This window comes from Bombina bombina, unplaced genomic scaffold (assembly GCF_027579735.1).
Source record: "Bombina bombina isolate aBomBom1 unplaced genomic scaffold, aBomBom1.pri scaffold_607, whole genome shotgun sequence".
Classification (NCBI taxonomy): domain Eukaryota; kingdom Metazoa; phylum Chordata; class Amphibia; order Anura; family Bombinatoridae; genus Bombina; species Bombina bombina.
The window spans coordinates 25,869-97,957 of NW_026511549.1; the positions used below are offsets into that span (position 1 = coordinate 25,869).

The 72,089-nt window shown below is 36.8% G+C and overlaps 1 long non-coding RNA gene across 1 annotated transcript; it reads left to right on the forward strand.

The window, feature by feature from the left end:
- Positions 1-5,665: 5,665 nt before the first annotated feature.
- Positions 5,666-24,945, forward strand: LOC128643797 (uncharacterized). Its single transcript, XR_008399884.1, has 3 exons — positions 5,666-5,743; positions 22,446-22,552; positions 24,916-24,945. It is a non-coding gene; the product is annotated as an uncharacterized LOC128643797 (long non-coding RNA).
- The last annotated feature ends 47,144 nt before the right edge of the window (positions 24,946-72,089 follow it).

Genomic DNA, 72,089 nt, shown 5'->3' on the forward strand with positions numbered 1-72,089 from the left:
CATATTGATAACACTGGGAGCAGTCAATGATTGGCTAAACTGCAAGTCTGTCAAAAGAACTGAAATAAAGGGGCAGTTTGCAGAGGCTTAGATACAAGATAATCACAGAGGTTAAAAGTATATTAATATAAATGTGATGGCTATGCAAAACTAGGGAATGGGTAATAAAGGGATTATCTATCTTTTAAAACAATAACAATTCTATGGTAGACTGTCCCTTTAAGCTAAATAATTATACAAATTCAAGATGAGTAATAGGCATATGAGGGTGTCAGTTTGGTACAAACCACACCACAATTTAACGTATATATTGACAGTGAAAAAGATACAGTAATTTACATCTAACTGTAATGTCAGGCTGCCAAAAAAACAAAAAAAAACAAACAAACAAAAAAAAAAACAAATAGTAGAACTGCCTTCCAACATTTGCAGGACCACATGAAAGTAAGCCAGCAGAAAAAAATTAAAAAAGAAAAAAAGTCCGGAGCAGTTCTTCATTTATAATGCAATATGTACATCATGTGGGTCACAAATTATAACTCCTCACGTACTGTCTCAAATACTGTCAAAGTCTAAAGTAAATCTTAGCCGACACCAACTTTCAATGTTTGTAGAGGCAGTTGCAGGGTTAAAAAAACAATCTACAGTATCCATTTGTCAGCCGGGGAATGTGTCCTTGGTAATACTGCTGCCTCTCTATATCATTGCCAAACTTAAAGGGACATGAAATCCAAATTTTTTCTTTCATGATCTAGAAAAAGCATGGGATTTTATACAACTTTCCAATTTACTTTAATTGTCTAATTTGCTTCATTCTCTTCATATCCTCTGTTGAAATGCATATCTAGATAGGCTCAGTAGCTTCTGATTGGTGGCTGCACATAAAGACCTCATGTGATTGGCTCACCCATGTGCATTGCTATTTCTTCAACAAGGGATATCTAAAGAATGAAGCAAATTAGATAATAGAAGTAAATTGAAAACTTGTTTAAAATTGTTTTCTCTTTTTGAATCATGAAAGAAAAATTTTGGTTTTTATGTCCCTTTAATGTGAGCCTGTTTGTCTATGGCTCTGCTTGTAGAACGTACGTTGGCTCTGTCCTCTGGGTTAGCTATTAGCTTGTGAGGGAATAAATCAAAATGATGCAGCAGGTTACTTACAGGACTTGAATCCTCTTCCGGTTGATCCGATGCAGTAGTGGACATATTTGTAGCATTGTAGTCGTTCCCGGACAACGCTTCCAGCTGCATGCAAAACTGTACATAGTGCAATTTTATGTCACATATTTTATACAAATAAATCCCCAAACTACTTGGTGTCAACTTGATTTGGTGTAAGCTTTCGTTACATCAAGTTTTTTAAACTATTTAAAAAGTTATCAAAATAAAAAAGTGGTAACTTAAATGTAATTTTATTAATCATCCTGTAATCAACATAATTTGTACCTTTCCATTACACATTTCCTTAAAAAGAGCACGTTTTTAAGAAAAAACAACTATAAAATTCAAATGTTGATTTTCATAAAAATAAAAATACATAGTTACTTTTGTTAAAAAAGTTATACTAAATATAGTTAAAGAAATGATACAAAAATATTAAGAAAAACACAAAAATGCTCAAACATATGATATATCATTCCACACCTCCTGATATAGAAATGCTAAAGAGAATTGTAAAACTAAAGGAAACAGAATATTGAACATGGGAATGTCTCACTCTAGATTATTTCCATGTAAGTATCATTGCCTTACCATACCAATACTTTTTGCTGAATATGTAAAATGTAAAAAGGTTGTAGTGTCAGGCAACAGCAGAGTCCATGTTATAAATGTCTATGCCTTTAAGATATTCCGTTGCTTGTGTTCTGAACTATCTGGTGGTTTGACCTACAAACTGCAGAAGACATAAACCACACTCCAGATGACAGGTTACATATTGAGTCTTACAATTAATACTGAAATTCTCAATTTCTCACGGTTTCTAAATCTGTTTATGATAAAACATTCATCATAATGGCACTGATGTTGGACAAGAATATCTGTCTCCCAATCAGAATTCAAGTTCATCCAAAAGTTGTTCATTGGGTTGAGGTCAGTGTTCTGTACAGGCCACTCAGGTTCTTCCACACCAAGATCATCAAACCATATCTTCATGGTCCACGCTTTGTGTACAGGGCCGCAGTCATGTTGGAACAGTATGGGCATTGCCACAAACTTTGAAGCACCAATTTGTCTCAAATGTCTTTGTGTCCTTTAGCATTATGATGACCCTTTACTGGAACTAAGTGGCCTTGCCTAAATCCTGAAAAACAGCCCCAGACCATTATCCCTCCTCCAAATTTTACAGTAGGCACTATGTATTCCGGTAGGTATCATTCTCCTGGCATCCAACACATCCAGATTCTTCCATAAGGCTTCCAGATAGTGAAGCATGATACATCACTCCAGAGAACATGGTTCCACTGCTCCAGAGTCCAGTGGTGTCATGCTTTACACAATTCTAGTCCACACTTGGGATTCTGCATGTTAATGTGAGGCTTGTGCACAGCTGCTTGGCCACGTAAACCATTTCATGAAGCTTCCAACACCCATCACTTGTGATATTGCTTTAAGAGGTTTTTAATGGAATTGAGTGAGGTCTGCCCATTTCAGGGTCAGTATAATGATTTCACTCTATGCTGACAGATTTGAGAGAATCTGACCCTAAGTCAAAGGAAAATTATTCAAAACATGGATCAGTCTGTGAGTAGTTAATAGACCCTGTTATGTAATAATTTTTGTTTAAATGGACATGAAACCCACTTTTTTGTTTTTTTTGTATTTTTTGTTAAAAAAATAGGGAGTTAAAGGGACATGAAACCCACACTTTTTTTTTTTCATTGCTCAGACATAGAATACAATTTTAAACAATTTCCAATGTATTTCTATTACCATATTTGCTTCATTTTCTTGGTATCCTTTGTTAAAGAGACATCAATGCACTACTCGGAACTAGCTGAATGCATTGGGTGAGCCAATAATATGAGGCATATATGTGCAGCCACCAATCAGCAACTTCTAAGTCTACCTAGGTATCCTTTTCAACAATGGATACCTAGAGAACAAAAAATTGATAACAGAGGTAAATTGGAAAGTTGTTTAAAAGCATATGCTATATCTGAATCATGAAAGAAAAAAAAATTGGTTTCAAGTTCCTTTAAGCTTATAAGTGTGTTCTATACGGAAGTAGTGCCTGTGCACTATATGGCAGTAGTTTTGCAAGAATGTTCTCCACTTGTAAGAGCACTAGATGGCAGCACTAATTCCTGCCATGTAGTGCTCCATACATCTATTTATGTATCTCTTCAATGAAGAATACCATAAGAATGAAGCAAATTTAATAGTAGAATAAGTTGGAAACTTTTTTTTTAAATTGTATGCTCTGTCTGACTCACAAAAGAACATTTTTGGGATTAATATCCCTTTAATGTTATATAAAATATAAGTCACTGTGACCCATTAGACCCATGTCTTTAGTGCTGTGGAACCTGTTGGCCCTCTACAAATAACTGAAAATAATAATAATAATATATGTCTGTAAATACATATACACATAGAAATACATATGTACACATATATAAATATATAAATACATATATACACACATATAAATACATATGTACACATATATAAATACATAAATACATATATACACACATATAAATACATAAATACATATACACACATATAAATACATAAATACATATATACACATATATAAATACATTAATACATATACACATATAAATACATAAATACATATGTACACACATATAAATACATAAATACATATGTACACACATATAAATACATAAATACATATGTACACATATATAAATACATAAATACATATATACACACATATAAATACATAAATACATATACACATATAAATACATAAATACATATACACACATATAAATACATAAATACATATGTACACACATATAAATACATAAATACATATGTACACACACATAAATACATATGTACACACATATAAATATATAAATACATATATACACACATATAAATACATAAATACATATATACACACATATAAATACATAAATACATATACACACATATAAATAAATACATAAATATATATGTACACACATATAAATATATAAATACATATATACACACATATAAATACATATGTACACACATATAAATACATAAATACATATGTACACATATTTAAACATATATATAGATATTTAGAGTAGTGGAAATACTAAGGGGCCGAATGGCCCCTGATGCCCCTGATTCCACGTGAGCCTTCAGTCTTAAGACCGCTGCTCCTTAACTCGTCCACCCTGCTCTGAGGCTGCGGACATCAATCCGACCAATCGCATACGATTGGGTTAATTGACACTACTGCTAGCAGCCGATTGGCCATGAATCTGCAGGGGGCGGCATTGCACAAGCGGTTCACTAGAACTGCTTGTGCAGCGTATGCTGTCGGCATTCAGCAATGTCTGTCGGACATGATACGCTGAGCGGATCATGTCGAACAGACAGTTGATAAATCAGCCCCTAAGTATGCAATCTAGGTCTGTATACAGCATAACTCTTGCTTACTGCAAGATGTAGCCGCTCCCTAGGTACCTATTTGCTCCAGATTGTCACTGTAAATAAAGACATGGCACCAGCAATATCCTCAGGCTATAGGTGTCAAAGGGGAAGTCAGCGGTGCTTGACTTGCTTACTGGGGGAATCTGTACAAACTCAATTTGAAGGTCACATACGCCAAGCAGGTATGAGGCAGTAGTGTTAAAACATTTTGTTCCAAACAGTTTGTGTTTGGCCCCTCCCCCTAGAGGGCTGGACATAGGGCTTCGTCAGATGTGTGAAGGAGAGACTCCTACATTACAATATAATATAAAAAAGCCCCCAAAAGTCTTTGCATGATTTCTCTCCATGCTGACGAGTTTTTGATCATCCGACCCCGAATTTAAAATTGTGCTATAATGGTTTAAAACAAAAAGTAATAAATAAATTGCCAGAACATGGTCACACTAGCTTGTGTTTGTTTCATATATCATTTTGTATTTTTACTCAGATCCCCTTCTCTGAGATTGGTGTAGCAAATACAATCTTAAAATTCCATCATAAATTATTCACAAAATATAGACTGCAGACAGCAGAATATATACTAAAAGCAGATGGATTAATTCCAATGTAACAGCAGGCATAAAATGAAGCTTAAAAAGGTAAATTTCAGCAGCAATAAAATAACATGACACTTCAGGGAAGTAACACACAAAATATTACAAAACACACCATGGTAATATATAATGCATGAGTCGAGTAACTCCTACTTGGGGTATGAGGCCAAAGGCTAGCACCCCAAAAACAGGCTATGACCCTCCATAATTATCTAAAAGCCACATCAGTGGTTCAACTATAGAAGGTGAAAATACTGTAGAAAGAAAGAGTGGGCAAATGTATGTAGATACCTGAAAACCAATGTACAATCTCTCTGCTGTGGTGTTTTTTTGTTTTGGTTTTTAAGATTCTGCATGTGAATATTATCTGGTATGTCCAGTTTTCAAAAGGATGTGGTTTTGAGTCATACATTTGCAGGAACTGAAATAGCTATCTTAAAGACCCCAGAAGATATTGTTTGATACACATAAAAATGAATGCTAGTTTGAAGTCAGAATGAGACAATAGTGATAACTCATTGGAATATCAAGTGAGTAAAATCTGTTTTCCTCTATCAATAGTGAATTAAATGCTTTTAATGTAAATAGAACTTTTTTTAAATGCTGTTCAATGTACTAATATGTTTAGCAAGTTTGACTTTCTTTGCACACATTTAGGGTTTAAATATAATCTTGTCTGATGCATCTTTACCTGCAACTAACCTTATATGCTAAATAACATTAGAAATTAAGATTATGTAATGAAATCCTTAACGTTTATATGGTTACCATGAATTATGATATAGAACTGTATTATTAATAAACTATATTTAAGATATGCATAACACAAAATTAAAAGATTCTAATAATTATAACAGGGCAGGGGTATCCATGGCACCTTTAAAAATAAATAAATAATTCAATCCATATGTATAAACCATTAAAGCCTAATTGCCGATGTATAGCAAGGATTTAAAGAAACAAAAATGGTACTAGCCCCAAAGAGTAGAGCCAGCAAATGTATTATGAGTGCACCATGGGCACCTGGGACTCTGTACGAGGTTACTATGTGTAATTATTATGATTATTATTAGATAATTAATTGGCTATTAAAACTTGGATGAATATCTTCTAGAAAACATGTGAATTAACATCATTCTTAAACCTATTTGCATGTAATTTATTAGCTAAAATGTTGCGATTCCCAGAATTGACTGAATTCAATAATGGTTGATAACAAAGAATACAAAATCAGCATATAAAGCTCGAATAAATATGTGTTGTTTTTAAAAAATAAATAATTTAGGTTCAGATTACAAGTGTAGCACAAAAATATTAGCTCTATTGTGCAATAATATCAATTAAGCTCAAATAATAGCGCTTTCACTTTTGCCCTCATTACAAATTGAATGTAATATAGTTTAAGTAAAAGTCTAGGGCTTGCTAACATCTGCATGACAGATAGGACAGGGGGCACTAAATCACTCACATAATAGACTTACAAGAGAGACTCATGTTGACTATCAGTCGAGTACTAATTCCATGGTCCGTTAAGCTGAAGGTCAAATAGTGGAGTTATCTACTTACTTTTACTTTTGTATTGAAATATACATTTAAAACAATATATATACAGTGGAGGCTCCTCTATAGGAGCACGATCGCACGTGAACACCCAAAGAGAGAGGGGGAAGAGGGGGGAAAAAATAACATTTTTGGCTGAATAAATATAAATTTTGCAATAGCTCCCTATTGGAAAAATTATATTTATTCAGCTAACTTATTCAGCTAAAAAGGGTTCCAGGCTAATTTAGAAAAAAAAAATGCTGTTGTTACTGTTCTATCTATCGCATCGCACGTGCGATAGGTAGAAGTATAGGCTACAAGATCTTAGCACTTATTTTTAAGTGACTGCAGCGCCGCCTCCCTACCCAGCCCTATAGCTTCTTAATCGCACAGTTCTGACTGTGCTCCTAGTGCATTGAGACAGTGTGATGACGGTGTGCGGAAGGAGGAGCCTGGCCAGCGTGAGCAGTGCACACAAGCCTTTTGAAAAGGCACAGAGCGGCAGATGAAAATAATGGTGGCAGTCTGGGAGAGAGCTTTCACAGTAAGTACTGTATAACACTGTTATACGTATTACTATATTGATTTTAACGGTCACACACAGGAGATCATGGCTCAAAATGGTGAAGGGGGAGAGAGGAGGATCAGAGCTGAACCTGTTTTCAGCAAAATTTTTACATCAAAGCCCTCATCTCGCCATGTGCTTGAGTCTCTGCAAGATTAATCTTGCTGCCCGGTTCAGCTGTACTCTGCACTCCCCCTTCATAGCTTACTTCGTCTTGAGCAAGTTGTGAAGGGGGAGGTTATAGTAGAGCTGAACCGGAGAGCAAGCAAGATTAATGGTGCAGAGTGTGAAGAGAACGGGTAAGAGGCAGACTGAGGGACGCAATACAGGTCAGATAGCAAGGAAGCAGGGTGAAAGGTGACCACAATAAATGACTTTTATTTATTGTTAAATGAGTCCTGTTCCAACTAGGTCCTGTAGCAGGTTGTATATATATTTGGCAGTATGGGTGGGGGCAATACCCAATAGCATCAATATGATAATGATGGGCAAATAACAACATTATTTTTAATATACACTAATGGCTGCTTAGTTGTTTTTTTACTGTGTGAGTTATCTCAGGCTGCATATCCTCTTGACAGGCAGCTCTCTGCAGGCAAAACATTCAAGGGGTGGGGGGTGGGGGGTTAGAGCCCTTTCTGGCTGCCTTGTTTAACTATTTATGATCAGGAACAAAATTGTTTCAATTTAAGTACATTTAATTTGAGCAGAACTGCAGAAGCAAAACCATTTCCCTACGGAAGCACTATCTGACTCATGTTTGGCAATGAGTTTCATGTTTGGCAATATGTTTCATAATGGGGTTATAAAAAGTGTTTCAGGATATACCTTTTTTATAATTTTTGCAGCTTTTATTTAAATTGGCTCTATGCACTCTGCTTCACAAAGGGAAGCAGGCATAATGCATTGTGACACAAGGCATGTGTGAATGAATTGAGAGCATAAATCTGTAGATTTATAAGGTACATGTAATTGTATGAAATGGGTAGTAAATAATACATATTTCTCCCTCCCTTATTACAATATATATATATATATATATATATATATATATATATATATATATATATATATATATATATAAAGCGATTCATGGGCGGAGCCATCTGAGGGAGGGGTGGGGCTTTATTTCATGGTGTGTGGTCTAGTGTGCCCCCCCAACTTCAAACTTCACCAGCCGCCACTGTATATATATACATATACAAACATGCTCATATATACATATGTACACACCCATAAACATATATGCTTATATACATATATTTTTTATATATTTACTATTCGATAAGCCTGCCCAGAGAACAGTCTATGTTGAAAAAAATACAAATCCCCAAGCTAAATTTACAAAAAAGAAAAATGACAGAAAAAAATAAACAAAGCTATCCAAAATAAAAAATGTAATTCTAAACTAATACCCCTATAAAAATAACTCCCCCCAAATAAAAACACCCCCTAATCTAATACTAAACTACCAATAGCCCTTAAAAGTGCCTTTTGTAGGGCATTGCCCTAAGTTAAACAGCTCTTTTACCTCTAAATAATACTGAGTCCCCCCTAACAGTAAAAACACCCCAAAATAAAAAAACCTAACACTAAAAAAAACTAAACTACCCATTGCCCCTAAAGGGGCATTTGTATGGGCTCTTTTTCTAGCCCAAAGAAACCCTAATCTAATAATAAAAAATAAAATTAAAATAAAAAAGATTAAGCCTAAGCCCCAAATAGGTACTCACTGTTCCTGAAGTCCGGCGGAAAAGGTATTCTTCCAGACGGATCCATCATCTTCGATCTTCATCCGGGGTAAAGGCGGCGTGGAGTGGAGGTGCAGAGCTGTGTTCCTGATGTCTGGATCCTCAGCAGCGTTCCTCAACCGCGGCAGTCCTCGACGGCGGTGGTCCTCAGCAGTGGCGGCGGTGGTGCTCGGCGGCATGGAGGCTCCTCTTCCTCTGATGTTCGCCGTAAACTGAAGATTGAATGCAAGGTGCCGCAATCAATTTGGGGTACCTTGCATTCCTAATGAATTAAATTTTGAAATCAGCCAATAGGATTAAAACTACTGAAATCATATTGGCTGTTCAAATCAGCCAATAAGATTTAAGTAGCTCTTATCCCATTGGCTGATTTAAAACATTTCAGCCAATAGGAATGCAAGGTATCCCAATAAATATGGGGTACCTTGCATTCAATCAAGTGTGCAGCGGACAATCACATGAAGAGGAGCCTCCACACCACCCACCGAGGACCGCCACTGCCGAGGACCGCTGCCAAGGATCGCCACATCTGGGAACACCGCTCCGCACCTCTGCTTCGCGCCGCCTTCGCTGTGGATGAAGATAAAAGATGATGGACTCACCTGGAAGAAGACCTTCTCCGCCGGACTTCAGGAAACATGAGTACCTATTTGGGGCTTTAGTATTAGGCATTTTTTTTGGGGGGGTTAAATTAGGGTTTTTTGGGCAATTGAAAAAGAGCTGAATGCCCTTTTAAGGGCAGTGAAAAAGAGCTGAATGCCCTTTTAAGGGCAGTGAAAAAGAGCTTAATGCCCTTTTAAGGGCAATGCCCATACAAATGCCTCTTTAGGGGCAATGGGTAATTTAGGTTTTTTGGGTTCTTTTTTTTTATTTTGGGGTTTAGGTGGGTCGGTGGGGGGTTTTACTGTTAGAGGGGGGACTAGTATTTTTGCTTAAGGAAAAGAGCTGTTTAACTTTACAAAAGGCCCTTTTAAGGGTTATTGGTAGTTTTTTCTTAGATTAGGGGGTGTTTTTATTTTGGGGGGCTTTTTATTTTCATAGGGATTAGGTTTATTTATTTTTATTTTGGATAATGTGGTTTATTATTTTCTGTAATGTTAGACTTTTTTATTTTGTGTAATTTTAGATTAATTTAATGTAATCTTAGTTTTTTTTTTTTTAAAGTACTGATAGGATTTTTTATTTTAATTGTAATGTAGTATTTTATTATTTTATGTAATTAAGGGGTTAATTTAGGGGGTGTTAGGTTAGGTGGCTTAGTCATTAAATTAGTTATTTGCGTTGTGGGGGTTGGCGGTTTAGGAGTTAATAGGTAAATTAGGTTTAATGTGTTTGTGGTGGATGGCGGTTTAAGGGTTAATAAAACATAATTTATGTAAGAACTTACCTGATAAATTCATTTCTTTCATATTGGCAAGAGTCCATGAGCTAGTGACGTATGGGATATACAATCCTACCAGGAGGGGCAAAGTTTCCCAAACCTCAAAATGGCTATAAATACACCCCTCACTACACCCACAATTCAGTTTAACGAATAGCCAAGTAGTGGGGTGATAAAGAAAGGAGTAAAAAGCATCAACAAAGGAATTTGGAAATAATTGTGCCTTATACAAAAAAATCATAACCACAATAAAAAAAATGGTGGGAGTCATGGACTCTTGCCAATATGAAAGAAATGAATTTATCAGGTAAGTTCTTACATAAATTATGTTTTCTTTCATGTAATTGGCAAGAGTCCATGAGCTAATGACGTATGGTATAGCAATACCCAAGAAGTGGAACTCCACGCAAGAGTCACTAGAGAGGGAGGGATAAAAATAAAAACAGCCATTTCGTTGAAAAAAAATAATCCACAACCCAAATAAAAGTTTATTCTCAGAAATAAAAGGAAAAACTTAAATCATAAGCAGAAGAATCAAACTGAAACAGCTGCCTGAAGAACTTTTCTACCAAAAACTGCTACAGAAGAAGCAAATACATCAAAATGGTAGAATTTAGTAAATGTATGCAAAGAAGACCAAGTTGCTGCTTTGCAAATCTGATCAACTGAAGCTTCATTCTTAAAGGCCCAAGAAGTGGAAGTCTTCCTGAAATCTTTAGTAGCTTCAACAGAATATTTCAGAGCTCTCACCACATCCAACGAATGTAAAGAGCTCTCCAAAGAATTCTTAGGATTAGGACACAAAGAAGGGACAACAATTTATCTATTAATGTTGTTAGAATTCCCAACCTTAGGTAAGAATTTAAATGAAGTCCGCAACACTGCCTTATCCTGATGAAAAATCAGAAAAGGAGATTCACAAGAGAAAGCAGATAATTCAGAAACTCTTCTAGCAGAAGAGATGGCCAAAAAGAACAACACTTTCCAAGAAAGTAGTTTAATGTCCAAAGAATGCATAGGCTCAAATGGAGGAGCCTGTAAAGCCTTCAAAACCAAATTAAGACTCCAAGGAGGAGAGACTGATTTAATGACAGGCTTGATACGAACCAAAGCCTGTACAAAACAGTGAATATCAGGAAGTTTAGCAATTTTTCTGTAGAATAAAACAGAAAGAGCAGAGATTTGTCCTTTCAAGGAACTTACAGACAAACCTTTATCCAAACCATCCTGAAGAAACTGTAAAATTCTAGGAATTCTAAAAGAATGCCAAGAAAATTTATGAGAGGAACACCATGAAATGTAAGTCTTCCAAACTCGATAATAAATCTTTCTAGAAAAAGATTTATGAGCCTGTAACATAGTATTAATCACTGAATCAGAGACACCTCTATGACTAAGCACTAGGCGTTCAATTTCCATACCTTCAAATTTAATGATTTGAGATCCTGATGGAAAAACGGACCTTGAGACAGAAGGTCCAGTCTTAATGGAAGTGGCCAAGGTTGGCAACTGGACATCCGAACAAGATCCACATTCCAAAACCTGTGAGGCCATGCTGGAGCCACCAGCAAAACAAACGATTGTTTCATGATGATTTTGGAGATCACTCTTGGAAGAAGAACTAGAGGCGGGAAAATATAAGCAGGTTGATAACACCAAGGAAGTGCCAACGCATCCACTGCTTCCGCCTGAGGATCCCTGGATCCGAGATACTTCTTTCATAGCTTGAGGACTGTGAGTCCCACCCTGATGATTGACATATGCCACAGTTGTGATATTGTCTGTCTGAAAACAAATGAATGTTTCTCTCTTCAATAGAGGCCAAAACTGAAGAGCCCTGAGAATCGCACAGAGTTCCAAAATGTTTATTGCTAATCTCACCTCTTGAGATTTCCAAACCCCTTGTGCTGTCAGAGGTCCCCAACCTGAAAGACTCGCATCTGTTGTGATCACAGTCCAGGTTGGACGAACAAAAGGGGCCCCTAGAACAATACGATGGTGATCTAACCACCAAGTGAGAGATAGTCGAACATTGGGATTTAAGGATACTAATTGTGATATCCTTGTATAATCCCTGCACCATTGGTTCAGATTACAAAGCTGGAGAGCAAAGGGGATCGCGTCCGATGCTACAGTCATGAGACCTAAAACTTCCATGCACATAGCTACTGAAGGGAATGACTGAGACTGAAGGTTCTGACAGGCTGCAACCAATTTCAAACGTCTCTTGTCCGTTAGAGACAAAGTCATGGACACTGAATCTATCTGGAAACCTAAAAAGGTTACCCTTGACTGAGGAATCAAAGAACTTTTTGGTAAATTGATCCTCCAACCATGTTTTTGAAGAAACAACACTAGTTGATTTGTGTGAGATTCTGCAGAACTAAAAGACTGAGCAAGTACCAAGATATCATCAAAATAAGGAAACACAGCAATACCCCACTCTCTGATTACAGAGAGTAGGGCACCGAAAACCTTTGAAAAGATTCTTGGAGCTGCCGCTAGGCCAAAAGGAAGAGCAACAAATTGGTAATGCTTGTCTACAAAAGAGAATCTCAGGAACTGATAGTGATCTGGGTGATCTGGGTGAATCAGAATATGAAGATATGCATCCTGTAAGTCTATTGTGGACATATAATGCCCTTGCTGAACAAAAGGCAGAATAGTCCTTATAGTTGGTACTCTTACATATCGATTCAAAATTTTTAGACCCAGAACTCGTCTGAATGAATTTTCTTTCTTTGGGACAATGAATAGATTTGAATAAAACCCCAGACCCTGTTCCTGAAACAGAACTGGCATGATTACCCCTGATAACTCCAGGTCTAAAACACACTTCAGGAAAGCCTGAGCCTTTACTGGGTTGTACTCTGAATTCTATTCTGTACCCCTGAGAGACAATTCTCTGAATCCATTGATTTTGGACCAAATTGATCCAAAAATCTTAATCTGCCCCCTACCAGCTGAGCTGGAATGAGGGCCGCACCTTCATGCGGACTTGGGGGCTGGCTTTGATCTCTTAAATGACTAGGATTTATTCCAACTCGAGGAAAGCTTCTAAATGGAAACTTTAGATATACATTTAGGTCTTTTATCCTGAGGCAGAAAAACTCCCTTTCCCCCAGTAACAGTTGAAATTATTGAATCTAACTGAGAACCAAATACCTTATTACCTTGGTAAGAAAGAGATATCTTGACCAGTGTTCCCTCTAAGGCCAGTTTTGTGTGCGGCCCAGTAGTGAAACAGTTAATAAGAGAACCATATCTTACAGTCTGCATTGTGCAGTGTTTGGTAATTGCAGGGTGTGGTTACCTAATTAACTTTTTCTCTGCTGGGCTGCATACAAAACTGGCTTTAGAGGGAACACTGATCTGGACTTAGAAGTCATGTCAGCATTCCAAGATTTAAGCCACAAAGCTCTTCTAACTAAAATAGCTAAAGATATAGATTTAACATCAAATAAAAATGGCATCACAAATAAAATTATTAGCATGTTGAATCAAGTTAACAATGCTAGACAAATCCTGATCCGATACTTGTTGCGCTAAAGTTTCCAACCAAAAAGTTGAAGCAGCTGCACCATCAGCCAAAGAAATTGCAGGCCTGAGAAGATGACCTGAATATAAATAGGCTTTCCTTAGATAAGATTCAAGTTTCCTATCTAAAGGATCTTTAAAATAAGTACTATCTTTCGTAGGAATAGTAGTACGTTTAGCAAGCGTAGAGATAGCCCCATAAACCTTGGGGATCTGTTCCCAAATCTCTAAAGAAACTGCTGGCAAACGATACAATTTTTAAAGGAGAAAAATATGGCAGGCTCTCACTCCAAAACTGTGGGTAAAACCTCAAAATTTATTGAGACATAATTAAAAGTTCATTACAGACATGGCAGGTAAAACAAGCAGGGAAATCTTACATGTTTTGCGCCCCCTACAGGCGCTTACTCATAGATCAATACAATTTTTTAAACCTTGAAGAAGGAATAAAAGAAGTACCAGTCCTATTCTATTCCATAGAAATCATATCAGAAATAGCGTCAGGAACTGGAAAAACCTCTGGAATAACCACAGGATGTTTATAAACAGAATTTAAACGTTTACTAGTTTTAATATCAAGAGGACTAGTTTCCTCCATATCCAATGTAATCAACACTTCTTTTAACAAAGAACGAATATACTCCATTTTAAATAAATAAGAAGATTTGTCAGTGTCAATATCTGAGGCAGAATCTTCTGAACCAGATAGATCCCCATCAGAGAAGGATAATTCAGCATGTTGCCGGTCATTTGAAATTTCATCAACTTTATGAGAAGTTTTAAAAGACCTTTTACGTTTATTAGAAGGCGGGATGGCAGACAAAGCCTTCTGAATGGAATCAGAAATAAATTATTTTACATTTACAGGTATATCTTGTGCATTAGATGTTGAGGGAACAGCAACAGGTAATGATCTACTACTGATGGATACATTCTCTGCATGTAAAAGTTTATCATGACAACTATTACAAACCACAGCAGGAGATAAAACCTCCACAAGTTTACAACAAATGCACTTAGCTTTGATAGAACTGTTATCAGGCAGCAGGGTTCCAACAGTGATTTCTGAGACAGGATCAGATTAAGACATCTGGCAAATGTAAGAGAGAAAAACAACATATAAAGCAAAATTATCAATTTCCTTATATAGCAGTTTCAGGAATGGGAAAAAATGCAAACAGCTTAGCCCTCTGATAGAGAAAAAAGGCAAGAGGCATATAGGAACGGGGTCTTAAATAATGAAAATATTTGGCGCCAAGTATGACGCACAACAAACAGAAAAATATTTTTTGGCGCCAAAAACATCCGGAAATGACATACTCGCGTCACAGATGATGCAACCTTGTGAAGGACTCGGCGTCGACTAAGACGCCGGAAATGACGATTTTGCGTCAACGAACGTAACTTCGTGCCAAAAAATCTTGCACCAAGAATGACGCAATAAACTCCCTCGTGAGCCTAATTCTGCCCGCGAATTTAAAAGACAGTCAATTTGAAAGAGACTAAATCCCAGGTAAGAAATAATTTTTCCTAAAAAAAAAAAAGCATTTCCCAGATATGAAACTGACAGTCTGCAAAAGGAAATATACTGAAAACCTGAATCATGGCAAATATAAGTACAATACATATATTTAGAACTTTATATAAATACATAAAGTGCCAAACCATAGCTGAGAGTGTCTTAAGTAATGAATACATACTTCCCAAAAGACACCCATCCACATATAGCAGATAGCCAAACCAGTACTGAAACGGTTATCAGTAGAGGTAATGAAATATGTGAGTATATCGTCGATCTGAAAAGGGAGGTAGGAGATGAATCTCTACGACCGATAACAGAGAACCTATGAAATAGATCCCCAGTGAGGAAAACCATTGCATTCAATAGGTGATACTCCCTCCACATCCCTCTGACATTCACTGTACTCTGAGAGGAATCGGGCTTCAAAATGCTGAGAAGTGCATATCAACGTAGAAATCTTAGCACAAACTTACTTCACCACCTCCATAGGAGGCAAAGTTTGTAAAACTGAATTGTGGGTGTGGTGAGGGGTGTATTTATAGGCATTTTGAGGTTTGGGAAACTTTGCCCCTCCTGGTAGGATTGTATCTCCCATACGTCACTAGTTCATGGACTCTTGCCAATTACATGAAAGAAATTAATTATTTAATTTGCAATGTGGGGGAATAACGGATTAGGGCTTACTAGATGTATTAGGTAGTTTGCGATGTTGGGGTTTGCGGATTTAGGGGTTAATAATTTTATTATGTAGTTATGTAGTTATTTTTCTTACTACCTCGTACGGGCGATTAGTTTTTTTTTAATACTTATTGCGGGCGGTTAGTTTTTTTTTTTAACACTTGTTGTGGGCGGTTAGTTTTTTTTTGTAATGCTCCGTTTGCCTTCACTGCATCCAGGTGAATTATTTTGGCTGCTTGCGCAGCCAACATTCTTTTGGCTACCTCACGCAGCCAACATTCCTTTGAGGATGCGTGCGCAACTGGCGACACAGACAAACGTGTTATAAACGTGATTATAGTCTAGATATGTAATGTTAATAAAGGGGCGCTTGCTTTATTTCTGAACTCTGCATATTTAAAGGGCCATTATAGTCTAAATATTGCATGCTCTATTCTGCTAGAGCATGTAATTTTACGACTATTGACTCTGTAGTACCATGTGTTTAAACCCATGCAAACATTACAAGTGCTGCTCGAGACCCAATCATCAGCATTATTCGCAAGACTCAGATGTGCAACTAGTTCTGCTGATTGGGTCAGTGCTCAGTGGGCCCCGAGCAGCACTTCTACTGTGTGTTTAACCCCTTTGCATGGGTTAAACACTACTGCAGGGTTGACAGTCTTAAAATTGCGTGCTCTAATGGATAGGAGCATGTCATTTTCCGACTATAAACTCCCTTTAAATGTTTTTATTGTGGCTAATTTATTGACAAGAATGTTGGCTTCACATGAAATGTGTATTCCATCTCTGTCAAAACACAGCACATACTACAACATAAGTACTTATAGGGGAACATGTCTTAAAATTGTTTTGGTTTTGAAAATTGACTATTTATTTATCTATTGATATAATACTGTATTTCAATGAGGCAGTTCCAAGAAAGGAAATCTAGTTGTTGCAGTTTTTTCAGTAGCTTTGCACGGTGCAATCCCCAAAACTTCATGGAGAGAGATTGACAGTGTATTCCAATCCAGTTGAAATAAATTTTTGATTAACTGTTAACAGGATTGTTGGATTGTAGAAATCCCATGTTGACATTGTGGAACCTCATATGTTGACTGTTTTTAATGTTTAGGTTTCTAAACATGATCAGTACATATTGTTTCCTAGTAGCATAAAATATTAAAATATCATTCAAATTACACATTTAAACCTGTACATAATTAAAATTTGATTGCCAGGATATACCTTTAAGATTAAAGTAATTTTTCATATAGTCATCAGAAATTAAAGGGGCAGTAAACTTAAAAAAATAATGTTATATAATTCTGAACATAGTGCAGAATTATATAATATTATATTAGCGCAAACATTATACATTAAAGTATTGCAGCCATATTTTATGATAACTTATAGTTTTTTCAGACCGCTGCTCCTTGCTCTTTTGAGCTGGTCTGTTTATTTTCCTAAGCCCATCTGGGCAGCTTTCTACTCACACCCGGCCCGATCGTGCCTTTAAACTTAATGTGGCTCGCTCCCACTAGCAGACCAGAGCGGGAGCGAGCTACATTGAGTTTAAAGGCGTGATCGGGCCGGCTGTGAGTAGAAAGCTGCCCAGATGCTCTTAAGAAAAAAAAACAGACCCGCTCGGCAGAGCAAGGAGCGATGGTCTGAAAAACTAGACTTTATCATAAAATATGGCTGCAATACTTTAATGTATAATGTTTGCACTAATATAATGTTATATAATTCTGCACTATGTGCAGAATTATATAACATTGTTTTTTAGGTTTACTGCCCCTTTAAGCACCACATTGCAAAAAAGATCTGCATGCAAGAAAAAAAGGGTTTGTCAAAATGTGCATTGTAATCCAGGGATGCACCCCTTGAAAATCCTCTAGAGGGTTGTTTATCTAATGTTATGGGCTATTTAGGGGCAGGTGTAAATGAGCTCCTCTATCAAACAATCACTGGGCTGCATATAAGAGGGTCAGGTGCATTCCTGTTTCTAATTTACTATTGTTATCCAATTTACTTTAATCTTTTGGTATTCTTTTTTTGAAAAGCATAACTTGTTAGACTCAAGCGTATCAATACTGGGAGCTAGTTGCTGCTCATCTGAAGAATATATGCTTAATCCCTTTGTGGGGGTTATACTCTTAATTAGATTCCAGTAACAATGAACAATAATATCCTCTAATACATTTGAGCGCTTCCTTTTTGCACTATAAAATTACACAAAATGATAGAAAACGTCTGTATATACAATCAGCCAAAATGATTTCTTTCACATTGACTGAAAAACAAAAACTTTCAAGTTTGTTAAGAAAAACAGTTTTTGTTTTATCTCACATGTCTAACTAATTCAATCAGAAGCTTTTCTTAGGAACTGGAATGCCATAAATGAGGACAGCATTTTTTTTGCATGACAATCACATTTATTAGATTAATTTTGTTAAGAGATGTTACTTTAAATAATAATGTGGGTGATACTTCTCTTTTTACAGAGGAAGAGGTTTTAATGACTTTATCAAAAATAAAAGTCAAGAAGTCTGTGGGTCCAGATATAATTTATCAGTTGTGTGTTGGGTTGCCGGGTGTCCAGTACTGAACAGGACAGTCCAATATTTTTGCAGGCTGCCCAGTAAAATCAGTACAGAGATCCTGGAGACTTCAATGTCAAGCCGTTTGTGGGTGCGCGATAATTAACCAGCCATTACAATTAGCGTGCAGAAAATTAACCAGAGATCTGATCCCTGGTTAATTTTTTAAAAGTGCTCTAAATGCCCTCAAAATAGAGGGCATTTTGTTTTTTTTTAAAAAAATAAAAACAACTGCACTGGGCAGTTTTGGGGGTCTAAAGTTGGCAGGTGTGGGGTGTTACAAAATAAAATGGCACTGAAAAATGTCTTTACATTGTGGTCTATGGGAACTGTGTGTTCCCAGTAAATATATATGTATATGATAATATATATATATACAGTGTATATATATATATATATATATATATATATATATATTGTATATTTATGTGTTAATATGTGTATATACACATATTAACACATAAATATATATGTATATATCAGCATATACATATATATATTTATAAATGCTGCAATTGTTGCGCTACTTACCTCCTTCGCTGCGCTTTAGTTCTGATGCCGTGGCTATGAAAGCGCGATCTCGTGAGCGCAATGCTACCCAGCTATGCGAACGTGAGCATGGGTTCCCATTGCTGTTAACTTGTAATACCAGCACACATTAGCGTGCGCTGGTATTACACAGTGGAGCGCAAATATTGCTTTCTTGAAAGCGATATTTAGTGTTGCACTTGTACATTGGCCCTTAATGTCCCCTAGTGTCAGCTAAATGTAAGCTTCTATGCATTTTTGCATATGTAGTGTAGTTTTGTTAACAAACAATTTTTCCAGCCACCGAATCTCTTTTTACAACATTTTTCAACGTTTCAAACCTGCTGTCTGTTTCCTTGCCCCACTCTGGAGAGTGTGCTGTCTTCCCCCGTGGATAAAATTGACAGTGTAGTTTTATTATTAAATATTGTTTTGCCTGCATAAATTCAATATGATTTTTCATTTTCCATAATATACGAATTTTGCTGAACAATTTTGTTAAATTTTTTAATGCAACTAAACATATTTTTTGCTGCACATTTATATTTCTGTATTTCATCTATTTGCTTTATCCGATTTTTAAATTGCATTTTTTTTGGAGTGTGCATTGCCTTCACATACTTAAAAGCAGGGAACACCGCTTTGCAAGACACATTGTTCTTAAAGGAATAGTCCAGTCAAAATTAAACGTTCATGATTCAGATAGAGCGTGAACTTTTAAGCAACTTTCTAATTTGCTCATATTATTATTTTTCTTCATTCTCTTGTTATCTTTATTTGAAAAAGCAAGAATGTAAGCATAGGAGCCGGCCCATTTTTGGTTCAGCACCTGGGTAGAACATTTTGATTGGTGTCTAAATGTAGCCATGGTCCAGCAAGAGCTACCCAGGTTCTGAACCACAAACGGCCATCTCCTAAGCCTAAATTCAAATAAAGATACCAAGAGAACGATGAAAAATTAATAAAAGGAGTAAATTAGAAAGTTGCTAAAATTGCATGCTCTATTGGAATCATGAACTTTAATTTGTACTAGACTATTCCTTTAAAGACACATGAAACCCAAAAAACGTATTTTATGATTCAGATAGAACATGCATTTTTAAACAACTTTCTAATTTACTTCTATTTTCTTGGTATCCTTTATTGAAGGAGCAACAATGCACTACTGGGAGCTTGCTGAACACCCCGGTAAACCAATTACATTTTGACATATATGTGCAGCCACCAATCAGGAGCTAGCTCGCAGCTCCTGAGCCTACCTTTCAGCAAAGGATACCAAGAGAACTAAGCAGATTAGATAAAAGAAGCAAACTGGAAAGTTGTTTAAAATTGTATGCTCTATCTGAATCATGAAAGAAAAATGTTAGGTTTCATGTCCTTTTAACGTAGAAATTGCCTTTAGAGAATTAAGACAGGGTTCAAGCTTTCTTTAAAAATCTCACAAGCCCAGAAAGCTTTAGATAATTAGGTCCAATGTGTTATGTGCAGGTAGGATTGCCAGGTGTATTCAACCAGACAGTCCAGTATTTTAGCAGGCTGCCCAGTAAAATCAGAACAAAAAAAACTGGACCCTTCAATGTCAAGTATATTTAATGTCCCCAGCTAAATGTAAAGGGCTTCCTATGCTTCTATGCATTACAAATATATTCCAAAAGAAGTAACACTGTGCAATTTTTATTATATGTGTTACAGCAGCCATGGTGGTGTTAAATCATTGCTCTGTGTGTGCTCCTGGCAGTAAAGAAGTTCAAATCACTACTGTGTACATACTGTAGTTACTGGCAACCAATGGGATAAAATGACTGCTACGTTGTGAAAAATATACATGTGGAATTAAGGGTGGGGCCTAAGGCTGAGCTTTCGGGGGACATTGTGTATTCTCAGCTACCACCTGTGCCCAGTATTTTTATTGAGCACAGCTGGCAACCCTAATTGTTTGCGTTATTAGCAGCAGAAATAATAAGGTTCTTGTGCCACTTTACAGATCACTAGTTAGCCCTCATCTTGAATATTGTGTACAGTTCTGGAGGCCATATCCCTAGGATATAAATAAATTTGAAACTGTCCACCGTATGGCTACTAAATGGTACATGGTCTAAAATATATAAATGTACAAACAAAACTGAGTTTTGAGTAAAGAAGGGAAATAGGTGACATAAAAGAAACCATCAAATATATGAAGGGACTTAATAAAATGGAAGCTAAAAGAATTTTCCACAAAAAAAGAAACAGATTCAGGAGTAAGCAGTTTTTTTATTTTTTACTGAAATGGTGGTGGTTTTGTGTAATAAACTTCCAATAACTGTAAAAGACTTACAAACATGTCTGGGACATGCATAAGGCTATGTGGATAAAAACATTAACATGTAATATGGGCCTTTTGGTTCTTATCTTCATTGTTATTTTTACAATAATGCCTTCAAATAAAAACTAGACGTTTATTTTAGTTAAAAATTATGGAGTTGCTCGAAAAACATATCAAAAAATGTATCTGCTCAATTCCCCATAGACCTGCGATCGATCCCTTTATGGGAAAATTAGTTAACTGTACATAATGCTCAAATGTACAAAAATTGGTACAAATATGCTTGCTTAAAGGGACGTGAAATTCCAAATGAAACATTCATGATTCAGATAGAGTATTCAGTTTAACTTTATAATTTACTTCTTTAATTAAATTTTCCTTCGCTCTCTTGGTATCATTTGTTGAAAACCATACCTAGGTAGGCTCAGGAGTAGCAATGCTCTATGGGGAGACAGCTTATTATTGGTGGCTACACACATATGCCTCTTGTCCAAGGCTTATTAGATGTCTTCAGGTGGTCCCGGTAGTGCACTGCTGCTCTCAACGAGATATTTAACTCTTCTGCAGGGGTTAAACGCATAGTTATACACCAGTAATAGTGCAATAATAATTTCCTCTTTGCAAACTTATGTCCCTATTAAGTAGTTGGCAACTGCTTTTCTGTAATAAACTGCTATCTGGGTTCTGCTCAGTGGTGCAGAGGGCCAGATAATAAAACAATGGTGAATTAAATGTGTCCCTTGGGCCATAGTTTATTTGGCCAAATGATACAAAATTGTCTGTGTTAAATTTTATTTTCTTAATTCTTAAATATAACTAATATTTATTTATTTTTCAGGAAGACTCTCCCCAGAACAATGCTTCACACTCAGATATGTGTTGGTGTTGCGTCCTTCATTTTATTTGCTCTTCTGGTGATTTTGTGTATTCGCTGCAGACCTTCAAGTAACAGTTTATATATTTTATATTTTCTTGCAAAAATGAGTAGCATAAAAAGCATTTAGTTTAGTCATCTACATTTACATACAACATAGCAAGGTGTGTGGGCTATATTTTGCTTTGAGTGTCATATTTTTATAGAACAATATAAATATGATTGTATTTCTCTTTGTTTATTTTCTTCATTTGGTATGGGATTATCTTGTATTTTTTTTAAACCCTTTTGAGTCTGGGCTAAAGTGCCTACATCGGAACAACTGTTCCGATGTAGACAAATTGAAACCACACGATCGTGCACATGATCGCGAGATTTCAATTATTGGATCGCGTCTGGGGGGCGTCCCTACAACCCTAGGAACGCCCCCAAGACCGCGATCAAGTCCTGACTGCACAGAAGGCTTCAGGACAGCCGTTAGTTATGACGTTCTATTCCGTCTTTAAAGCCCAGTCTAATTATGACGGAATAGAACGTCATAACGGCTTTAAAAGGTTAAAAGGAACATCAAACGACTAAATAGCTGCTAGAGAGAATGATGTATTCAAAGTAAAGATTAGCCGGAGAATAATATGCAGATGTATTTTTTTAAAACTATATTAGTTGTTTAAACATTTAAAAATTAAGTGTCAATTGTTATCGTTCATAAAGCAATCTGCGCTGCCATTTTGTAGCCAAGGTTGCTGAGGCCAGTTGGGAAAAATTATACATTAATCACTAGAGTGTGCAGCCAATGACTGTGGAGTTTGTTTATTCTGAAGTCTGCCTTTCCCCTTCTAGTAGGAATTGGAAAGCCTACAATTTTCAGAAATAATTAAAAGAAAAGACAAAATAAATAATGAACGTATATTGCAGATTATATATATATATATATATATATATATATATATATATATATATATATATATATATATATATATATAGAGAGAGAGAGAGAGAGAGAGAGACACTGTGTATATATATATATATATATATATATATATATATATATATATATATACTGTATATATAAATAAAACATGCCTTGTTACAACATCAAAGTGTTTAATGTCCCTTTAAATGTTTTATTATATGTAAAAAGCAACTTTACTGTATACTTTAGCTTTTTATTTTGTTCCCTTTTCCTGCAATTTAATTCTAACAATTGTAGCCTTTCCAATTCCTGTAAAATACAGACAGCGTTGTTTGCGCGACATGCACACACACGCAATAATCTAAGATAGGATTTTTGCGCTAGTCGGGTTACCGCTTGCACAAAATAAGTTTTTTTTTTTAACCATACTAGCACAAAAAGCTTAACTCTAGCGAAGTTTTTGAGATTGCGAAAACTAATTTTACCCCTCCACTTGTAATCTAGACCTAAGTGTTTAATGTTCCTTTAAAGCGACACTAAACTTCAAAATTTTCTTTCATGATTCAGATAGAGAATACAATTTTAAATAACATTCCAATTTACTTCTATTATCTAATTTGCTTCATTCTTTAGATATCCTTTGTTGAAGAAATAGCAATGCACATGGGTGAGCCAATCACACAAGGCATCTATGTGCATCTACCTATCAGCAGCTACTGAGCATATCTAGATATGCTTTTCAGCAAAGAATATCAAGAGAATTAAGCAAATTAGATAATAAAAGTAAATTAGAAAGTTGTTTAAAATTGCATGCTCTTTCTAAATCATGAAAGATTTTTTTTGGGTTTAGTGTCCCTTTAATAAAAAGAAGGAACTTGTGTAAGCAGAGCCTATTTGATATGCATTTAAATACAAGTAGTCATAATATACTACCAGTGCTTAGAATTCAAGCATGTAAATAAACCATCAAAACCATATCTGGAGAAAGTCCCTTATAACTATTATCTAAAATGTATTTTACAAAATGTATCATTTCCTTCTGAAAAAATCAACAATACTCTTAAAGGGAAACTGAACCCACATTTTTTCTTTTGTGATTCAGATAGACATGACATTTTAAGCAACTTTCTAATTACTTCATTCTCTTGGTATCTTTATTTGAAATGCAAGAATGTAAGTTTAGATGCCGGACCATTTTTGGTGAACAACCTGGGTTGTAAATTCATCCACCAATAAAAAAGTGCTGCCCAGAGTCCTAAACCAAAAAAGAAGCTTAGATGCCTTATTTTTCAAATAAAGATAACAAGTGAACAAAGAAAAATGGATAATAGGAGTAAATTAGAAAGTTGCTTAAAATTGCATGCTCTGTCTGAATCACGAAAGAAAAAAATTTGGGTTCAGTGTCCCTTTAAAATAAACTCACATTTTACAAACAGTGACAATTTTCCTTGGAATAGACACTGAAAGTTGAGAGAACACAGATTTTAAAATACACTAACACTTGTTTTTCTCTATTTGTAGAAAACGTGGGTAAGAAAACAAAACATAGTGGACATTACTTGTAAGTTTATTGCCTTTGATGGGATTTTATTTTATAAAATTTCACAGTATTATATTTGAAATCAAACTTGTCTTTAGCAAATGTTACATTTACATCCTGCACTCAAGCACTCCTAACAGGCCAGATTGTATTTCCCTAGTCAGCTGCTCATTTACTATAACTAACTCATCTGTGTTCAGGTAGAGAAATCCTTTTGAGTTGGATGGTTGGTGACATTTGAGGACTGCTAGGGAGAAACGCTGATATAAAGTTTGCCATAGGAAAAACAAAATTTATGCTTACCTGATAAATACATTTATTTCATAGTGTTGAGAGTCCACAATCCATTACTCTTGGGAATTACTCTTCTCTACCACTAAGGGGAGGCAAAAATTCCCAAACCCCAAGGGCTCTATAAAACCCCTTCCACCTCATACATAGCTTAATCTAACGGATAGCCAAACAAAGTGATCTAACAACAAGAAATAAGAGCCATAAATGGAGCAGGGAAAAAAGATGTGCTGAAGAAAAAACTAACCCCAACAAAACATAAGTGTGGGGTCTTGTGGTCACCACCATGAAAGCAATGAATTTATCAGTTAATTATAAATTAGATTTTCTTTCATGTGGTGAGAGTCCACAATCCATTACTCTTGAGAGTTAATGCTCAAGCTGTGGTGTCCCCTAGTAATAACATAAAGGGGGGGATTTAAAAACATATTTTTTTAACTGAGAAATTACATCCACAACCCCAATAAAAATATTTTGAATGCACTTAAAATAAATTAAGCAGGCAAAAAAAAAAAATCAAACTAAGACAGCTGCCTGAAGAACCTTTCTACCAAAGACTGCTTCAGAAGAAGCAAAAACATAAAAATGGTAGAATTTAGTAAAAGTAGGCAAAGAAGACCAAGTAACTGCCTTGCAAATCTGATCAACTGAAGCCTCATTCTTGAAAGCCCAAGAAGTGGCAACGGACCTAGTAGAATGAGCAATAATCCACTGCGGTGGTGTCTGACCTGCTTCCAAGTAAGTTTTGTGAATCAAAAGTTTTACCCAAGAGGCCAAAGAAACATCAGAAGCTTAGGGCCAGAAAAAAAGAATTAACAAACTGGAAGTTTGCCTACAGTCCTTAGTAGCATCAATTTAATATTTCAATGCCCTAACAACATCTTAAGAAAGGAAAGATCTCTCAGAAGCATTATTAGTATTAGGACACAAAATAAGGAACAAAAATCTCTCTGCTAATGTTGTTTGAATAAACAACTTTAGGCAAAAAATCAAATGATGTCTGTAAAACAGCCTTATCTTGAGGAAAAATCAGATAAGGAGGTTCAATAGAAAGAGCAGACAAATCAGAACCTCTTCGAGCAGAAAAAACTAGCCAAAAGAAATAACACTTTCCAAGAAAGTACTTTAATGTCCAATTTATGCATAGGTTCAAAAGGAGGAGCCTGCAAAACCCTTAACACCAGGTTAAGATTCCGTGGAGGAGAAATAGGGACTGATTATCACGGCCTGAATGGGGCCGTATACCCCTGTTTCCGTGTAAGCCTTCAAGCTCGCCGGAAACAGGAGTTAAGAAGCAGCAGTCTTAAAACCACTGCTCTTTAACTCATCCACCTCCTCTGAGGCGGCAGACAGCAATCTGCCCGATCGTATATGATCGGGTTGACACCCCCTGCTAGGGGCCGATTGTCTGTGAATCTGCAGGAGGCAGCATTGCACAAGCAGTTCACCAGAATTGCTTGTGCAATGATAAATGCCGACAGCATATGCTACAGCGAATCATGTCCGCCAGACACTTGATAAATCGGCCCCATAGGCTTGATTACAACTTTAATACAATCCAGAGCCTGAACAAAAATAGGAATATCAGGGAGATTAGTAATCTTTCTGTGGAACAAGACTGAAAGAGCAGAAATCTGCCCCTTCAGAGAACTGGGAGATAGGTCCTTATCAAGACCATCCTGCAAAAACTGTAGAATCCTATGAATTCTGAAAGAATGCCAAGAAAAACCATGATCTATACATGCCAGAGATCAAGTAACTATGTAACATAAACAGTTTAACTTGACATATAGCCGTAAACAGTGATAAGTCAATACAATTTACACACTATACTAGATGAACAACACCCAAACCAGAGGATAGCACCACTCAAATTAGAAGGTTCTTGCTATCATGGTAATCATAAAGGATCTACGTTCAGAATCTAGTAAATGCGTAATCACAACCAAACATTGCAGTAATAGATGTAAAAATGTGCAGTGTAAATGCTAAGCCAAACATTGTATCAATTGCAAAGTTCCCACAAACTCCACATAGTGCTGGTAAATGTATCAGTTCATATTGAAATTCAGCACTTATTTTCTGGTGTGGTGCTTGTTAGTTTGAAGCACTTGTTTCCAAAACAATCTTGTGGTAAGAAGCAACAAAATTATTCCGTTAATACGTTACTGTAAGCTTTGATCATCAGAGGAATCCTCCACTTTGGGAACCATCAGCAAAAGTTTAACCCCTTAACGACCGACGACATATGCCATACGTCCTCAAAAAAAAAGCACTTAACGACCGAGGACGTATGGCATACGTCGTCGGTTTAACAGAGCACTGGAAGCGATCGAAATCGCTTCCAGCTGCTCTAACAGTATTGCAGGCTTGCCTTGATGTCTAGGCATCCTGCAATACTGTTCCCGAGTGCCGGGACCGGATTGATCACTCCCCCACGAGTGATCACTTCCGGTTTCACTCCACGTGGAGCCCGGCAGTGTTTCAGAGCATCGGAAGCGATCGGACACGCTTCCGATGCTCTGCTTGTGTGCTAAGTGCCTCGGTGGGTCGAGGCACTTAGTTAGTTGTAAAATAAAAGTTAAAAAGTAAAAAAAAAAAAAAACGAATAAAATAAAAAAAAGCCCTAAATAGCCCCCCCCCTCCCCCTTCACTAGGCATCCAAGATGGCGATGCCCAGTGCATCATGGGGCCTCTGGGGGTGTCCCTAGCCTGCATCATCATAGGGGCAAGCTAGGGTCACCCAATCTGAGCCTCCCACCCTAAAAAAAATAATAATAATAAAATACCCCATTTGTCTGATCATGTCAATATTTGTAAATATTGACTATGATCAGTGTGGATCTCCCTCCCTCTCCTCACTTGCCATTTTGTTGGAGAGAGAGAGAGACCTGTATTTAGCAGAGAGAGAGATTTATTTCTTTTATTTGTTAAAAAATATAGAACCAAAGGCTCTTTTCAGAGCCATTAACCCCTAGCTTGCCAGTGATCACTATATATCACTGGCAGTAACATAGGTGCACTTTTTTTTTGCTGCATTTTGCTGTCTGTGCGTTTTTTTAGGGGTTAATTTTGTTGTTGTAATTTTTTAAAAACCCAAAGGCTCTTTTCAGAAACATTTAGTTAATTTAATTTAATTTTCAGAGCCATTAACCCCTAGCTTGCCAGTGATCGCTATAAATCACTGGCAGTTGCATAGCTGTACTTTTTTGCTGTCTGTGCATTTTTTTAGGGGTTAATTTTGTTGTTGTAATTTTTTAAAAACCCAAAGGCTCTTTTCAGAAACATTTAGTTAATTTAATTTAATTTTCAGAGCCATTAACCCCTAGCTTGCCAGTGATCGCTATAAATCACTGGCAGTAGCATAGCTGTACTTTTTTGCTAGTTAATTTAGTTAATTAATTTAGTTAATTTAATTTAATTTTCAGAGCCATTAACCCCTAGCTTGCCAGTGATCGCTATAAATCACTGGCAGTTGCATAGCTGTACTTTTTTGCTGTCTGTGCATTTTTTTTAGGGGTTAATTTTTTAAAAACCCAAAGGCTCTTTTCAGAAACATTTAGTTAATTTAATTTAATTTTCAGAGCCATTAACCCCTAGCTTGCCAGTGATCGCTATAAATCACTGGCAGTAGCATAGCTGTACTTTTTTGCTAGTTAATTTAGTTAATTAATTTAGTTAATTTAATTTAATTTTCAGAGCCATTAACCCCTAGCTTGCCAGTGATCGCTATAAATCACTGGCAGTTGCATAGCTGTACTTTTTTGCTGTCTGTGCATTTTTTTAGGGGTTAATTTTGTTGTTGTAATTTTTTAAAAACCCAAAGGCTCTTTTCAGAAACATTTAGTTAATTTAATTTAATTTTCAGAGCCATTAACCTCTAGCTTGCCAGTGATCGCTATAAATCACTGGCAGTAGCATAGCTGTACTTTTTTGGTAGTTAATTTAGTTAATTAATTTAGTTAATTTAATTTTTTTTAGTAATTGTTTTCTGTGACAGATACAAAAATGTCACAGAAAAGATATAGTGCTGAGGAGGCGTATGCCATCCTTGCGTCAGAGTCAGATGCCTCTATTTCTGACTCAGACCCCAATTTTGACCCTGCCATGTGCTCAGATACATCACTAGATGCAGTCTCAACTGATAGTGATGTATCTGTGGCTGCTAGCCCCCCTGCCAGCCCCCCTGCTAGCCCCCCTGCCAGAAGGAGGCGTGTTGCTGCCATTGCTGCTGAAGAGTGGGTAACGCCTCATCTCCAGAGGCCAGATATCCCACCCTTCACAGCAAATGCTGGCATAAATATAGATGTGGCAGGTTTTAGCCCCCAGCAGTTTCTGGAAGTGTTTCTGGGCGATGATATATTGGGGAACATTGTCGCCCAAACTAATTTATATGCCCATCAGTTCCGTGCTGCAAAGCCTGGAACATATTTGGCAAAGCAGCAATGGGCCCCCATCAATGTGCCAGAATTCAAAATATTCTGGGCATTGACTATGCTGATGGGCATCATAAAAAAACCCTCCATTCGCTCCTACTGGAGTACTAGCCCCATCTGCTCTACCCCCATTTTCTCCCAGACTATGTCGAGGAAGAGGTATGAAATGATTCTGCATTTCATGCACTTCAGCGACAACAGCCTGTGCCCCCCTAGGGAGCATCCCCAATTTGACAGGCTGTATAAAATCCGCCCCCTGATAACCCACTTTTCTGCCAGGTTTGCAGAGGCTTATACACCTGGAAGGAATATATGCGTTGATGAATCCCTAATGAAGTATAAGGGAAGGCTGGGATTCAAGCAGTATATTCCTTCCAAACGCTCCAGATATGGGGTAAAGGTGTATAAGCTCTGTGACAGCGAGACTGGGTATACTCAGGCCTTCCGGGTGTATGAGGGAAAGGATAGCCACCTTGACCCTCCAGGTTGCCCAGAACATATGGGAACCACTGGCAAGATTGTCTGGGACCTGATATTACCCCTAATGAACAAAGGGTATCACTTGTACTTAGACAATTTTTATACAAGTGTCCTTTTGTTCAAGCTACTGTATTGCTTTGATACAGTAGCTTGCGGTACAATTAAAAAGAACCGCGCAGGTTTCCCAGGACAGCTTGTACGCACCCGGCTACGAAGGGGGGAGACCTCAGCTCTGCGCCAAGAGGAGCTGTTGGCACTGAAGTACAGAGACAAGAAGGATGTATACTTTCTTACCACCATCCACACAGAGAGGACGGTGGCGGTTTCTGTACGTGGCAGAGCTGAGATCATAAGGAAGCCAGTGTGCATCAAGTCTTATAACCGGCATATGGGTGGGGTTGATCTGGCTGATCAGCTGCTGCAGCCCTACCTAATTATGCGGAAGACAAGGGCCTGGTACAAAAAGGTTGCAATTTACCTAATGCAGATTGCAACCCACAACGCTTTTTTGTTGTTCAAAAAAGCAAACCCCAGAGTTAAAAAGACTTTTTTACAGTTTCAGCTCGATTATTACAGGGATTTTGTACCATGATGCACCTGCTCCCCGGGCGGTGATGGGAGAGAGCAGAGTTGGGGCTACCCATTTTATTTTTAAAATCCCCCCTACTGCCACAAAGCAGAAACCACAAAAAAAATGCAGAGTCTGTACCAAGAGGGGGAAGAGAAGGGACACCATATATTACTGTCCTGATTGCCCTGGACAGCCTGCACTCTGCATTGGGGACTGCTTCAAGCGGTACCATACAATGGTCAATTTTTAAAAAAATAAATACATTTGCTGTTACATATATATATATATTTTTTTTGGTTATGTTTACAGTTAGATGTTTTTTTGTTTTTTTTACTTTTACTGTGCCAGATTTTTACATTTCACTACTCTATTTTTTTCTAAAATTGGGCCTGTTTTTTTTTAACCAAAACCCCTGTCAAACCTATGCATGGGGGACATAGGTGTTCTCAGGGTGCCTTGCAGAAAACAACCTGAAGTATGTTTTTGTAATAACTTACAACAGTCTCTCCTAAATTATAGTCAAAAAGCAATGTGTCTGTAAAAATGAAAATTGAAAAATTACCACCATACACTTTCTCCAATTTTTTGGGCTAAAACGGTTGCTTCAAAGGCATCAAAGCACACCATATACAATACCTTGGGGTGTCAACATTTAAAAAATATACACTTTGAATGCAATAAATAAAAGTGGGGTATGCGATAGGCCCCAAACTAAAGATAGGCCTATCAGAAGAAATACTCTCATTTTTAATAACTAAAATCACAAGTCATAAAATTGTAACATAACCTTCCCAAAATCCTGGCAAACCTATGCATGGGGGCATAGGTGTACTCAGGGTGCCTTGCAGAAAACAACCTGAAGTATTCTTTTGCAATAACTTACAACAATCTCTCCTAAATCATAGTCAAAAAGCAATGTGTCTGTAAAAATGAAAATTGAAAAATTACCACCATATACTTTCTCCAATTTTTTGGGCTAAAACGGTTGCTTCAAAGGCATCAAAGCACACCATATACAATACCTTGGGGTGTCAACATTTAAAAATTATACACTTTGAATGCAATAAATAAAAGTGGGGTATGTGATAGGCCCCAAACTAAAGATAGGCCTATCAGAAGAAATACTCTCATTTTTAATAACTAAAATCACAAGTCATAAAATTGTAACATAACCTTCCCAAAATCCTGGCAAACCTATGCATGGGGGGCATAGGTGTACTCAGGATGCCTTGCAGAAAACAACCTGAAGTATTCTTTTGCAATAACTTACAACAATCTCTCCTAAATCATAGTCAAAAAGCAATGTGTCTGTAAAAATGAAAATTGAAAAATTACCACCATATACTTTCTCCAATTTTTTGGGCTAAAACGGTTGCTTCAAAGGCATCAAAGCACACCATATACAATACCTTGGGGTGTCAACATTTAAAAAATATACACTTTGAATGCAATAAATAAAAGTGGGGTATGCGATAGGCCCCAAACTAAAGATAGGCCTATCAGAAGAAATACTCTCATTTTTAATAACTAAAATCATGTAACATAACCTTCCCAAAATCCTGGCAAACCTATGCATGGGGGGCATAGGTGTACTCAGGGTGCCTTGCAGAAAACAACCTGAAGTATTCTTTTGCAATAACTTACAACAGTCTCTCCTAAATCATAGTAAAAAAGCAATGTGTCTGTAACAATGAAAATTGAAAAATTACCACCATATACTTTCTCCAATTTTTTGGGCTAAAACGGTTGCATCAAAGTCATCAAACCACTCCATGTATAATACCTTGGGGGGTCAACTTTTTAAATATAATCACATTTATGGAAAACAAATAAATTGGGGTATGTTAAAAGACCCCCAAAAAAAGACGATAGGCAAAGAAAATATGTTAAATGTGAAAAAAAATCACAAACACATGTCAGACATTTGGCATTGCACCGCCCAAACAAGCCACCAAACCTATGCATAGGTGGTATCACTGAACTCAGGAGATGTTGGTGACCACATATTGGTGTCTTCTTTGGTAGTAACACATAACAGGAGCTGTGAATCCATGTCTAAAGTACAATGTATGTGAAAAATAACACAAAGAAATGAATGCCCAATAGTTTGACAAAGACTAGTGGTTGAATTAGTGTATGGAAAGTGTTAAAACACCTGCATTTGAAATACCCTAGGATGTCTACTTTTCAAAAATATATGGTTTTATGGGGGTAAATTACATTGGCCGGCTTCAGAAATGTCTTAAATAGAACATGGGTGCATGGGATGTGAAAATGGGAAGTGTAAAAAATGGAATGCGCTTCCTAAAAATAAGGCCTTCTAGCCCCCAGAGAACCCAACACACCTATACATGGGTGGTATCACTGTACTCAGGAGATGTTGTTGAACACATATTGAGGTGTTTTTTGGCAGTAACACATAACAGGAACTGAGAATCCATGCCTAAAGTACAATGTGTGTGAAAAATAACACAAAAAAATGACTACCCAAAAGTTTGACAAAGACTGGTGGTTAAATAAGTTCATGGAAAGTGTGAAAATACCAGCATTTCAAATACCCTAGGGGGTCTACTTCTCAAAAATATATGGTTTTATGGGGGTAAATTTCATTGACCGGCTTCAGAAATGTCCCAAATAGGGATGGGCGAATGTGCAAATTTTCGAATTTCGAATGTAGAACGAATGTTATTACCGAAATTCGAATTCTAAATTCGAATGTCGATAAGAACGAATATTCTTAAAAATTCGAAAATCGAATGTTATTTACAGTTTTCGAATGTCACTTTCGAATTCGAATGTTTATAATTATATCGAATGTCTACATTCGAAATTCGAATTTTTCGAATTCGAATATAAATTCGAATTTTTCGAATTCGAATATTGCATAATTCGAATATTACATTTAAAAGCATTAGAAATACTATTACAATCTAAATTTGAATTTTTCAAATTCGAATACACGTATTGCATAATTCGAATATTACATTTAAAGAAAAAGCATTAGAAATACTATTACAATCTAAATTCGAATTTTTCGAATTCGAATATTGCATAATTCGAATATTACATTTAAAGAAAAAGCATTAGAAATACTATTACAATCTAAATTCGACGTTTTCGAATTCGAATACACGTATTGCATAATTCGAATATTACATTTAAAGAAAAAGCATTAGAAATACTATTACAATCTAAATTCGAATTTTTCGAATTCGAATACACGTATTGCATAATTTGAATATTACATTTAACCCCTTAATGACCACAGCACTTTTCCATTTTCTGTCCGTTTGGGACCAAGGCTATTTTTACATTTTTGCGGTGTTTGTGTTTAGCTGTAATTTCCCTCTTACTCATTTACTGTACCCACACATATTATATACCGTTTTTCTCGCCATTAAATTAACTTTCTAAAAATACCATTATTTTCATCATATCTTATAATTTACTATAAAATTTTTTATAAAATATGAGGAAAAAATGGAAAAAAACACACTTTTTTTTAACTTTGACCCCCAAAATCTGTTACACATCTACAACCACCAAAAAGAAAACATGCTAAATAGTTTCTAAATTTTGTCCTGAGTTTAGAAATACCTAATATTTACATGTTCTTTGCTTTTTTTGAAAGCTATAGGGCCATAAATACAAGTAGCATTTTGCTATTTCCAAACTACTTTTTTTCAAAATTAGCGCTAGTTACATTGGAACACTAATATCTTTCAGGAATCCCTGAATATCAATTGACATGTATATATTTTTTTTTAGAAGACATCCCAAAGTATTGATCTAGGCCAATTTTGGTATATTTCATGCCACCATTTCACCGCCAAATGCGATCAAATACAAAAAATCGTTCACTTTTTCACAAATTTGTTGTTCAGTTTCTCACTGAAATTATTTACAAACAGCTTGTGCAATTATGGCACAAATGGTTGTAAATGCTTCTCTGGGATCCCCTTTGTTCAGAAATAGCAGACATATATGGCTTTGGCATTGCTTTTTGGTAATTAGAAGGCCGCTAAATGCCGCTGCGCACCACACGTGTATTATGCCCAGCAGTGCAGGGGTTAATTAGGGAGCTTGTAGGGAGCTTGTATGGTTAATTTTAGCTTTAGTGTAGTGTAGTAGACAACCCAAAGTATTGATCTAGGCCCATTTTGGTATATTTCATGCCACCATTTCACCGCCAAATGCGATCAAATAAAAAAAAAACGTTAAATTTTTCACAATTTTAGGTTTCTCACTGAAATCATTTACAAACAGCTTGTGCAATTATGGCACAAATGGTTGTAAATGCTTCTCTGGGATCCCCTTTGTTCAGAAATAGCAGATATATATGACTTTGGCGTTGCTTTCTGGTAATTAGAAGGCCGCAAAATGCTGCTGCGCATCACACGTGTATTATGGCTAGCAGTGAAGGGGTTAATTATGAAGTTTGTAGGGAGCTTGCAGGGTTAATTTTAGCTTTAGTGTAGAGATCAGCCTCCCACCTGACACATCAGACCCCCTGATCCCTCCCAAACAGCTCCCTTCCCTCCCCCACCCCACAATTGTCCCCGCCATCTTAAGTACTGGCAGAAAGTCTGCCAGTACTAAAATAAAAGCTTTTTGGGGGGTTTAGGTTTTTTTTAAAAAAAATAATAATAATTCTTCTGCTGTGTAGGACCCCCCTTAGCCTCCAACCTCCCTGATCCCCCCCAAAACAGCTCTGTAACCTTCCCTATCTGCCTTATTGGGGGCCATCTTGGGTACTGGCAGCTTTCTGCCAGTACCCAGCTTGCACAAAAAAGGGCTTTTTTTTTTCTTAGTTTTTTTTTTTCTGTAGTGTAGCTTCCCCAAACACCCCCCCCAACCACATACCCCCCCCCCTCTTTGATCGTATTTTTTTTTTTTTAGTTTTTTTAACTGATTGCCTTTTTCTGTAGTGTAGCGGTTCCCACCCGCTCCCTCCCCGTGCACGCGCCCGCCCCCGCCTTCCCGTGCACGCGCGCGCGTCCGTGCGCGCCCCCGGGCATCCCCGCCCACGATCCCGCCCCCCTCCACATCTCCAGGGCCATCGATGGCCGCCACCCGCCTCCCGGTACTGCTCCCACCCACCAACGAAGGAAGCCACCGATCTCCGGTGCAGAGAGGGCCACAGAGTGGCTCTCTCTGCATCGGATGGCTTCAAAAGGTTATTGCAGGATGCCTCCATATCGAGGCATCACTGCAATAACCGGAAAGCACCTGGAAGCAAACAGGATCGCTTCCAGCTGCTTTCCACACCGAGGACGTGCAGGGTACGTCCTCAGGCGTTAACTGCCTTTTTTTTGAGGACGTACCCTGCACGTCCTCGGTCGTTAAGGGGTTAAAGAAAAAGCATTAGAAATACTATTACAATCTAAATTCGAATTTTTCGAATTTGAATATTGCATAATTCGAATATTACATTTAAAGAAAAAGCATTAGAAATACTATTACAATCTAAATTCAAATTTTTCGAATTCGAATACACGTATTGCATAATTCGAATATTACATTTAAAGAAAAAGCATTAGAAATACTATTACAATCTAAATTCGAATTTTTCGAATTCGAATATTGCATAATTCGAATATTACATTTAAAGAAAAAGCATTAGAAATACTATTACAATCTAAATTCGAATTTTTCGAATTCGAATATTGCATAATTCGAATATTACATTTAAAGAAAAAGCATTAGAAATACTATTACAATCTAAATTCGAATTTTTCGAATTCGAATATTGCATAATTCGAATATTACATTTAAAGAAAAAGCATTAGAAATACTATTACAATCTAAATTCGAATTTTTCGAATTCGAATATTGCATAATTCGAATATTACATTTAAAGAAAAATCATTAGAAATACTATTACAATCTAAATTCGAATTTTTCGAATTCGAATATTGCATAATTCGAATATTACATTTAAAGAAAAAGCATTAGAAATACTATTACAATCTAAATTCGAATTTTTCGAATTCGAATATTGCATTTAAAGAAAAAGCATTAGAAATACTATTACAATCTAAATTCGAATTTTTCGAATTCGAATATTGCATAATTCGAATATTACATTTAAAGAAAAAGCATTAGAAATACTATTACAATCTAAATTCGAATTTTTCGAATTCGAATATTGCATAATTCGAATATTACATTTAAAGAAAAAGCATTAGAAATACTATTACAATCTAAATTCGAATTTTTCGAATTCGAATACACGTATTGCATAATTCGAATATTACATTTAAAGAAAAAGCATTAGAAATACTATTACAATCTAAATTCGAATTTTTCGAATTCGAAAATTGCATAATTCGAATATTACATTTAAAGAAAAAGCATTAGAAATACTATTACAATCTAAATTCGAATTTTTCGAATTCGAATATTGCATAATTCGAATATTACATTTAAAGAAAAAGCATTAGAAATACTATTACAATCTAAATTCGAATTTTTCAAATTCGAATATTTTCGAATGTAATCGTAAAATTCGAAACCGAATATTCGAAAATCGAATGTTAGAATGTTATGTAAACATTCGAAATTCGATTCGAACGAACGAATGTGTTAAAATTCGTGCCGTTTTTCGAATGTTGTGAAATATTCGCCCATCCCTAGTCCCAAATAGGACATGGGTGCATGATGACCGATGTGAAAATTCCAAGTTGAAAAACTGGAATGCGCTTCCTAAAAATAAGGCCTTCTAGCCCCCAGAGAACCCAACACACCTATACATGGGTGGTATCACTGTACTCAGGAGATGTTGTTGAACACATATTGAGGTGTTTTTTTGGCAGTAACACATAACAGGAACTGGGAATCCATGCCTAAAGTACAATGTGTGTGAAAAATAACACAAAATAATGACTACCCAAAAGTTTGACAAAGACTGGTGGTTAAATAAGTTCATGGAAAGTGTGAAAATACCAGCATTTCAAATACCCTAGGGGGTCTACTTCTCAAAAATATATGGTTTTATGGGGGTAAATTTCATTGACCGGCTTCAGAAATGTCCCAAATAGGACATGGGTGCATGATGACGGATGTGAAAATTCCAAGTTGAAAAACTGGAATGCGCTTCCTAAAAATAAGGCCTTCTAGCCCCCAGAGAACCCAACACACCTATACATGGGTGGTATCACTGTACTCAGGAGATGTTGTTGAACACATATTGAGGTGTTTTTTTACAGTAACACATAACAGGAACTGAGAATCCATGCCTAAAATACAATGTGTGTGAAAAATAACACAAAAAAATGACTACCCAAAAGTTTGACAAAGACTGGTGGTTAAATAAGTTCATGGAAAGTGTGAAAATACCAGCATTTCAAATACCCTAGGGGGTCTACTTCTCAAAAATATATGGTTTTATGGGGGTAAATTTCATTGACCGGCTTCAGAAATGTCCCAAATAGGACATGGGTGCATGATGACCGATGTGAAAATTCCAAGTTGAAAAACTGGAATGCGCTTCCTAAAAATAAGGCCTTATAGCCCCCAGAGAACCCAACACACCTATACATGGGTGGTATCACTGTACTCAGGAGATGTTGTTGAACACATATTGAGGTGTTTTTTGGCAGTAACACATAACAGGAACTGAGAATCCATGCCTAAAGTACAATGTGTGTGAAAAATAACACAAAAAAATGACTACCCAAAAGTTTGACAAAGACTGGTGGTTAAATAAGTTCATGGAAAGTGTGAAAATACCAGCATTTCAAATACCCTAGGGGGTCTACTTCTCAAAAATACATGGTTTTATGGGGGTAAATTTCATTGGCCAGCTTCAGAAATGTCCCAAATAGGACATGGGTGCATGATGACCGATGTGAAAATTCCAAGTTGAAAAACTGGAATGCGCTTCCTAAAATTAAGGCCTTTTAGCCCCCAGAGAACCCGACACACCTATACATGGGTGGTATCACTGTACTCAGGAGATGTTGTTGAACACATATTGAGGTGTTTTCTGGCAGTAACACATAACAGGAACTGAGAATCCATGCCTAAAGTACAATGTGTGTGAAAAATAACACAAAATAATGACTACCCAAAAGTTTGACAAAGACTGGTTGTTGAATTAGTGCATGGAAAGTGTTAAAATACAAGCATTTGAAATACCCTAGGGTGTCTACTTTTCAAAAATATATGGTTTGATGGGGGTAAATTCCATTGACCAGCTTCAGAAATGTCCCAAATAGGACATGGGTGCATGATGACCGATGTGAAAATTCCAAGTTGAAAAACTGGAATGCGCTTCCTAAAATTAAGGCCTTTTAGCCCCCAGAGAACCCGACACACCTATACATGGGTGGTATCACTGTACTCAGGAGATGTTGTTGAACACATATTGAGGGTTTTTTTGGTAGTAACACATAACAGGAACTGAGAATCCATGCCTAAAGTACAATGTGTGTGAAAAATAACACAAAATAATGACTACCCAAAAGTTTGACAAAGACTGGTGGTTGAATTAGTGCATGGAAAGTGTTAAAATACAAGCATTTGAAATACCTTAGGGTGTCTACTTTTCAAAAATATATGGTTTGATGGGGGTAAATTCCATTGACCAGCTTCAGAAATGTCCCAAATAGGACATGGGTGCATGATGACCGATGTGAAAATTCCAAGTTGAAAAACTGGAATGCGCTCCCTAAAAATAAGAGCTTTTAGCCCCCCGAGAACCTGACACACCTATACATGGGTGGTATCACTGTACCCAGGAGATGCTGCTGAAGACATATGAGGGTGTTATTTGGCAGTAACCCTTAATATTATCAGTAAATGTATTCTTAAATTGCTATTTTGTCAAAAAATCAAATTATTTTTTTTTCCCCCCCAAACTTTGGCATAGATTGGTGGTAAAATGGTTGCATGAAAAAAGTCAAAATACCCCAAGTTTAATACCTTAGGTTGTCTTCTTTTAAAAAATATATACATTTGAAGGGTTATTCAGGGATTCATGACAGATATTGGTGTTACAATGTAACTATCGCCAATTTTGAAAAAACATGGTTTTGAAATAGCAAAGTGCTACTTGTACTTATTGCCCTATAACTTGCAAAAAAAGCAAAGAACATGTAAACATTGGGTATTTATAAACTCAGGACAAAATTTAGAAACTGTTTAGCATTGGTATTTTATGGTGGTTGTAGATGTGTAAGAGATTTTGGGGCTCAAAGTTAGAAAAAGTGCATTTTTTTTCATTTTTTCCTCATATTTTATATTTTTTTTTATAGTAAATTATAAGATATGATGAAAATAATCATATCTTTAGAAAGTCCATTTAATGGCGAGAAAAACAGTATATAATATGTGTGGGTACAGTAAATGAGTAAGAGGAAAATTACAGTTAAACACAAACATCGCAGAAATGCAAAAATAGCCTTGGTCCCAGATGGTCAACAAATTGAAAAGTGGTCTGGTCACTAAGGGGTTAAAGGCAAAGCATTTCGCTCAATTGACTGCACATACAAACGTCCATGTAAACTGGAGAGCCGGTTCACAGCTTGAGATACTGACGTCACATGCCAACGGACGTTTCATCCCCCACATGACCAAACGTCATAGGGGCTTCCTCAGGGCATAGATTACAGACCTCCATGTGTGAGCCTTTTAAATCCTGTCCATATTTCGGATTGGTGAAATACTTATTGTGTGATTACTTAAAAAGCAGTACAAGAGAAAATCCTGATAAACAAGAACTAATAGAGATATGTTTATACGTTCAAATAGGAAAGTGACAATCCTTTGTTATCAGAAAGTTTAAATTGTTACTTTGTACAATGATGTTAGCCTTCGTGAGAAAAGATGAGCAGCGGGACTGCTATATTGGTATATCACCAACATAGACATGTTACATATTAGCAAAAGAGGATAATGCAAATAATTGTCACAAGGTTTCTAAATTTCTCGCCTATTATATTGATGGCAAACACTTTTAGAGAGAGATGGATCATATATTAATGTTAAAATTACAATTACTAGAATACTAAAGAAAAGGGGCGAAATCTAATTTCTCATTTAAAGGGACAGTCTAGGCCAAAATAAACTTTCATGATTCAGATAGAGCATGTAATTTTAAACAATTTTCCAATTTACTTTTATCACCAATTTTGCTTTGTTCTCTTGGTATTTTTAGTTGAAAGCTTTACCTAGGAGGTTCATATGCTAATTTCTTAGACCTTGAAGCCCACCTCTTTCAGATTGCATTTTAACAGTTTTTCACCACTAGAGGGTGTTAGTTCACGCATTTCATATAGATAACACTGTGCTCGTGCACGTGAAGTTATCTGGGAGCAGGCACTGATTGGCTAGACTGCAAGTCTGTCAAAAGAACTGAAAAAAGGGGCAGTTTGCAGAGGCTTAGATACAAGATAATTACAGAGGTTAAAAGTATATTATTATAACTGTGTTGGTTATGCAAAACTGGGAAATGGGTAATAAAGGGATTATCTATCTTTTAAAACAATAAAAATTCTGGAGTAGACTGTCCCTTTAATCCTTTTGGGGACAATGTTTTTAATCTTATATCCAAGCTATCTCTTTTCTAAGTAATAAAGTATCAATATCTCCACCTCTACCATATAGGGAGCATTTCTCAATCCCAATAACTTTTAGACCTTCAGTTGAACAATTATGACAAATTTTGAAATGTAAAGGGAACTTTGCAATTGATACAATGTTTGGCGTAGCATTTACACTGCACATTTTTACAACTATTACTGCTATGTTTGTTTGTAATTACGCATTTACTAGATTCTGAACATAGATCCTTTATGATTACCATGATAGCAAGAACCTTCTAATTTGAGTGGTGCTTTTAATTAAAGGTGTAATCTTTATACTACATAATATAAGATATGTATGCACTAGAAACATATTTATGTAACTATTATGGATGTGGTCCCTTTTAGGAGACCCACTTGTTAAGTCTATGCACCTGAGTGGAAGCAACCAAAATAAATTACTTATTGCTTGAAATAATTTTGTGTGATAAAGTTATTTACTAAATATATAAAACTTTTTGAGTGCTGAAATCCCTAGCTTTATTAAGAGGCTACGTAAGTGTATCTTCTTTCTCTTCTTTCTTTTTTAAGAATAAATATATACTATATATTTAAGTTGTTTGCCAGCTTAAGGTAGTAATGTATTTGCTACTAAGTAATAATTAGGCCTCTTTATAAATCATGTGGTGACCCAATTAGTGCACGGTAATCTAAAAAATGTAAATTGGACAAATAAAGAAATGGCCAGTAGATTATAGCCAGCACAAATTTATTTCCAGCTAATTACTCCACATACTGTGTCATAATAAGAAGAGACATACCCAAATAGCGATCAAAATCAGATTATTTTTATATAGCATAAAACAGATACATTTGACAGTCGACTTATTATAAAGTAGTAGGAAAAAATGGGGTACCCCAAAGCCTTACTTCATATATTAATCATGCATTAAACTTTAAATAAGAATGCAATTATATATGGCATATATAAGGTATAACGATAACCAGAATTTTAATCCACATGAGCAGACTGTGAAGACATATTTAATATATGTCCCACTTTGAAGCTGCAATCAAGCAACCATTAAGGATACAGTCCTTTTAATATTCGATTCAAAAGCTCATTTTCAGAGATCCACAATCCCGTAAGGGAAGATAGCCAGTTAGGGAGTCATCAGTATAACAGTTTATCTCATCAATTTCCAGTGCGTCTCCTCAGGTTCTTGGCCTCCGGCTACTTTACCACACTTTCGGCTAGATTTAGAGTTCGGCGGTAGCCGTCAAAACCAGCGTTAGAGGCTCCTAACGCTGGTTTTGGGCGCCCGCTGGTATTTGGAGTCAGTGATTAAAGGGTCTAACGCTCACTTTACAGCCGCGACTTTTCCATACCGCAGATCCCCCTACGCCATTTGCGTAGCCTATCTTTTCAATGGGATCTTCCTAACGCCGGTATTTAGAGTCGTTTCTGCAGTGAGCGTTAGAGCTCTAACGACAAGATTCCAGCCGCCTGAAAATAGCAGGAGTTAAGAGCTTTCTGGCTAACGCCGGTTTATAAAGCTCTTAACTACTGTACCCTAAAGTACACTAACACCCATAAACTACCTATGTACCCCTAAACCGAGGTCCCCCCACATCGCCGCCACTCGATTAAAAATTTTAACCCCTAATCTGCCGACCGCCACCTACGTTATACTTATGTACCCCTAATCTGCTGCCCCTAACACCGCCGACCCCTGTATTATATCTATTAACCCCTAACTTGCCCCCCACAACGTCGCCGCAAGCTACTTAAAATAATTAACCCCTAATCTTCCGACCGCAAATCGCCGCCACCTACGTTATCCCTATGTACCCCTAATCTGCTACCCCTAACATCGCCGACCCCTATGTTATATTTATTAACCCCTAATCTGCCCCCCACAACGTCGCCGACACCTACCTACACTTATTAACCCCTAATCTGCCGAGCGGACCTGAGCGCTACTATAATAAAGTTATTAACCCCTAATCCGCCTCACTAACCCTATCATAAATAGTATTAACCCCTAATCTGCCCTCCCTAACATCGCCGACACCTAACTTCAATTATTAACCCCTAATCTGCCGATCGGAGCTCACCGCTATTCTAATAAATGTATTAACCCCTAAAGCTAAGTCTAACCCTAACACTAACACCCCCCTAAGTTAAATATAATTTTTATCTAACGAAATAAATTAACTCTTATTAAATAAATAATTCCTATTTAAAGCTAAATACTTACCTGTAAAATAAATCCTAATATAGCTACAATATAATTTATAATTATATTATAGCTATTTTAGGATTAATATTTATTTTACAGGCAACTTTGTAATTATTTTAACCAGGTACAATAGCTATTAAATAGTTAAGAACTATTTAATAGTTACCTAGTTAAAATAATAACAAATTTACCTGTAAAATAAATCCTAACCTAAGATATAATTAAACCTAACACTACCCTATCAATAAAATAATTAAATAAACTACCTACAATTACCTACAATTAACCTAACACTACACTATCAATAAATTAATTAAACACAATTGCTACAAATAAATAAAATTAAATAAACTATCTAAAGTACAAAAAATAAAAAGAACTAAGTTACAGAAAATAATAAAATATTTACAAAGATAAGAAAAATATTACAACAATTTTAAACTAATTACACCTACTCTAAGCCCCCTAATAAAATAACAAAGCCCCCCAAAATAAAAAATTCCCTACCCTATTCTAAAATACAAATATTACAAGCTCTTTTACCTTACCAGCCCTGAACAGGGCCCTTTGCGGGGCATGCCCCAAGAATTTCAGCTCTTTTGCCTGTAAAAAAAAACATACAATACCCCCCCCCAACATTACAACCCACCACCCACATACCCCTAATCTAACCCAAACCCCCCTTAAATAAACCTAACACTACCCCCCTGATGATCTTCCTACCTTGTCTTCACCATGCCAGGTTCACCGATCCGTCCTGGCTCCAAGATCTTCATCCAACCCAAGCGGGGGCTAGACATCCACTGAAGAAGTCCAGAAGAGGGTCCAAAGTCTTCCTCCTATCCGGCAAGAAGAGGACATCCGGACCGGCAAACATCTTCTCCAAGCGGCATCTTCTATCTTCTTCCATCCGATGACGACCGGCTCCATCTTGAAGACCTCCAGCGCGGATCCATCCTCTTCTTCCGACGACTAGACGACGAATGACGGTTCCTTTAAGGGACGTCATCCAAGATGGCGTCCCTCGAATTCCGATTGGCTGATAGGATTCTATCAGCCAATCGGAATTAAGGTAGGAATTTTCTGATTGGCTGATGGAATCAGCCAATCAGAATATAGTTCAATCCGATTGGCTGATCCAATCAGCCAATCAGATTGAGCTCGCATTCTATTGGCTGTTCCGATCAGCCAATAGAATGCGAGCTCAATCTGATTGGCTGATTGGATCAGCCAATCGGATTGAACTTGATTCTGATTGGCTGATTCCATCAGCCAATCAGAAAATTCCTACCTTAATTCCGATTGGCTGATAGAATCCTATCAGCCAATCGGAATTCGAGGGACGCCATCTTGGATGACGTCCCTTAAAGGAACCGTCATTCGTCGTCTAGTCGTCGGAAGAAGAGGATGGATCCGCGCTGGAGGTCTTCAAGATGGAGCCGGTCGTCATCGGATGGAAGAAGATAGAAGATGCCGCTTGGAGAAGATGTTTGCCGGTCCGGATGTCCTCTTCTTGCCGGATAGGAGGAAGACTTTGGACCCTCTTCTGGACTTCTTCAGTGGATGTCTAGCCCCCGCTTGGGTTGGATGAAGATCTTGGAGCCAGGACGGATCGGTGAACCTGGCATGGTGAAGACAAGGTAGGAAGATCATCAGGGGGGTAGTGTTAGGTTTATTTAAGGGGGGTTTGGGTTAGATTAGGGGTATGTGGGTGGTGGGTTGTAATGTTGGGGGGGGGGGTATTGTATGTTTTTTTTTACAGGCAAAAGAGCTGAAATTCTTGGGGCATGCCCCGCAAAGGGCCCTGTTCAGGGCTGGTAAGGTAAAAGAGCTTGTAATATTTGTATTTTAGAATAGGGTAGGGAATTTTTTATTTTGGGGGGCTTTGTTATTTTATTAGGGGGCTTAGAGTAGGTGTAATTAGTTTAAAATTGTTGTAATATTTTTCTTATGTTTGTAAATATTTTATTATTTTTTGTAACTTAGTTCTTTTTTATTTTTTGTACTTTAGATAGTTTATTTAATTTTATTTATTTGTAGCAATTGTGTTTAATTAATTTATTGATAGTGTAGTGTTAGGTTAATTGTAGGTAATTGTAGGTAGTTTATTTAATTATTTTATTGATAGGGTAGTGTTAGGTTTAATTATATCTTAGGTTAGGATTTATTTTACAGGTAAATTTGTTATTATTTTAACTAGGTAACTATTAAATAGTTCTTAACTATTTAATAGCTATTGTACCTGGTTAAAATAATTACAAAGTTGCCTGTAAAATAAATATTAATCCTAAAATAGCTATAATATAATTATAATTTATATTGTAGCTATATTAGGATTTATTTTACAGGTAAGTATTTAGCTTTAAATAGGAATCATTTATTTAATAAGAGTTAATTTATTTCGTTAGATAAAAATTATATTTAACTTAGGGGGGTGTTAGTGTTAGGGTTAGACTTAGCTTTAGGGGTTAATACATTTATTAGAATAGCGGTGAGCTCCGGTCGGCAGATTAGGGGTTAATAATTGAAGGTAGGTGTCGGCGATGTTAGGGAGGGCAGATTAGGGGTTAATACTATTTATGATAGGGTTAGTGAGGCGGATTAGGGGTTAATAACTTTATTATAGTAGCGCTCAGGTCCGCTCGGCAGATTAGGGGTTAATAAGTGTAGGCAGGTGTCGGCGACGTTGTGGGGGGCAGATTAGGGGTTAATAAATATAACATAGGGGTCGGCGATGTTAGGGCAGCAGATTAGGGGTACATAGGGATAACGTAGGTGGCGGCGGTTTACGGAGCGGCAGATTAGGGGTTAAAAGTGTAATGCAGGGGTCAGCGATAGCGGGGGCGGCAGATTAGGAGTTAATAAGTGTAAGGTTAGGGGTGTTTAGACTCGGGGTACATGTTAGAGTGTTAGGTGCAGACGTAGGAAGTGTTTCCCCATAGGAAACAATGGGGCTGCGTTAGGAGCTGAACGCTGCTTTTTTGCAGGTGTTAGGTTTTTTTTCAGCTCAAACAGCCCCATTGTTTCCTATGGGAGAATCGTGCACGAGCACGTTTTTGAGGCCGGCCGCGTCCGTAAGCAACTCTGGTATCGAGAGTTGCATTTGCGGTAAAAATGCTCTACGCTCCTTTTTTGGAGCCTAACGCAGCATTTGTTTGAACTCTCGATACCAGAGTTAAATTTATGGTGCGGCCAGAAAAAAACCCGCGGAGCGTTAACAGCCCTTTTACCGCCGAACTCTAAATCTAGGCCTTTGTTTGTTCACGCCTCTGGATCCTTGTGCTGCAGTCGGCTGTAAATGCCGTCAACCTTATTAGTTGGGTACTGCACACTGATCCTCTGCTGTCATGCAATCGGCTCTCCACGCCATCCACCAAATATCTTGGATACTGCTAGCGATTCAAATTGATGTAACCGGGTGGGACTCTTATTCAGCGGTTATTGTATCCCATACACTTTGCAACAAAGTTACAGAGTTCCAAACATCAAAGTGCTACTACCCACATTGAGCTCTCAGTGGGCGTAGTAATTGCATCACGCAACATACGTTTCACCTGCTAGTGATTTCAGGCTTTCTCAAGCGTCATAATTACCTAAGGCTGATGTACTGCCTTTTATTCACAATGGATTGTATGTTAGCCAACGGTGAAATAGGTAAACACAGGCTGTCAAATGCATCTATATTCAGCAGTATCACCCAATTGTAAGCATATGGCACAAGGAGTGGGAACTACGATCACCGAATACAATAAAGAATGTTACTTTATTTATGCATAATGTTAAATCTCTTATCTTACTTTAACTCTTATACATTTAAAAAATTAAATAGCTATAGTTGATGCAATTCATAGTGGAAGGAATTGAATTAAATTAATTTTGGCCCTAGCTATCCTTAATCAGTGAGGAATGGTGCATAATTAATCTCTTCATTAAGTCCCATTGGCTGCAAGGAATTCATGTTAAAAATCCACTTACATTCAGCTTTTAGCAAATAGTTATCAATGTCACCTCCTCTAGATTTTAGATTAATCAGCTCTAAGCCCATCCATCTGAAATCTGCATCACTGCTATTATGACACTCAGCGAAGTGTCTAGCCACTCCACTCCACTACCTTCAGCTGGCAAACAACTTAAATATTTAATTCTGAACTGGTATCAGTTTTTTCTAATGCACGTTGCTTGAGGATAATAAATTTTACTGTTATCATAAGGGAGAGACATTTCCTGAGAGTGTATCAAAATATGGCAGCAATTGATGATAAGGAGTGGGAATTCGATCTTAATGAAACTTTTTCTTTGGTAATTGAATCAGCCACACCGGCAATTGGTGATGGATCTATTTATCATGATTACAAGGTACATAAAAATAACCTAATTAAACAGCTAAGACTTAAATGGGAAATCTCTAGCTTACAAAGATATTTGGACAATAAAATGATCCCAAGAGGATTAAGGCTAAGAAAAAGACCAGGAAATAATTTAAGCAACCCTCTCACTGAAAATTTTAAGACAAAATGGGAAAAACATCTTTCTGACTGCTCATTTAGTTTAATGAAATTAATATTGAATGAAAATCAACTAAAACTTGATGTAGTTGTTGAACAAATTGAGCAATCGGAAATGTCATTTAACAAATGGAATGAGAAAGATGAATTTAAAAGATTAAAAGACGAATTGACTATGGAGACTAGGAAATTGCAAGAAGAAACAAAATCTAGAAAGAGAAGAAAATTCTTACGTGATTTATTAGATTACAAAGAAGATAAGGTCTATGAATATGCAGGGAAAAATTCTTCTGGTTCCTCTGAATCAGATAGATCTGACAAAGATAATTTTGGAAATAGGGGTAGGCGATTTCGTAGAAGAGGTAATTTTTTAGGGCAGAGAAGACAAGCCAATCAACTAAAAGAAGGAGAGGAGGCAGAAAGCACATAAAAGGACAATGGAAAGAAAGGGGGCTACTCACTGCGGAGCTCACATGGAGGTGGTCAATTTCTCTAAAAAAAAAAAAAATGAAGACCATCTAAAATTATTAAAGAGAGGCTTAACATTCTGCCCTACTAATAAAGCAGATAAGTTTTTAATTACAAAAGATCTCCATCTGTTTGCGAGACGAGTAGTGCTAAAAAGAATTTATGCAAACAAAGGTGAAGCTACTAAGCTGGACATGCATGACCAGCAAACCTTACAAGAATTACAAAAATTGCTAATAGAAAATGAAGGGGGTGAAGTGAGTGAGTCATCCAATATTGGCTTTAGTAATTTGAAACCCAAGTCATCTTATATGCCTTCTCTTTCGATGGTCTCCAATGTTGCAAATTTTGTAAAATTTGTTGAAATTGACATAAAAAAATTGGTGGATACAAAAGATAGTCAAGATAACTTGGACACCACTGAAAGAGCAGCACTTAGTGACTTGATGAATGACAGTACAATAGTAATTAAGCCATTGGACAAGGTAGGGAATGTAGTAGTACTGGACTACCAAGATTATGTAAAGGAATGTAAAAGACAGTTAGAAGTAGTTACTCAATATGAGAAACTACGAAAGGATCCAACTAGTATGTATAAAGATATTTTTGATTCATTATTGAGACTAGCTCAGTGTGAGGGCTGTATCAATAAAAATGAACTAAAATTTCTGACCACTGATTTTCCAGTAGTACCAACATTCTACACAATACCCAAACTTCATAAAAATGTCACTCCACCCCCAGGCAGACCGATAGTGTCTGGCCAACAAGGCCTTTGTGAAAATGTAGGGAAATATATTGACTGGTGCCTCAGACCCTTCTTATCAAATCTTCCTTCATATGTCCAGGACACTAGAGATGTCCTCAAAAAACTTGATAATTTAGTTATCTCTCCTAATACTTTATTAGTTTCAATTGATGTGGAATCCTTACATTTTTCCATTCCCCACCAACTTGGTCTTCAGGCCATAAGGTATTTTTTAACACAAAGTGGCAGTAGATATGAGAACCACACTAATTTTATCATTATTTTACTTAAATTTTTGTTGGATCACAACTATTTTGTATTTGATGGTACATACAATAGACAAATTTTGGGAACTGCAATGGGGGCATGTTGTGCCCCCACGTATGCCTGCCTATACCTCGGGAAATGGGAAATGGAGAATATTTTGGATTCCTCTCCTGAAATTGAGAATAAAATTGATCTTTGGATCAGGTATATTGACGAAGCCCTATTGCTATGGAAAGGGACAGAAAATGAACTACATGATTTTATGACCAAACTAAACCAGAATGAATGGAACCTAAAATTTACATATTCATATAGTTATAATGAATTAACCTTTCTGGATTTGAGAATTACTAAAGTTAATGATCAACTAATTACTGAGTCTTATAGGAAGCCCCCGGCAGCAAATACATTATTACAGGCAAGTAGCCACCACCCACCATCTCAGATCAACTCAATCCCAATAGGACAATTTTTAAGGCATCTGAGAAATTGTTCAACAAAGGCTAAATTTAAAGAACATGCCTGTGATCAAAAAGTGAGATTTCAAAAACGTGGCTACTCCAGAAATAGTATTAACAGGGGCTATCAACGTGCCTATCAGACACCAAGAGAAGAGTTACTTTACAACAATACTAAACAGAAAGAGAGTATTGTAAGATTTACTTCGACTTACAATAATAAATGGTTAGAAATCAGATCTATTTTGAGTAGACACTGGAAAGTACTGACTATTGATAGCGAGGTGAGGAAAATTGTAGGTGATAATCCATCGCTAACTGCTTGTAGGGCACCTTCTCTGAAGGATAAACTAGTCCATAGTCACTTTGTCAATCCCTCAACAAGTGATAAACAAAACTGGTTGAGTAAAAGAAAAAATAGAAGTGGTTCGTTTTTTTGTGGCAAATGCATTATATGCAAATGTATGATGAGAGGAAATAAAGTCTCAAATGCTGAGGGGAAAACCTTCAGCATCAAGGGACACATTACTTGCAAAAGTGAGGGGGTTGTCTATCTTGTTTCCTGTTCTTGTCCAAAATTCTATATCGGAGAAACCTACAGAGAACTGCATGAGAGAATCAAGGAACATCGTAGGGACATTTTAAAAGAAAGGGTTAAAACCAGTGGAGTGGCTAGACACTTCGCTGAGTGTCATAATAGCAGTGATGCAGATTTCAGATGGATGGGCTTAGAGCTGATTAATCTAAAATCTAGAGGAGGTGACATTGATAACTATTTGCTAAAAGCTGAATGTAAGTGGATTTTTAACATGAATTCCTTGTAGCCAATGGGACTTAATGAAGAGATTAATTATGCACCATTCCTCACTGATTAAGGATAGCTAGGGCCAAAATTAATTTAATTCAATTCATTCCACTATGAATTGCATCAACTATAGCTATTTAATTTTTTAAATGTGTAAGAGTTAAGGTAAGATAAGAGATTTAACATTATGCATAAATAAAGTAACATTCTTTATTGTATTCGGTGATCGTAGTTCCCACTCCTTGTGCCATATGCTTACAATTGGTTGATACTGCTGAATATAGATGCATTTGACAGCCTGTGTTTACCTATTTCACCGTTGGCTAACATACAATCCATTGTGAATAAAAGGCAGTACATCAGCCTTAGGTAATTATGACGCTTGAGAAAGCCTGAAATCACTAGCAGGTGAAACGTATGTTGTGTGATGCAATTACTACGCCCACTGAGAGCTCAATGTGGGTAGTAGCACTTTGATGTTTGGAACTCTGTAACTTTGTTGCAAAGTGTATGGGATACAATAACCGCTGAATAAGAGTCCCACCCGGTTACATCAATTTGAATCGCCAGCAGTATCCAAGATATTTGGTGGATGGCGTAGAGAGCCGACTGCATGACAGCAGAGGATCAGTGTGCAGTACCCAACTAATAAGGTTGACGGCATTTACAGCCGACTGCAGCACAAGGATCCGGAGGCGTGAACAAACAAAGTGTGGTAAAGTAGCCGGAGGCCAAGAACCTGAGGAGACGCACTAGAAATTGGTGAGATAAACTGTTATACTGATGACTCCCTAACTGGCTATCTTCCCTTACGGGATTGTGGATCTCTGAAAATGAGCTTTTGAATCGAATATTAAAAGGACTGTATCCTGAAGTGTTGCTTGATTGCACCTTCAAATTGGAACATATATTAAATATGTCTTCACAGTCTGCTCATGTGGATTAAAATTCTGGTTATCGTTATATCTTATATATGCCATATAGAATTGCATTCTTATTTAAAGTTTAATGTATGATTAATATATGAAGAAAGGCTTTGGGGTACCCCATTTTTTGCACTGAGTCTTTGTTCCTACTACTTTATAATAAGTCGACTGTCAAATGTATCTGTTTTATGCTATATAAAAATAATCTGATTTTGATCGCTATTTGGGTATGTCTCTTCTTATTATGACACAGTATGTGGAGTAATTAGCTGGAAATAAGTTTGTGCTGGCTATAATCTACTGGCCATTTCTTTATTTGTCCAATATATATATGAGTGTTATTAAATAATATTTATATATATTATTTATACATGATAAGACCAAAGAGTTCATTATATATGAAACTGTTTGAATCAGTTTTATTACTATAAATTGCAGTTCTCCCTGTCAGATGGTCTGGACTGGGTAACACAACCTCCCTCCTGCTGTGACTAGATACACATTGCAAGCCAGTATGTCCCCATTATCCACTTCAAAGGAGGACTGTACAATAAATTTTCCAATCAGAAGGAACAATCGCTCAGTCTGAACTGATAATGGAATACACACACATACACAAAGGAGATAGCCCTTATCATCTAAGTGTTAAGTGTCCCATACTGAGTTTCAAATACACAAAGCTCAGAAGTATGTCTCAATGGAAAATAGCAGGAGAAAACATAGAGACATATTTTGCTGAACGCATATAAGAATTTAAATCTTGATTTTAAAAATGAAGTTAGAAATTCATCTTTATGAACTGTATGATTCTCAAAGATTTAATTGATACTCAGACTGTATATATATATATATATATATATATATATATATATATATATATATATATATATATATATATATATATATATATATATATATATATATATATCCATGGATCTAAGAAATGCATTTCAGGTTTGTAATAAATTAAATGAACAACTGTATAACCTTATTTTAAAGATGTATGAAACAAATAACATCTTCTTGATTTTTCCAGGAGTATAGTGGTACACTCAGCAAGAGATATACAGATATGCAATATTTATATTAATATGGAAAGTTGAAAGCCTGAGTGTTAAGATTTTAACAGGTCTAAACCTAGGTATTTTTGAAAACATAGAAGTTTTAAGTATTTGAAATTTGGACGAATTATATATATAGTTTTCAAACATTAAATATATGCCTCAGACTGTCCAAATACATCGTATAAACGTATATTTGTGGATGTGAGTGAAAATGTCTAGCAGTGGCATGTTAGATAAATATTTACTGAATTTAATAAGTAGCTATACAGTCAATTTAAAATGTACAATTTATTTCAAAATTAATAACCTATTCTTTTTATTTCTCAGGCATCTGACAAGTGCATGTGTGGTTGTCCCATAAATTGTGTCATATGTTTTGTGCACTCAGCAAGAGATATGTATGTTCCATATTCTGTATTTCTATTAATATGGGATAATGATCGAGTGTAGCATTGAAGGCATCTTCTAAAATATTGTGGGAAGTGTATCATGTTTAGTGTTAAAATTCCCAGATTAAATACTATTAAGTGATCCTATACAAATTGGGCATAATTGTCTGCTGATGCAAGAAATAGTGAATATACTAAATATAAATTTTCAAAAATATATAAGAATCAATATTAAACTGTTAACAATATTGATAATGAAACTGCATTTCTAGTTATCTACTGCCCCCCTAATGGACTAAAACTGGTATGATCCCAGTAAACCAAGAGATGTTCACCTCCGAAGGGCCTATCAGACAAGCTTCAGTAAAGCATATCCGAATATTCACCAATTATTAGAATAAAAAGGTGTGGGGTGTATCACGTGATATAACCTCATGCAAGGGGATAGAAGTGGTCCTTGGTCTTTGCTTGCTAAAGTTTTGACTGATAACCTTGCTGGCCTGTTGGAAACACAGTCTCTATAAGCAAAAGTTGGACTAACTTCCTTATCCATATTGCAAAATACCTCTCTTAATTTATGAGGTGAACTGGACTTATCTGAAAAAGCTGAAACTCCAATTTGTTTTAACTGGTAATGTATAAAAGGTTGTTTTATACTTTTATATTTAAATCAAAGGTATTTTGTTGCTACAGATAGATTGCAGCTGGTAATTTAAAGAGCACAATGGGTATTTTAAATGTATATCCATAGTCCTGTGTAATTTTAAATAGTCACATTAATGCTAAATAATTTTACTTGCTAGATAAAGGTCTTTTGTATTTTATATCTTTAAGTCAGGTTTATCATTGCAGTTAAATTTCTCTGGTTTATTATTTGTAGCTATTTGTGATATATTTTAAAACTTGTTTTATGGTGGCTAAATAAGAGGTTATTTCAGCTCAGATAAATTGGCATATCAATTGGCTGTTAAAGTATTTTGTTAAATTGTTTAACTAAGCATTGTTAAGCTAATAGACCATATTCTGATATTTGGAGTGAACTAAGCTGGATAAGTATAGACTGTGCTGGGATTCTCATGTGTGGTGTTTATTGTAAGTAAGGTTCATTTTAGAGATATATTTTTTTTATGATCTGTGGTATAGAATATTATAACGGAATAAATGTATAAAATTAATTCATAACCTAGTCTCTACTTAATATATTTCAATGGGTTTATAAATGTAATTTATCTCAAGAAATTAGGAATAAATATTAATTTCAATTGTTTGGTATATACATTTTAATTGGAGGTTATTTTAAAGAATAATAATAAATAAATTATATTTTAACCCTGATATATACTGACATATATATTGGATTTAGTTTCCTTATGGAAAAAAGATGTTTCATATCCCACCCTATCTTTTTATTACTCATGTACTCTCCACATCTTTGGTATTGGTTCCCAGGAGTAATGGATCATTGACTCTTATCACCTTTATAAAAGAAAACATAATTTATGCTTATCTGATACATTCATTTATTTAATTTATTTAATTGTGGTAAGAGTCCATGAGACCTCACCCTGATTTTGGTGTTGTTTTTTATGTTATGGCACATATTTAATCCCAGCTCCTATATTTTTTGCTCTTGGCTACATGTCAGACTAACTTCCATAGAGGGAGGGGTGATATAGAGCTCTTGGGATTTGGGAATCTTTGCCTCCTCCTAGTGGTAGGGAAGGTAATTCCCAGGAGTAATGAATTTTTAATGTAAAAATAAATTATGTTTTTGAACACAGAGCAGGTTATTTCAGAGAACTAGATAATAATTGTTCTAAAAACCATGAAGGTGCTTTATACAAAAACGATAGTGCTTAATAATTTACAGTGAGGGTATGTTCTCATTAATCTTTTCTTTTTTACAGGCCAAAACATAATAAACGATTATATTCAGGTAAGTGAGCCTACTTCGTTTTTTACCCATTAAGTATTCCTCTGTTTAATAAATATAACATGTATAGCTTCCCAAAAGCCTGCTGAAAAAAATAATTACCCATTTAAAACTTTGTAAACTATATAAGACTGAGAACCCTGAATATGGTAGATGATTAGTGATCTTGCTTGTTCCATCCTACAGACATTATAAACTGGAAGGGCTAACAAAGGTTGCCACACAACTAGATATCAAGGATGGTGGGTGTTATTGATGGGTGGTTAATAATTTTCTACTATTAATGTCTGGTTTTCTTGTGTAAATAATAATAATAATTGTCTACCCATTTAGTCCCTCATTGTCCTGGGTAGGGTAAGAACATAGAAAAGGGCATGAGCATCCGGAATGAGGGGGATCAAGAGGGGCATCTGTCCCTCTGGAATTTTGCTCCTGATAAAAAGTCATTCACACTTTTGTAAGCACACTGCTAGATTAAAGCTCTTCTATTTTGATTTTAATCTAGCTTTTCACTTGCAAGTGCAAGACTTCCTATATGTGTTTGTATGTATCTCTCTCTCTCTCTCTCTCTCTCTATCTATCTCTCTCTCTCTCTCTCTCTCTCTCTCTCTCTATATATATATATATATATATATATATATATATATATATATATATAGGCTCTATCATAGAATCTAGAAGAGCAGATGTTTTTGTGCTAGCATGAGGATGAAACTGTGCAGATTTGAACTGCAATTTACCCCAAAGTTGTACATTCTCCACCCCCTCACAACTTGTGTGTACTGACAGGCCAGAGCAGTAGGCAACTGCAATCTTTCTTTTTCCGGATATAACAAAAAAGACACAGCCTCTGCAGACCACATCAATTACACTAAGACCCGCATCCAGGCTAAACATTTTTTTGGGAGGAGGATGCTTTACAGTAGCACACCTAGGGGTGTGGGCTGCCAGGTGTTCAGTATTTAACCGGACAGTCCAGCATTTTAACAGGCTGTCCAGTAAATACTTAAAAAAAATACTGGACAATTAAATGTTAAACTTCAATGCACTGTAAAAAAAACATTTAGGGGCCAAGTTATCATGGTCCGAATGGGGCCAGAAACATCTGTTTCCGCATGAGCCTTTAGGCTCAACAGAAACAGGAGTTAAGAAGCAGCGGTCTTAAGACCGCTGCTCCTTAACTCGTCCACCACCTCTTAGGTGGCGGACATTAATCCGCCTAATCTCATACGATTGGGTTGATTGACACCCCCTGCTAGTGGCCGATTGGCCATGAATTTGCAGGGTGCAGCACTGCACAAGCAGTTCACCAGAACTGCTTGTGCAATGATAAAGGCTGAGAGCATCCGGAGGACATGATCGCTACAGGGAATCAGGTTCGCCAAAAACTTGATAAATTGGCCAATTTGAAGCACTTTCATTTATTCCAGCATCAATAAGTGTCCACAGCAAATAAACTTAAGTAAAACAAATTGTATGCTGTCCCTTTACCCCTTTTCATTCGTCAGAATGAAAGAAAACAGTAATTTTTGTTCATTGTATAGCAATATGCGTGTTGTCATTAGCTCGTATTTGTAGTTGGCATGGCTTGCACAGGTTTTATATTTCATTTTTTAAGAGTGAAAGATGTCCATGCAACTCCATTACTATGCCAACATTTATTTAGGGTGGTGGGAACGTGAGGTTGTTTATGGTGATCTTATGGCTGCGATACATTGATGATCTTTTGATCCAAAGGTGGTGAACTGCTAATTAGGGAATTCTTGAACATCTTAAACACAAATGATTTGAACTTGAAACTCATTTGCTCTATAAGCCTGGAACAAGTTGAGTTTTTGGATATTAAAATAAACAGAGATAGGACAGGGCACCTTAAGACAGATCTTTTCAGAAAACCTACAACCACCAATTTAATTCTAGAATTTAGCAGCTGTCTTTCATGGCCCACACAAAAAGCCATACCAGTCAGGGGATTCTTACGACTGAGAAGGAACTGCACTGATCTACATACTTTCGATTCATAATTCAAAGAACTAAAGTTAAGACTCAAAACCAGGGGCTATACCTGTAAAGTAATTAAAAAGGCATTTCATAGGGCTTTACACGTGAACAGAGAAAATCTACTTATACCAAAGAGCAAAGGTGCTGGCCTTGACAAGAAAGTCAGATTTGTCACCACTTATAATGAAAAAAACACAAAGAGATTATAAATATCTTGGACAAACACTGTGACAATTGGTGAGGAGCCACTTTATACGTAACCAGAAAAGGAAATCAATATTTGGTACCCACAGTTGCGGGTCTTGTTTCTTCTGCAAACATATGCACAATTTGAAAGAAGTACAAATCTTCCCAAGAGGTACTAAAAAGATAACTGACTTTGCTAACTGTAAGTCAAGAAATGTGGTTTACTGCCTACAATGCAACTGCCACAAATTCTATGTGGGGATTACTACTAGGGAGGTACGCACCCGGCTGGGTGAACACATCAATAATATCAGGAATAGTATTGAGAACAGTAAGAAAGGCAAAACCTTAAAATCAGTGGCTAGGCATTTTTTAAAACATCATAATGCTAAACCTGAGGGGAAAATGTCTATTTTACAAGTAAACTAGACAGGGATATGAGGTGGCTATATTGAACAATTGCTGTTACAATCGGAGAGCTGGTGGATTTTCTGGTTTAACTCCATGACACTTAAGGGCATTATCAATAGTGGTACAATTACCTTGCTATTTTAATACCCTCAGCAACCACTCACTATGCACTTTGGCATTCTGATATAGCGGTACCATTACCTTCTGTTTTAATACCCTCTGTAACAACTTACTATGTACTTTGGCATTTTGAAATGGTCATTAATATTCATGATTATATTTGAGGATATTGCAATATCTTGTCCACTATGGATACTGCATAAGTAAGCAGTATTTATACTAGTATCCTATGAGAGTACTATATTATGTACAGTGTGTCAGTGCCATGTTAGTTTAAGATATACGAGTATGGTCTATTTGACTCCTTAATATCGCTATCTTACATTTAAATCCGTTTGCTGCCCTCGTATAAGTCATTGATCTCACACGTTTTTCCATCGATGACCCATCAGTTTCATGAAATATGATCGGCGTTTCTAGAGAGTCTGACATCACTAATGATATACGCACATGACCCAGTGAACTAATTGGGTTCATGTATTTCCAGATAGGTTGTAATGTGGGTGTGTTTCGCATACCCCACACAGATTGGTTATTTTACACTTTATAAGGGTAGGTCTGACTTGCATCATGTTCGCCTTTAACAAAGCTATGGCAAAATGCGCATCAGGCGACCGCTACCTGTTGTGAGCTGTTAAATATGTGTGACATTTGTTTCACGTATGCATTGTAGCAAGTTTCTTGTAATTTACTGGGTGCTTTATCTAAGTATTATAACTAAATTGTAGATTATTTGGGACTACATCCCTATTCTTTTATGATACCTTTCTTGTTATTTTACATTATTTAGAGTGTCCTCCTAATGTGTGAAAGTTGTTCCACGTTGGGTTATAACTAGCTACCGGAGTGCTATCAGGGGTCTCCTCTTTAGTTATATATTCCTTTTTATATACAATATTTGGGACTGTGTCACTGGTGGATATTTGACTCAGCAGTCTGATAACTATATAGAGGGTCTCCCAGTATTTTTTGGCACCATTACTCTGACATCATTATAGTGAGTGTTTATGCATTTCAGACTTACACAGGTTTAATCTGTGCCTATTTTAAATTGTGTGTGTTGTGTTTGGTGTGTACTAATTTCCATTATTCCCCGAATTTGTATTATTTTTTTGATTAAATAAAAGTAAAATTTTAAGTCTCAGTTTTTTCTATCCTTATATACATATTGTTCTTTAGTGAGTGCTTTGATTGGTGCTTCTCTTTCTTTCCTTGATTATAATTTGATTATAATATTATTATCTAGCACTTAGCACCCTCCACAATCCTCTCTTTGTGGGTTTAAAATAGGTACCCTGTGCTCCACACGATTACCTTATATCTTAACTCTATCACTATGCAAGTGAATTGTATGTGTGTATGTGTATTATTAACCCTTTAGTGACCAGACCACTTTTCCATTTGTTGACCTTTGGGACCAGGGCTATTTTTACATTTCTGTGGTGTTTGTGTTTAGCTGTAATTTTCCTCTTACTCATTTACTGTACCCACACATATTATATACCGTTTTTCTCGCCATTAAATGGACCTTCTAAAGATATCATTATTTTCATCATATCTTATAATTTACTATTAAAAAAATCTTTGACCCCCAAAATCTGTTACACATCTACAACCACCAAAAAACACCCATGCTAAATAGTTTCTAAATTTTGTCCTGAGTTTAGAAATACCCAATGTTTACATGTTCTTTGCTTTTTTTGTAAGTTATAGGGCAATAAATACAAGTAGCACTTTGCTTTTTTCAAACCATTTTGTTTTTCAAAATTAGCGCTAGTTACATTGGAACACTGATATCTGTTAGGAATCCCTGAATAACCCTTTACATGTATATATATTTTTTTAGTAGACAACCCAAAGTATTGATCTAGGCCCATTTTGGTATATTTCATGCCACCATCCATTTCACCGCCAAATGCATTTACTTTAGGTTTCTCACTGAAATTATTTACAAACAGCTTGTGCAATTATGGCACAAATAGTTGTAAATGCTTCTCTGGGATCCCCTTTGTTCAGAAATAGCAGACATATATGACTTTGGCTTGCTTTTTGGCCGCTAAATACTGCTGTGCACCACACGTGTACTATGCCCAGCAGTGATGGGGTTAATTAGGGAGCTTGTAGGGTTAATTTTAGCTTTAGTGTAGTGTAGTAGACAACCCAAAGTATTGATCTAGGCCAATTTTGGTATATTTCATGCCACCATTTCAACGCCAAATAAAAAAAATTGTTAACTTTTTCACAATTTTAGGTTTCTCACTAAAATTATTTACAAACAGTTAGTGCAATCATGGCACAAGTGGTTGTAAATTGTACTCTAGGATCCCCTTTATTCAGGAATAGCAGATATATATGGCTCTGGCATTGCTTTTTGGTACCACACGTGTATTGTGCCCAGCAGTTAAGGGGTTAATTAGGTAGCTTGTAGGGTTAATTTTAGCTTTAGTGTAGAGGTCAGCCTCCCACCTGACACATCCCACCCCCTGACCCCCCTCAAACAGTTCCCTTCCCTCCCCCACCCCACAATTGTCACCCCCATCTTAAGTACTGGCAGACTTTCTGCCAGTATAAAAATAAAGGTGCTTTTTAAAAAAAAAAAAAAAAAAAAAAAAATATATATATATATATATATATATATATATATATATATATATATATTATAAGTGTAGGATCCCCCATTACCCCCCCAACCTCCCTGATCCCCCCCAAACAGCTCTCTCAGCCTCCCCCTCGACCTAATGGCTGCCATCTTAGGTACTAGCAGCTGTCTGCCAGTACCCAGTTTACTAAAAAAAGTGACCTTTTTTATAAAATAAACACCCCATTTTCTGTAGTGTAGCTGCCCCCCTCAAGATACTACCCCCTCCCCCTCCCTGATCCCTTTACAAACATTTTATTTCCCCTCCCTCTCCCTTTCCCCCTCCCTCCTTGCACAACGGACATAACACATTCATGTCCATGCGCGGGTGCACACCCAAGCCCCGCCCCCACGCAATCCCAGACACACAGGAACCTGATTCGGATCTAGCACCAGCAATGGGCTGCCCACCCGCCTGTCTCAATATCGAGGCATCACTGCAATAACATGAAAGCAGCTAGACGATCGCTTCCAGTGTTTGAAAACCCTGAGGACATAAGGGTACGTTCTTGGTCCTTAAGTGACATTTTTTGTAGGACGTACCCTGTACGTCCTTGGTCCTTAAGGGGTTAATGTGAGTTTGCAATACTTAATGTGGGACATCTGACTTTGTACATGTGTATTTATGTGTGTGACATGATAGCAATTGTGCATGTGGGTGTATTTTTTAACAAACATACAACTTCCATTTATTACCATACCATGAATATGATCTTAGGTGTCGGTACCCTCCTCTGTGATGTACAGTGGATATAAAAAGTCTACACACCCCTGTTAAAATGTCAGGTTTCTGGGATGTAAAAAAATTAGACAAAGATAAATCATTTCAGAACTTTTTCCACCTTTAATGTGACCTATAAACTACACAACTCAATTGAAAAACAAACTGAAATCTTTAAGGTGGAGGGAAGTAAACAAAAAAAAACTAAAATAATGTGGTTGCATAAGTGTGACTTATAACTAGGGATGTAGCTGTGTTCAGAATTAAGCAATCACATTCAAAACCATGTTAAATAAGAGTCATCACACACCTGCCATAATTTAAAGTGCCTCTTATTAACCATGAATAAAGTTCAGCTGTTCTAGTAGGTCTTTCCTGACATTTTCTTAGTTGCGTCCTACACAAAAGCCATGGTCCGCAGAGAGCTTCCAAAGCATAAGAGGGATCTCATTGTTAAAAGGTATCAGTCAGGAGAAGGGTACAAAAGAATTTCCAAGGCATTAGATATACCATGGAATACAGTGAAGACAGTTATCATCAAGTGGAGAACATATGGCACAACAGTGAAATTACCAAGAACTGGATGTCCCTCCAAAATTGATGAAAAGACGAGAAGAAAACTGGTCTGGGAGGCTACCAAGAGGCCCACAGCAACATTAAAGGAGCTGCAGGAATATCTGGCAAGTACTGGCTGTGTAGTACATGTGACAACAATCTCCCGTATTCTTCATATGTTTGGGCTTTGAGGTAGACGTCAAGACGGAAGCCTTTTCTTACGAAGAAAAACATCCAAGCCCAGCTAAATTGAGCAAAAACACATCTGAAGTCTCCCAAAAGCATGTGAGAAAAGGTGTTATGGTCTGATGAAACCAAGGTTGAACTTTTTGGCAATAATTCCAAAAGATATGTTTGGTGCAAAAGCAACACTGCATATCACCAAAAGAACACCATACCCACAGTGAAGTATGGTGGTGGCAGCATCATGCTTCAGGGCTGTTTTTCTTCAGCTGGAACTGGGGCCTTATTCAAGGTAGAGGGAATTATGAACAGTTCCAAATACCAGTCAATATTGGTACAAAACCTTCAGGTTTTGCTAGAAAGCTGAACATGAAGAGGAACTTCATCTTTCAGCATGACAACGACCCAAAGCATACATCCAAATCAACAAAGGAATGGCTTCACCAGAAGAAGATTAAAGTTTTGGAATGACCCAGCCAGAGCCCAGACCTAAATCCAATCGAAAATCTGTGGGGTGATCTGAAGAGGGCTGTGCACAGGAGATGCCCTCGCAATCTGACAGATTTGGAGTGTTTTTGCAAAGAAGAGTGGGCAAATCTTGCCAAGTCAAGATGTGCCATGCTTATAGGCTCATACCCAAAAAGACTGAGTGCTGTAATAAAATCAAAAGTTGATTCAACAAAGTATTAGTTTAAGGGTGTGCACACTTATGCAACTATATCATTTTATTTTTACTTCCTCCTCATCTAAAAGATTTCAGTTTGTTTTTAAATTGAGTTGCATACAGGGAGTGCAGAATTATTAGGCAAATGAGTATTTATGCATGTTGTCTTACTCCAAGCTGTATAGGCTCGAAAGCCTACTACCAATTAAGCATATTAGGTGATGTGCATCTCTGTAATGAGAAGGGGTGTGGTCTAATGAAATCAACACCCTATATCAGGTGTGCATAATTATTAGGCAACTTCCTTTCCTTTGGCAAAATGGGTCAAAAGAAGGACTTGACAGGCTCAGAAAAGTCAAAAATAGTGAGATATCTTGCAGAGGGATGCAGCACTCTTAAAATTGCAAAGCTTCTGAAGCGTGATCATCGAACAATCAAGCGTTTCATTCAAAATAGTCAACAGGGTCGCAAGAACCGTGTGGAAAAACCAAGGCGCAAAATAACTGCCCATGAACTGAGAAAAGTCAAGCGTGCAGCTGCCCAGATGCCACTTGCCACCAGTTTGGCCATATTTCAGAGCTGCAACATCACTGGAGTGCCCAAAAGCACAAGGTGTGCAATACTCAGAGACATGGCCAAGGTAAGAAAGGCTGAAAGACGACCACCACTGAACAAGACACACAAGCTGAAACGTCAAGACTGGGCCAAGAAATATCTCAAGACTGATTTTTCTAAGGTTTTATGGACTGATGAAATGAGAGTGAGTCTTGATGGGCCAGATGGATGGGCCCATGGCTGGATTGGTAAAGGGCAGAGAGCTCCAGTCCGACTCAGACGCCAGCAAGGTGGAGGTGGAGTACTGGTTTGGGCTGGTATCATCAAAGATGAGCTTGTGGGGCCTTTTCGGGTTGAGGATGGAGTCAAGCTCAACTCCCAGTCCTACTGCCAGTTTCTGGAAGACACCTTCTTCAAGCAGTGGTACAGGAAGAAGTCTGCATCCTTCAAGAAAAACATGATTTTCATGCAGGACAATGCTCCATCACACGCGTCCAAGTACTCCACAGCGTGGCTGGCAAGAAAGGGTATAAAAGAAGAAAATCTAATGACATGGCCTCCTTGTTCACCTGATCTGAACCCCATTGAGAACCTGTGGTCCATCATCAAATGTGAGATTTACAAGGAGGGAAAACAGTACACCTCTCTGAACAGTGTCTGGGAGGCTGTGGTTGCTGCTGCACGCAATGTTGATGGTGAACAGATCAAAACACTGACAGAATCCATGGATGGCAGGCTTTTGAGTGTCCTTGCAAAGAAAGGTGGCTATATTGGTCACTGATTTGTTTTTGTTTTGTTTTTGAATGTCAGAAATGTATATTTGTGAATGTTGAGATGTTATATTGGTTTCACTGGTAAAAATAAATTATTGAAATGGGTATATATTTGTTTTTTGTTAAGTTGCCTAATAATTATGCACAGTAATAGTCACCTGCACACACAGATATCCCCCTAAAATAGCTATAACTAAAAACAAACTAAAAACTACTTCCAAAACTATTCAGCTTTGATATTAATGAGTTTTTTGGGTTCATTGAGAACATGGTTGTTGTTCAATAATAAAATTAATCCTCAAAAATACAACTTGCCTAATAATTCTGCACTCCCTGTAGTTTATAGGTCACATTAAAGATGGAAAAAGTTCTGAAATGATTTATCTTTGTCTCATTTTTTTACACAGAAACCTGCCATTTTAACAGGGGTGTGTAGACTTTTTATATCCACTGTATGTTATATATATATATATATATATATATATATATTATATATATATATATATATATATATATATATATATATATATATAATAGACACTGAGCACATTATATCAATCAATGAGTACAGGTACCTTTTTTGTATAAATATTTTTTCATCATATTGCAGGCCCCAAAATAGATATGTGCGATTTGTTTCGGATCGATTCGGAAATTCGGAAAATTCGGCAAATTTGGCGATTCGTATCGAACCGAATTTCCGAATTAAAATACTGCCGAATTTACCGAATAAATCCAAATTACTTCGGATTTATTCGGTAAATTCGGATGGCCATGGATTACACTACTATTGTACAGTATAAGTCTAATCCCACCTAACACTTTCCGAAATTCCGAACCGAACCGAATCCAGCCGAATTTAGTACATAATACTAGTCTAATCCCACCTAACACTTACCAAAATTCCAAAATTCCGAACCGAACCGAATTGAACCGAATCCAGCCGAATTTATTCGAATCCGAATGAATCCGAAACAAATCCGAACCGAATTTATTCGAATCCGAATGAATCCGAAACAAATCTGAACCGAATTTATTCAAATTTTTCCGAATTCGAATCGCTCCGAAACGAAATTCAAAAAAATCCGAATCGATCCGAACCGAACCGAATTTTTTCGCCATGCACATGTCTACCCCAAAATTTCTTTTTTGGACTAGCTCCTAGATATTTTAAATCATATTTGCCAAGCCCTGCCTTATATTTATCACTCACTTCAGTCACTTTTTTTGACAACAATGAGCTACCAATGTCAGAGGTGAGGATATAAGAGAGTGGAATGTGCATCCTGTATTTAGTTTATAACAAAGTATTTATGGTATCATGAGATGTAATATATAGTGTTATTCTTTATATGGGTAACACTGAATGTTGGGGCAGGGGTGGGTAATATAGGGTACAGGGCTTAAAGGGTGAAGCAAATAAGGCTGCTTAGCTGAGGAGACCCCTACTTTTTCTTGCCCAGGGACCCACAAATGGTAAGAGTGGCCCTGTCCAATAGAACTAATGCCTTCCTACAAAAGGACCGAGAGAAAATAAATTAATTTTCAGTATTCACATATTATTATTTATCTTTTATATGTTGCCTGCAGGAGGAACGAATATGGATTCAAGTGGACCTCGGTAAGGGCTTTAAAACAAACATATTGTCAGCTTTTTGTGTCAGGTATTATACACTGAGCTATACCTGTATATCTGCATCTAAAGTGATCAGATACGAGGCTAGTAACTGAAAACACACAAGGTAATGAATTGTTTTTTTGTTTAATCAGATTGAGTATAATGAAGAAAATTTTAAATAATTTAAGCAAACTGCTATAGCAAACTCTACAAAGATTTCTCATAGCAGCTTCATTTTAATAACTGGATAATACATGAACTGTTATTATTTAGAGACAGTGCACTTTTTACAGGCTACTAAATAATAGCAGTACATGATGGCTGGATGATACTGTCAGATATCAGATAGTTTCTGACACCATTTGTCATACTGGTACCTATACAGCTCATTAAAAAATATTAAAAATAACTACATCCCACAATCAGTGGCAGAACAATTTTTTTTGTAGGTCCCCCTTCAGGCTAGATCTTTGGGACCCCCTTTAAGCAAAGCCTCAATGACAATACAGTGTCTCAAAAATACTGTACACTTAAATGTCTGTGAGTGTTAGCTAAATGTAAAAGGTGCGTGTATGTGTATATGTATGTATGTATATATATATATATATATATATATATATATAACCCACAAATAGAGAATCAAAAGTAGGCATTCACACCACTGTTCTTTAAGTTGGTACTACCTCATAAATAAATCCAGATTAAAAATAAAATCTAGCATACATACTGAGTTTACAAACAGACAAGCACAAAGCATTATACTGTAGGTTTAGTTTACAGGGGAGTACAGAGGGGAAGACATGATGCATCACTACTGATTGCAGAGCCCACTAAAGGTGTGGGCCCAATCTCAACTGAGTCCTCTGAGAACCCTGTAGTTACACACCTGGGGGTCGATCCGATAAAAATCGTCGCCCGCAAAAGCCGGCGACGCCAATATTTGCGCGGGTTTGGTATCACATATACGGCGTAACCTAGAAGTTACGCGCGTATATTTCTGCCGTCGCCCGTAGTTTTTTGGGCTATAGGCAGGTATACCAAACCCGCGCAGTTCGGTATCCAATATGCAGCGTAAGGACTTACGTGGCGAAAATGGAGAAAACTTACTCCATTTTCACCTCGCCACAAAAAGCAGCCGTAAGAAGCCTTACGCTGACTATTGGAGACCCGTAACTTCCTAAACTGGCTGCTAAAATAAACCTAACACCTAACGCATGCGCAATGTCTATCTCCCTGTCAACCGCGATCTTCTAAAATAAACCTAACACCTAACGCATGCGCAATGTCTATCTACCTGTCAACCGCGATCCCCCCCCCCCCCCGAAATCCCTAATAAAGTTATTAACCCCTAAACCGCCGCTCCCGGACCCCGCCGCCATCTACATAAACTAACCCCCTACTGTGAGCCCCTAAAACCACCGCCATCTACCTTATCTATCCCCTAATCTGACCCCTTACACCGCCGCCACCTATATAAAAATTATTAACCCCTAATCTAATCCCCCTATACCGCCGCCAGCTATATTAATATTAACCCCTAATGTAAGCCCCTTACACCGCCGCCATCTCTATTAAAATGATTAACCCCTAATTTAATCTACCTACCCCGCCGCCAGCTATATTATCTATATTAACCCTAAGTATATTATAGTTAATATAGGTATTACATTATATATATTAACTATATTAACCCTAATTATATTAGGGTTAATATAGTTAATATAGTTACTATAGTATTTATATTAACTATATTAACTCTATCTAACCCTAACACCCCTAACTAAATTTATATTAAATTAATCTAATTCATTTATAAACTAAAATATTCCTATTTAAATCTAAATACTTACCTATAAAATAAACCCTAAGATAGCTACAATATAATTAATAATTACATTGTAGCTATGTTAGGGTTAATATTTATTTTACAGGTAAATTGTTAATTATTTTAACTAGGTAGATATTAAATAGTTATTAACTATTTAATATCTACCTAGTTAAAATAATTACCCAATTACCTGTAAAATAAATCCTAACCTAAGTTACAAATACACCTACACTATCAATAAATTTAATAAACTACAAACATCTATCTAAAAATACAATTAAATTAACTAAACTAAATTACAAAAAAAAAAAAACACTAAATTACAAAAAATAAAAAAAAGATTACAAGATTTTTAAGCTAATTACACCTATTCTAAGCCCCCTAATAAAATATAAACCCCCAAAATAAAAAAAATTCCCTGCCCTATTCTAAATTAAACAAATTTCAAAGCTCTTTACCTTACCAGCCCTTAAAAGGGCCTTTTGTGGGGCATGCCCCAAAGAATTCAGCTCTTTTGCATACAAATACAATACCCCCCCCCCCCATTACAACCCACCACCCACATACCCCTATTCTAAAACCACCCAAACCCCCCTTAAAAAAGCCTAACACTACCCCCCTGAAGATCTCCCTACCTTGTCTTCACCACACCGGGCCGAACTCCTGATCCGATCCAGGCGATGTCTTCCTCCAAGCGGCAAAGAAGAATTCTTCCTCCGGCGATGTCTTCCTCCAAGCGGCAAAGAAGAATTCTTCCTCCGGCGACGTCTTCCTCCAAGCGGCAGCAAAGTCTTCATTCTTCCGGCGGCATCTTCAATCTTCTTTCTTCGCTCCGCCGCCGCGGAGCATCCATCCCGGCCGACTGCTGTACTACGAATGAGGTACCTTTAAATGACGTCATCCAAGATGGCGTCTGCCGAATTCCGATTGGCTGATAGGATTCTATCAGCCAATCGGAATTAAGTTAGAAAAATCTGATTGGCTGATTGAATCAGCCAATCAGATTCAAGTTCAATCCGATTGGCTGATCCGAACAGCCAATCAGATTGAGCTCGCATTCTATTGGCTGATCGGAACAGCCAATAGAATGCGAGCTCAATCTGATTGGCTGTTCGGATCAGCCAATCGGATTGAACTTGAATCTGATTGGCTGATTCAATCAGCCAATCAGATTTTTCTAACTTAATTCCGATTGGCTGATAGAATCCTATCAGCCAATCGGAATTCGGCAGACGCCATCTTGGATGACGTCATTTAAAGGTACCTCATTCGTAGTACAGCAGTCGGCCGGGATGGATGCTCCGTGGCGGCGGAGCGAAGAAAGAAGATTGAAGATGCCGCCGGAAGAATGAAGACTTTGCTGCCGCTTGGAGGAAGACGTCGCCGGAGGAAGAATTCTTCTTTGCCGCTTGGAGGAGGACATCGCCGGAGGAAGAATTCTTCTTTGCCGCTTGGAGGAAGACATCGCCCGGATCGGATCAGGAGTTCGGCCCGGTGTGGTGAAGACAAGGTAGGGAGATCTTCAGGGGGGTAGTGTTAGGCTTTTTTAAGGGGGGTTTGGGTGGTTTTAGAATAGGGGTATGTGGGTGGTGGGTTGTAATGGGGGGGGGGTATTGTATTTGTATGCAAAAGAGCTGAATTCTTTGGGATTTATTTTACAGGTAATTGGGTAATTATTTTAACTAGGTAGATATTAAATAGTTAATAACTATTTAATATCTATTATACCTAGTTAAAATAATTAACAATTTACCTGTAAAATAAATATTAACCCTAACATAGCTACAATGTAATTATTAATTATATTGTAGCTATCTTAGGGTTTATTTTATAGGTAAGTATTTAGATTTAAATAGGAATATTTTAGTTTATAAATGAATTAGATTAATTTAATATAAATTTAGTTAGGGGTGTTAGGGTTAGATAGAGTTAATATAGTTAATATAAATACTATAGTAACTATATTAACTATATTAACCCTAATATAATTAGGGTTAATATAGTTAATATATATAATGTAATACCTATATTAACTATAATATACTTAGGGTTAATATAGATAATATAGCTGGCGGCGGGGTAGGTAGATTAAATTAAGGGTTAATCATTTTAATAGAGATGGCGGCGGTGTAAGGGGCTTACATTAGGGGTTAATAATTTTAATATAGATGGCGGCGGTGTTAGGGGCTCACTTTAGGGGGTTATAGATATAATATAGCTGGCGGCGGGGTACGGGAGCGGCGGTTTAGGGGTTAATAACTTTATTAGGTTGCGGCGGGGTACGGGAGCGGCGGTTTAGGGGTTAATAGCTTTTTTATTGTTAGGATAGTGAGGGGGGATAGCGGATAGAGGGTTAGACGTGTCGGGCTATGTTAGGGAGGCGTGTTAGACGTGTCGGGCTATGTTAGGGAGGCGTGATAGACAGTGCGGGTGTTTTAGACTTTAGTCAGGTTTTATAGGCGCCGGCAGTTTCTAACGTGGCGCAAGTCACTGGCGACGCCAGAAATTTGTACTTGCGCAGATTTCTGGACATCGCTGGTTTGTCAGACTTACGGCACGTTAGCATCTGACGGTGACTTATATGGGATAGCTCGAGTTGCGAGCTGAAACTGCGGGCGACGCCGGTTCCCTCGCTTGCGCCGCAAACTGCGATCTATATCTAATCGCGCCCCTGCTGCTCTGCTGCTCATTCTTAAGACTGCAAAACAAGTACATTAACCCAGAAAGGGTTCATGACAGGGTTAAATTGTCTACATCGAAACAGGGTTAATTTGTCTACATCCAGATCGCGATCGCATCCTGGAAGCGCTGTTGGCTTCAGAACAGCCAAACAGAGAGGACGTTCAATTCAGTCCTAATGGCGCTAAAGCCCGGCGCGGGTAGGACGGAATACAATGTCAGAACGGAGTTAAAAGGTTAAATAGGCTGCTTTAGCTTTTTTAATTCCAAGATCACCATTATTGTGCACACACTCAGAGCCTAGACAGGCAATGATTGCTGCGTACACACTGTGCACTTGCTTGATTGTCAGTCAAGTTCATACATAAAAAGTTTATCTACCAGCTAGTTGCTATGTACCGTATGACATCAGCAATTTTATTTTAATTAACTTATTTTGCTAAGTGATAATAAAGTACAGTCCTAGCATACTTTGCCTCTTTAAAGACCCTGTGCTACTGATTTAAAGATTTTGAGGCAACAAATGTGGATCTTGTAGAGAAATGGGTAATTATCACTGATTTATAGGGTTGTATATGCACAGTTAAAGGTCATACAACTTACTATGCCGAGTTCTATTTTATTACTATTTATAATATTGGTGTTCATATACCAATAGATTATACATTATATTTAATCCAAAACTATTTTATTTGCAGAGATTATTCAGAGCATCCCAGAAGTACCTGTGAGTAACAGTATTAAAATATAATACAAAAGTAATCTACAAAGTGTCCACTGTCTCTGGGTTCAGATGGATATGTGTCTTTGCCTCAGATAACTTTACTGTATTTAAAGGTACATGATACCCAAATGTTGAAACACTTGAAAGTGGTGCAGCATAGCTGTAAAAAGCTGACTATAAAATATCACCTGAACATTTCTATGCTACCCCATTGTAAAGGACTTTAAGTAACCAATCAGTATGCCTGTCTCGGGACTTGCAAGGGAGTGTGCCTCGTGCACACTCATGTAATTTCCCTATTCAGTTTTAGGAAGTTTACTATGAAATCTCATGAGATCATAGTAAAACATTTCAAGACCTCAGCACTGCTGATTGGCTGCTGATTGTTTCTTCTTTTTTTACCTGCAGCTGAGCAGTAACTGAAAGATAACTTTTAACAGAACACTTACTCTGGTGAGCTGAGGAAATTGTGAGGTAAAATATATTCTATTATTACATAGAGATGTTCAGGGGATATTTTCCTGTCAGCTTTTTACAGTTATGCTGCATCCCTTTTTAAGTTCTTTAGCATATAAGTATTATGTCCCTTTAATGCCACAAAAAGGCCAGGGTCAGGATCTTTCTCTTTGACCACAAGGTGATATAATGAAAGTGGTAGGAGTATATTAAAGAGACAGTAAACAAATTGAAATGTTAATATAAAATATCTAGTTATGTGTAGTAAAATAACTTTGCAATATTCTTTCCATATTTATTTTTCCCATTTTTATGTAATTTATGAACTCCGCTGACTTCTCAAGTCTAGCCCTGCTACATGTATTCCACTAACTGGCTTTTACTGATAACAACTGCAAAGCAATGGACTATATTCTAACTTTGATGACAGTGGCTAATCTTGTTGTCTGCAGACTCCAAAAAAGTCAAGTGGTGTGTGGAGTTTGGCTATTGAAAAACAATTACATCAAACAAGGTTTTGATTTGTTTAAAAATGGTTTGACCTGGCTGCTTTTATTCTATAGCAACACAACAGAAATGTCTTGTAATTACAAGCTGTTTACTGTCCCTTTAACTATATTTGCTCAGGCACAAAAATTGTTAAAATCGTGCCCATTGTATTATATCTAAAGTGTATTTATGGTTAATGTGTAAGTTATTATAATGATGTTCTCTTTCTTTTGTATATATTAAAGGGAATGTTCTTCCTTTGTGCACTGTTCTTAAAGGGACAGTCCACTCCAGAATTGTTATTGTTTAAAAAGATAGATAATCCCATTATTACCCATTCCCCAGTTTTGCATAACCAACACGGTTATATTAATATACTTTTTACCTCTGTGATTGCCTTGTATCTAAGAATCTGCAGACTGCCTCCTTATGTCAGTTCTTTTG